Genomic DNA, 67,566 nt, shown 5'->3' with positions numbered 1-67,566 from the left:
ACCCCAGAGACGGCCATGGCGGGAGATTCTCTCTCACTTGTTAAACTTTTCCAGGGCATTTTATTGGAAGAAGAGTTTCCCTTACTTCAAAGAAAAGGGGCGTCCGTCCGGGTAGACTGGAGAAACAAATCCATAGAGACTCATGTGGGTGTAGGAAAGAGCTTTACATACAAGCACAATTGAGTATTGAGAATATTGATAAAACATCCCAGCTCAGTCCGGATCAAGTCCTAAGTCTGATATTAGCCCATTTGTCTGATACCAGTGTATAAATTCTTCTTCAGACTCACGCAAGACATGCAATGGTACCAAATGCAGGAAGATCACAGCCCAGTGAGTGGGAAGTCTTGTGGATCCAGTGGCATTGTAAGCATCTCAGCGCTGGCAGGGCTCTCCATGTGGCTCCTCCAATTCCCAGGGCACGGGGTCTATCAGCGTAGTGCCATGTGTCTTGTCGGTGGAGGATCTCTCATGGAGTCTTGTCAGTAGAGTCTCTCAGGGAGTGAGCAGAGAGAAATGTCTTCTGCCTCCAAGGAGGAAATACGGGAGTTCCCAGAATCCTCAGGAGAAGGCCATGCCCACTTAGAGGCCTCATTGGCGATGATCTGATTGTCAGGCTAGACTCCACCCCTTCACTCTGAATCCTCAAATTGACACCAGATGAGGTAACTACCAGGAGAGGTTTTAACACCACACGTTCCTCGGACATCCCCTGGTGGGGTCAAGCTCCTGTAACCGAATGGTTTCCTTACTGTCCCAACACAGGTCTTCCCCACAGGGTCCCAGGAGAGCCCAGGGGGGAGAGCTAGCTTTCCTGGGAAGGACGCCTTCGTTTTCTCCAGCTACTGTGACCAAACCCCACAAGCAGCTCCTGGGCTTGGGCAAGCAGAAATGTATTTTCTCCCAGTTTAGCTTGTTGGGTCCCGCTGAGTCCATCCCATCTGTCAGCAACCCCGAGAACGACAGAGGCAGACACTGCCCGGGTCCATGCCGTGCTCACAGTGGCTGCTGTGTCTGAGCCCCTGGTTGCCACCTCTGTGTCCACCGTTGGCGTCTCTTCTCTCTGGATACGCTGGTCCCCCCTTCCCGGCTTGCTTCTATCTCTTGCCATCTTTCTAGAATAAAAGGTCATGCAAGCCACACCCTAGGATGACGTCCCTTACGTCAGGTTGAGCCTGGGACTTGCGTGATGGCTTGCATCTGACTTTAACCCCTTCCCGGATGGATCGCATCATGGGGGACGATTAGGTGATCACGTTGTTGCCACAGGATATGATTGTGTAACTGCCAACCACCGAGAAGCAGGGCCCCCGGCCAAGTTGGCACATATTTTTTGAGAGACAAGATCCTCCCCCGTTGGCTTGTTTAATTGAATGGTCTTATTGGCGTGTGATGCACACACCTTACCATTTACCCTCTCGAGCAGATGAAAAAGAGCTGTACCAGCTCATCACAATTTCAGAACGTCTCCTTCCTGTCCTCATGGCTGTTGGCTCCCCGTCTCCCCACGACCTCCCCTGCCACGGCCCTACGTCATTATCAGTCCAGTTACTTCCTTTAGAGACTTACCTCTCCCGGACCTCAGATACAGAAAATCACAGAGAGAGAGAGAGAGAGAGAGAGAGAGAGAGAGAGAGAGAGAGAGAGAGAGAGAGAGAGAGAGAGAGAGAGAGAGAGAAACAGGTTAAAGAACGTTTTCATGAACAAAAACTAGAACCCCAGTCTCTTCCAGACATCTCCCTAGGAGAGCTCATATACTGGAAAAGACTTCATTTTAAAATGCGTGAACGTCTCATGGAAAGGGGCTCTGCTTAGTTCCCCTTAGCGATCTCTGTGCTGCCAAACGCCAGGCAGTTAAACCCTGGATCCACTGGTGTTGTGAGGTACCACCGAGCCAGTTCTGACCCATCGTGACCCTCTGCACAACGGAAGGAAGCCCTGCCCAGTCCTGCCCAATAGTTCCTGCTCCTGAGCCCGCGGTTCCCACGGCCGTCCTCCCTCTCACTGGCCCTCCACAGGACGTCCTGCCCCAGGGACCGCTCTCTCCTGACGAAGCCTCCCCAGCCTTGCCTCCAAGGAGCACTCCGACAGACAGACAGACAGGCTTTGTCCTTTTAGCAGTTCATGGTCCTTTCAATACTCTTCTCCAGCGTCATGATTCAAATGCACCAAGTCTTCTTCGGTCTTTCTGATTCAATGTCAAACGTGCACGTGCACAGGAGGCGATGGAAATACCGCGACTTGGGTCAGGTGCACCTCAGTCCTTTCTTGCTAGGGACGTCCTTGCTTTGCAGTGCTTTAAAGAGGTCCCGTGCAGCAGATTTACCCAAAGCAGTGCATCATCTGATCTCTCGACTGCGGCTTCTGCAAGCACTGGTTATGGATCCAAGCAAGTCAAAATCCGGGACGACTCCAAACCTTGTTTCCATTTAGCAGGACGTCCCCTAATGGTCCATTGGAGGAGTTGGGCTCTTTTTTACATGAAGTCGGAACCCGGAATGAAGGCTACAGGCCTTTTCTTCAGCAAGTGCCTCAAGTCCTTCTCACTTCCAGCAAGTTAGCAAGCAGTGTTAATCCAAATAGACTAGAGAAACACAGCTAGGGAGACTCATGTTTGTAAAGAGAGAATTTTATATAAAAGGGTGATTATATATTAAGAAAGCATCCCAGCCCAGTCCAGATCATGTCCATAAGTTTGATTTTAGCCCATATGTCACCTACTAGTTCATCCATCCCTCTTTAGACTCATGCAGCACATGCAATGAATGCAGGAAGATCACAGGCCAGGCGGTAGGAGGTCTTGTGGATCAAGTGGCGGTGGAAGCATCTCAAGGCTGGCACAGGTCTCCATCAGCGTAGCTCTATGTGGCTGTGAACAGAAATGTCTCCCAGGGAGAGTGTGTGTCCACCTCCAGGGAGAAAGGCAGGAATTCCCAGAATCCTCAGGAGAAGGCCATGTCCACACAGAAGCCTCATTGGCTCTGACCTAATTGATCAACTAGACTCCACCTCTTTGCTCAAGTTGACAGGAGATTGTGGAACTGTCACACAAGTTATGCCATCTGCATATTGCAGTTTGCTCATAAGCCTTTCTTCAATATTTATGCCCCACCCTTCTTCATGTAAACCAGACCCTCTGATGATTTATACAAATTCAATAAGTCTGGTGAGAGGATACAGCTCGGATGCACCCCTGTCCTGATTTTCAACCACGCAGCATTGCCTCGTTCTGTTCGCCCAACTGCCTCTTGGTCCGTGTACAAGTTCCTCATGAGCACAATGAAGTGTTCTGGAATTCCCACTCTTCTCAAGGCTGTCCATATTTTATTCTAGTCCACACTGCCTCATGCTTTGGCACAGTCAATAAAACACATCATCTTTCTGGCATCCTCTGCTTTCAGCCAAGATCCATCTGACACCAGCAATGACACCCCCTGTTCCACATCTTCTGAATCCGGCCTCAACCTCTGCAGTTCCCTGTCGATGTACTGCTGCAACCATTGCATGGTCTTTAGCAAAATTGTACTTGTGTGCCCTAGCAGTGGTTTGTTCTGTAATTTAAACATTCTGTGTACACGGGGACTCTGTGCATTCCTTCCATCTTCTCTCCATGCCTCCTGCATCAGTCAATATTTTGCCCATAGAATCCTTCAACACTGCAACTCAAGGCTTGAGTTTATTCTTCCGTCATTGGTGTTCAATGCAGCAAATCTGTCCTTGAGATGTTCTTGAAATTCATATGGGAAGAGACTCAGGATCGTATTCTGGCTCTTGTGGATTTGTTTTATTTTTCTTTAGCTTTATCCTGAACTTACATGTGAGCAATTGATGGTCTGTTCCATAGTCAGACCCTGGCCTGGTTTTAGCGGCTGATATCGAGCTTCTCCATAATGAGACATAGTCAATTTGATTTCTGTGTATCCCATCTGGGGAAGTCCACGTGAAAAAAAAAAGGTATTTGCTATGAACAACTCAATGGTTTTGCAAAATTCTACCATGCGATCTCCAGCTTCATTTCTATCGCCAAGGTCATGTTTTCCTTCCTCTTTGTTTCCAACTTTTACATTTCCAATCGACACTGATGATCAATGCATCTTGATTGTATAATTGATTGATTTCTGGCTCAAGTCATTGATAGAATTATTCAATTTCCGAATCACTAGCTTTGTGGTTGGTGCATACATCAGAATAATAGTTGTTATTGATTGGGTTTCCTTGAGGGTGTACAGACCCAATCCTATGGCAGATGGAGCATGGATGACACGGCATTCCTCATGGTTGTGTTATTCCTGACATAGCAAATCGGATTATCTCTAATTCAAAAACGGCCAATCCCAGTACCTTTCCTCTCACTAATGCCTAGTCTATTGATCTTTATGTGTTCCTTTTGATTTTTGATGACTTCCAATCTTCCTAGATTCATACTTTGCACATTCGAAGTTCCGATCACTAGCAGATTTTTGCAGCTGCATCTCCTTGCCTTGCATTGTGCCCCATCAGCAAGTGGAGAACCAGAAGGCTCCAGTCCCCCAGGCTTTATCCAACTCACATCACCACAGTCTACTCCACTCCAAAAATCAGCTCCTCCTCAGTCACAATGCGAGTGCTGTGGGGTCACAGGGACCCAGCCTCCACACTGTCTCCAACACAGTCCTGCTCCCGTTCTGCCGGCCTTCGGCCTCTGGCAGTGTTTCGAAGCTGCATGGGCTTTCAGAGGCTCCTTTCCCTGACGTGGGGGGACGAGCCCTTCTGTGTCGTCTGCTCTTAGTCTGGAAGCTTCACTGGAGCCCGCTCACTTTGGGTCACCCAGCTGGCATCTGAGATACCAGTGACATGGCGTCCACACAAGCCACCACAGGACAACAAATTGACAGACAAATGGGGGCTAGTACATGTTTCTCTCTCTCTTTTTCCTGGATCTACAGGTCACTGATAAACAAAGTTAAGTTGCCTTTGGATCAGCCAACCTTCTGGAGAATTAGGGATTAGCTTAAAGATGTGCTGTGGTCAGAAACAGGCACCATCCACGATAGACCGTTAGTCCCAAGATCACAAAACAAGACTCTGTGCATCTTGCTGAATCCTATGGGCTTGTTGGAGTTTGTGGACTTTGCTTTTCTGTGGTCTGTGACCCCTGTCCACTCACACAAGGGTTTGTGTGTGCATGTGTGGGGGGGGTGGACAGGGACCAGATTATCACATGATGAGAAGTCCAGATCCAAATGATGAGCCCTGTGCCTGGGGGGGCGCTCATAGTTGTAGCTATTCTTATGCTGTTAGCATCGCCCATCATCCTGGCCGTATTCCTTGGTGATTGTATTCATAATGAAGTCCATTTTGGTTTTCTCATTTATTTGTTTCTAATCATTTTATTGGGGGCTCATACAACTCTTATCACAATCCATCCATCCATATTGTCAAGCACATGTGTGCATTTGCTGCCATCATCGTTCTCAAAACATTTGCTTTCTGCTTGAGGCCTTGGTATCAGCTCCTCATTTTTTCCCTTTCTTCCCTGTCCCCCCCCCACAAACTCTTGATAATTTATAAATTATTATTTTGTCAGATCTTAAACTGTCTGACATCTCCCTTTACCCACTTTTCTGTTGTCTGTCCCCCAGGGAGGAGGTTATATGTAGATCCTTGTAATCGGTTCCCCCTTTCTACCCCACCCTCCCAGTATTGCCACTCTCACCACTGGTCCTGAAGGGATCATCTTTCCTGGATTCCCTGTGTTTCCAGTTCCTATCTGTACCAGTGTACATCCTCTGGTCTAGCCAGATTTGTAAAGTAGGATTGGGATCATGATAGTGGGGGGATGAGGGAAGGAAGCATTTAGGAACTAGAGGAAAGTTGTATGTTTCATCGTTGCTACACTGCACCCTGACTGGCTCATCTCCTCCCCACAACCATTCCTAAGGGGACTTCCAGTTGCCTACAGATGGGTCTTGGGTCTCCACCCCACATTCCCCCTCATTCACAATGATTTGAATTTTTTGTTCTTTGATGCCTAAAACCTGATTCCTTCGACACCTCCTGATCACACAGGCTGGTGTGCTTCCTCCATGTGGGCTTTGTTGCTTCTGAGCTAGATGGCTGCTTGTTTACCCCATTTTGGTTTTATCGCTCGCTCGCTCTTTGCTTTTGTTCCCCCATGATTTATTCCAATGCTTAGGAAGAAAGTGAAATCCTGTGGGGGCAGGCCGATACTCCACTGCGGGGAAGTCCTACAAGGTCAGCAGGAGTAGCAACTGACCCCAGTGGTGAGTGTCCCTTGCTCACATTACGGTCTTCTACTGAACGTCACTCGCAGTTACGATGTACAGTGCTCCCAAGTCGCCTGCAACCCACAGGGTCTGCAGTTTGAAACCACCAGGTGCTCCTTGGGGAAAAAAGACGGGCTGTCTGCTCCTGCAGTCTCAGAAACACAGGGGCAGCGCCACCCTGTCCTGTCGGGTCTCCGTGAATCAGAGTGGACTGGATGTCAGTGGGAGAGATTTTGTATCTTTAAACTGCCCACATATATGAGACAGTGGCATTGCCCCTGGACTGAGAGCTTGCGTTCAACCTGCGTCGTAGGATCAAGACAGAGCTGGTCGAGGGTGAACCCTCCTGACCTTGAAGAATCGGCTCACCTCGGGAGCATTTAGGGACCCATTCAGTCCTCCCTTGATCCTAGCAGCCAAAGCAATTTTCTAGTCCAACATAGCAATTCTCCTAGATATTTCTTGAATTTACCCCGTAAAGTAACTGAGTTACCAAGTTGTTTAAAGGATAAACCGTTGTCTATCTTTTGTACCAAGTTTTAGAGCCCAATGAAAAGGGACAGTTGTCCATCGGAACAAGTCCCTGAGAGACGGTTGGTTTAGTCAAAGCAATTATGTGCAGTCGATATGGCCTGTGACCCCCAATCGCTCCCTCACGGGGTTTTCGGTGGGGGTTGGGGGGAGCAGGGGCCAGATTTTAGCATGATAAGAAATCCAGACCCAAACGATGAATTCTATGCCTGGGCAGCACCCGGTTTGAATGGCTGGGACCTGCAAGGTCAGTGTGGCAGTTACATAATCTCCTGTCAGCATTAGAAAGGGTGGAGTCCAGCCTGTCAATCAGGTCACCGCTTGATGACCTCATGTGGAGGCACGATGGAGATAAGTCGCTGACTGGAGGCCAGATACACACTCCTCTCCCTCGTAAGGGATTCCTGTTGACCAGCCACATGGAGCCACACTGATGGAGCCAGAGCCCTGGAGCTGGAGGAGCCACGTGGAGACCCACGCCAGCGCTGAGATGCTTCCGCCGCCACTGGATCCACACGACTTTCCACCTACCAACCCGTGATTGTCCTGCATTCAGTGACATTGCATGTGCTTTGTGAGTCTGAAGAGGAATTTATGGACTGGTATCAGACTTATGGACTTGATCTGGACTGGACTGCTTTCTCAATATACAATTGCTCTTTTATATAAAGCTCTCTCTTATATATATATATTTGAGTCTCCTGGATTTGTCTCTCTCGTCCACGCAGACTAACACAGTCAGTGTACCTTGGGTCATCTAGGACCTCTCCTGAATGTTCACTCTTATCATAAAAGTGTGCATCAGACCAGGATCTAAAGAGCCGTGTTCAGAACAAGAGAGACGTTATCCTTCCCCCACACAACGCATGACAAACCTGCCGGGGATGGGGTAGTCCTACATGCCCTTTGACCCAACGCGGGTATTCCCCAGTGGAGACAGTCACTCTCCATCTACCCGCTGCCTTGGTTCCTGCTACTTTGCTGATGACGTTGCAGATGGAATGGCTGCTTAATGATATCTTGCTGAAGTTATTTCAGACAGCAGAATCACTGGTTTTCTTTTAGCCCGCCCCCCAGGAGAAGTCTAGCAGTTGCTAACACCTCCTGTTGGGTTTGGGTAAATACCACTGGGAAAGTGGAAAAAGAAATCAGACATCGTCATCAGAAAGCAGCTTGGCTACCCTCACCACCTCCTATGTCCACGTTTCCCTTTTTAGGTACCGTATACACTTGAGTATAAGCCGACCCGAATATCAGCTGAGGCACCTAATTTTGCCACAAAAACTGCATTAAAAATGTGCTGAAAGAGGGTAGGTTGGAAAGGGGGAACTGATCACAAGGATCTACATATAACCTCCTCCCTGAGGGACGGACAACAGAAAAGTGGGTGAAGGGAGACGTCAGACAGTGTGAGACATGACAAAATAATAATTTATAAATTATCAAGGGTTCATCAGGGAGAGGGGAGTGGGGAGGGAGGGGGAAAATGAGGAGCTGATGCCAAGAGCTTAGGTGGAGAGCAAATGTTTTGAGAATCATGAGGACAACGAATGTACAAATGTGCTTAATACAATTGATGTATGTATGGATTGTGATAAGAGCTATATGAGCCCCCAATTAAATGACTTTCTTAAATGTGCTGAAAAATTCCGTTTATACACGAGTATGTACAGTGTCTCTAGTTGTAGTATCCCTTCCTGGCTATCCTTCATCCTGCAAACTAGCTTATTTTGGGTACTGTTGTGGGATTCTTCAAATGTCTGAAAGGCCTGCCTAATGCTGCCAAAGGCAGATGTATAACTTCCTCACCATGCACAAAATCATGTCATCTGAGGAGACCACTTTGTGCCTCTTTTGAAACCCTTGGCAGTGAGCAGACGCACAAAAGAGCACTTCCCTCTCTGTTTCCCGTGGGTGCTGGGTGCTGACCTACCTTGCTTGAGTTCACTCTGGTTTTGGTGGCTCCAACTTGGCCTTGCTTATTGCCACGGACCCAAGGAGGATCCACTCATCCTGAAGGTGAGGCACTGCCATGAACTTGGCAAGGTTAAAAAAAAATACAAATCAAACTGAATCAAAGCCTTTCAAGACAATTTGTAGAAGACTCCTCAATCAACTACTCCTCAGCCCTCCCACAGGGATTGACCAAAGGGGGGCTGTGTTAGACTGGGCTGACTAGAGAAACAAATTCATAGACACTTACATGCGTGTAAGAGAGAACTTGATATCAAACAGCAATTGTATATTAATAAAACATCCCAGCCCAGTCCAGATCAAGTCCTAAGTCTGATATTAGCCCATATGTCGGATACCAGTGTATAAATTCTTCTTCAGACTCACGCAAGACATGCAATGGTACCAAATGCAGGATCACAGGCCAGTGGGTGGAAAGTCTTGTGGATCCAGTGGCGGTGGAAGCATCTCAGTGCTGGCGTGGGTCTCCACATGGCTCCTCCACCTCCTGGGCTCTGGCTCCATCAGTGTGGTTCCATGTAACCTGTCAGCAGGAAAACGAAGCAGAGCGAGTGTGTACCACCTCCAGAGAGGAAGACAGGAGTTCCCAGAATCCTCAGGAGAAGGCCATGCCCACTCAGAGGCCTCATTGGCTATGACCTGATTGACAGGCTAGACTCCACCCTTTTGCAAGTTGACAGGAGATTTTGGAACTGCCGCAGGGGCAGAAAGTGAGTTAACATTCAAAACACTGGAGACTTTCAGCAGATCTCAGTGAAGGGTTAAGTCATGGCACTTTGGGGTGAGCAGAAAAGAGAGACTTCAGAAATAGTTGTTCTTTAAAAAGAAAGAAAGAAAACTGACCAAGCATGCTCCAGGAAGCATGGGGCAAAGACGTCTTTGAGCAGACTGTTCCCAAGAAATAGCCAATCGGAAGAAATCATTCCTTACAAGATAATTATTGTTTCAATCCTGCTGAACCTTGCGTAGGAAAGCCCTGCTCTTTCGTTAGCCGGGTGGGGCTCTCTGCTCTGGGTGGGTTATTTCCACTGCCGGCTGCCCGACTCAACCTGGCTGGTCTCTCAGTAACAATAATGCTCTTGTCTCCTCTCCCAGAGTGGAAGCTTTCCCTCCTGGACAAGCCCACACCATCAGCCCTTCCCTCTCGCCCTCAGCAGAATGAGCTTTTGTCGCCATGTATTGGCCCGATCTGCATCGTTTGCAAACACTGGGCGGGATCCTGTTGGCCGATTCGTGTCTGACGTTTCACTTTGCGTGTTTTCAAGGTTCATCCAGATCATCCCACGCCTTCGAGCTCCACTTCCCTTCGCGGCAGAATCACCTTCTGTTCTGTGTTCGATTGCTTATCCGGACAGCTATGGATGGAAGTTCAGGCGAGCTGTTTGATTTTGTGTTTGTTTGTTTTCAATAGCCAGATACTTTCCTCTCTTGTCTTCGCAAGACTTCTTCTTCACAGCAACCTCCCGAGGGTTTGCAAAACTGAAAATCTCCACGGAAGCGGACAGCCCCGTCTTTCTCCCACACACAGTCTGACCCCCTGGTTTTGAACCACCGACTCTGAAGCCAGCAGTCCAACCCTTCACCCACTGCGCACGGGGCTCCTTGCCATCCTTCTCGGTCTTCGGTGAAACGTTTCTGCTCTCTGTGATCGGCGCCTCCTCCAGACTGTGCCATGAACTGTGCTGTTGATTTCTAGGCAACGGGAATGGCAGCGGAGTCTACCCTCACCGATCAGAAAGGACTTCCGTTACTGTCGCATGGCTCCTTCTCCTCTGACCCCCTCACACCGTCCCCCACCCCCTACGGCTGAGTCGAAGCGGCCTCCTAAGGACCCTGAAAGACTAGACAGAATGCCTCCCTGAGTTCCTGAGGCTGTCCATCATCATGAGTCAGGCTGCCTCTCACCCTCTTCTTCTTCAGGGGGGCCGAGGGCCGGAGCCGCTGACGTTTCAGAGAGCAACAAAATGCTTACTTTGTGATGCCACCGGGGCTCCGACAAAGCCCATGAGGCTAATTCATTCAGCAGAGGGATGCGGCCTCTTAGCATGGTGAGGTGAAACAAGTGAACAAGTTGGTGCCCAGCTGCCGTTAAACTCGTGGCAGCTGAATTCTTTCTTAAAGGGTCGCACCCAAGAAGCAGTTCTTTATGGAAGAGTCCGTCTTTGTGGAAGAAACACATGCACCGGTGAGTGATCAGCAGCCCCTGATCAAGGGCTCGATCAAAAGGAGGGGCTGTGTCGTCATTGTTCCATCGTTCAGATCTGCAGGGTTTGGCCGCCTCTGGACAGCTTAGACAGGAGGCAGGCATTTTGTGGGATGAGTAAGGGTATTTTAAAAGTAAGGCGTTCAGCATAACCAGAAATGACTGACTGCTTCCTCACCCCCCACTACCATGACCCCAGTGCTGCTTCTCAGTTCAGACTGGACTGGAGCATGTTCACAGGTATAGCTAAGAGATGGGGGCTTACGACACACGGAATCCAGGAACAGGAGTGGGAATAGCGATACCAGAAGGGTAGGGGGAAGGTGGGCGGAGAGGATGGGAGAAAGGGGGAACCTATCGCAATGATTGACACATAACCACACCCCCCTCCAGGGAGGAGAACAACAGAAAACATGGCGGAAGGGAGACAGCAGGCAGTGTATGATATGAAAATATTAATAATTTATCATCTATCAAGGGGTATGAGGGTGGAGGGAGGGGGAGAAGGAGGAGCTGATACCACGGGCTCATAGAAAGTAAATGTCTAGAAATGAATGAAGGCAACATATGTACAAACATGCCTGGTGCAATCGGTGTATGGATTGTAACAAGAGTTCAAAGAGTCCCCAATAAAATGATCTTTTAATAAAAAAGAAATGACTGACAGAGGCGTGAGTGGATTCTCTCTTAGTTCTACAGACTTTCGTCTCAGGTCTCATTTCTACTTTTAAGTGTGTGAGGGCACTCAGAGTCTGGGGTGGCTGGCATCATAAAGTGGCTAATGCGGGCACAAAGCTGGGCTTCAATGCCAATCAGTCGTGCTTCAACCCCTATTCCCAAAAACCAAACTCACTGCCATAGACTTGGTGCCGACTCATAGCAACCCTGTAGGACCGGCTAGAGCTTTCCCTGTGAGTCCCCCTGTCTCCCGCACAGCGGCTGGTGGTTTCAAACTGCTGGCCTTTCTGTAAACAGCGCAGCAACAACGATACCACGAGGGGCCTAACATCAGTTGATTCTCTATCATTCTAGTGCATACTGAGCCACGGTGTGAGGTGTAGAAGCCAGGTGGCAATCTGTCCACCTGGACAGATAGACGGTGACGAAGCAAACTCCACTGTGCTCCTTCTGCTGTACCCGATAGCCCTTGTATTCATGTCAACAAGTTGCTGAACGGGCAATGTGTTTCTGAAACAATTCCAGGCAAATCCAGGCATGCTTAGACAAGTTTGTGAAAGTCCCAAGTTGGAAAAGTCCTAGGGGAGGTGGGAAATCTTTGCAAGAATGTCGCTACGCTTAAGCAAGTCTGGAGGCGTCTGGGGAGCTGGGTGTGCAACCAGTCAGAATGTTGCTGAGAAGTTGCCGCTTTCCGCCTGTCAACATCTCTCCTTAGCTCCTGCAGACCGGAGCGCCGACACTGTGTGTGTTTGTTCGATGCCACCACAATTCACCAAGTGCTTTCTACTTCTTTTGCTTTGACTGGGATTTTGTCCTACAACAAATATAAAATGAAGATCTTTTCAAAGAGTTTAAAGGGGCCTATAGACCAAAACGTATGAAAGCCACTGCTCTATGACTTATGTTGTAAGGCGCTGGAGCATAATGTATACACTTGGGCGTGACCAGGCTTTCAAAGAGAAGAGAATGCTCATCTCTAGAGAGACTTCTCCAAGGACACAGGGCAGTGTACATGGACGACCCAGCATACCTTTAACACTCACCCCCATAGGCTGGGTGCTGAGTTACCAGTGCTGGGCTCAGACATGCAACGTGTTCTAGAGCTTGAGTGCTGAGCACCCTGGATTACAGAGGACTATGGGTGACACAGACCAAGGATATGGTCTTGCCTCTGGTAGAGTGCCTTTGGAAAGTAGATGACCTCCACCCATCTCAAACCAGCCCATGGAGGGGCAGTCTCTTGCCTGGGTCTGTGGTGTGTCCTTGAGAGAGATCTCATAGCCCTACAAGTTTCGCCCTGTTGGGGGTTGGAAGGCCCTGGATCAATGATGTAAGCTCTTCCATCTAACAATGTGCGTGTCCCACTCAGGATCCCATCCTGCTTCTGTGGTACCATCTGTCACTGTGACGTATTGATCTGCCACCAATCATGCTTTGTGACAGTTTTCTTCCCCCTCCCATGGCCTTCTTGAAGCTTCGTATTTCAACGAGACCTTGCACTCCATTTTCCCCTTGTTCGAATGGTCTTCCTCATCCTGATCATGTGTCTGTCTTTGCCTCTTTTAGAACAATAAACGGTCTCATTAAATTATATTTTAGATTGGGGGGGTCTCTTTTTTACCCTGAAACAAGACATAAGGGACAAATCGGTCACCTGGCTTCTACACCTCACACAGTGGTCTGGGGCTCAGTGGATTCTAGAACGATAGAGAATTCAACAGACTTTAGGAGCCCTGGTGGCATCGCAGTTGCTGGGCTGTTAACTGCAAAGCCAGCAGTTTGAAACCACCAGCCGTTGTGCGGGAGAAAGAGCGGGAGACTCAACGGGGCAGCTCTACCGGGTCCTATAGGGTCACTATGAGTCAGCATCCATCCATGGCAGTGAGTTTGGTTTTTTGGAATGGCGGTGGAAGTGCAGTCGCCTGGCATTGGAATCAAGTTCTGGAAGCCACAGATCAAGAGCTCTGTGACCCACAAATCCAGAACTGGAAGCAACGCCTGAGTGTGAGTGAAGAAAACGCTGAACGTGCAGCCCGCCACCCGTGGTCTGGGACAATCCCGTCTCCAGGCGAAACCTCTCCCGCATTCCCAGAACAAACGCTGGGGTCAACCGAAGGCAGGGAGTCTGCTTGGTCTTTTCCACTTAACTGAGTGAAAAGTGATCCCAGCTCAGAGAAGTTTTCGGATGCATCGATTAAGAGCCTTTCATCGCTTTCTGCCTGGTTCGCACCAAAATGCGTGGCTGTGTTTGGAAAGCGGGGTGGCGGGAAGGCAGGGAGGGGGGGTCGGCATTACTGCACAGCGTCCGCCGGGAAAAGGGTACGCTCCAAGGTTCAAGGCGGGCTCCGCAGCTCCCCTGGCGGCCGCCGCTGCCAACGCCAGGCTCCCCACCGGGCGCCGCAGGGCGCGCGCCGACGTCAACGGCTGCGCGGCGTAGCGGGAGCACGCATGCGTCCTCCGGGGGGGGGCCGTCTCTCTAACTGGGCCCCGGGGGCGAGCACCAGAGGGCGGTAGAGTCTCGGGTCCCCACAGGCGCTTCCGGCGGCACGCAGTCGCGATTGGCGGATTCTACGAGGGGGGCGGAGCCTCCGGGAATTCGAATGGAAAGGCGGGTCCGAGCGGTGGCTGGAATGGACGCGGAGCTCCGCGCGAAGCGGAAACGGCCCGAGATGGCGACGGCGACGGCGACTTCAGGTACTGGGGCCCCCCCGCCCCCTGGGGTGGAGTTGGGAACCCAAACCTGGAGCCTTGCGAGGCCTCGCGTCGGAGTCCGGCCGGGCCTCGCCTCAGCGAGCTGTCGGCGAGGTGGCGCCCAGGCGAAGTCGAGGGGAAAGTGGCAGCTTGGGGGCGCCCTTTTTGGGGATCGGTAGAGCCGAGCGGAGGCCGGACGCCTCCTCAAGCCCTGGGCACTCGCCCTGTGTGAGCCTCGGCTCCTGCGTCTGTGGGCCGCGTCTGTAACCTCGCTTTGCGAGGACAGCGGCGGTCGCCCACCGCAGACGCAAAGGAGGCGTTGGGCGCGAGTTCTGGGGCAGGCCTCTGTCCACCGGGCGGGGGTCCACCGGGCGTGTGGACAGCTGTGGTTGATGGCCGAGAGAAGTGAGACGGGGGGACTGCACCCTTTTCACCGTTCCCTTCAGCCGGGGAGAGGCCAAGCTTGTGTTTGTTTACCTGGGCCCCTCCCCTCCAAATTCTGGTTCGACGAGGTTCCTGGTTCCGGGGTGGCCTGGCTCCCCACTCAAAGCGACACGATGTACGACAGGAGGAAACACGGCCGATCCTGCACCAGCCGCACAACTGTCTGTTGGAGATCACCGGGGCAGCAGCCACTGTGTCGATCCATGGGGCCAGGCCCGGCCTCTTGTTGGCAGCCCCGCGACTTTACCGACCATGACGTCCTTTCTCCAGGAATCGTCTTTCCTGACAGCGGTGTCCAAAGCAGAGGAGAGAAAACTCACTGCTTCTTGTTTGTTAAACATTTTATTGAGGGCTCTCACAGTTCTGGTACCAATCCATACGTCAACTGTACATATGTTACCATCACTATTCTCAAGACACTTTTCTTTTTAAATCATTTTATTGGGGCTCGTACAACTCCTACCACAATCCATCCATCCATCCATTGTGTCAAGCACATTTGTCCATTTGTTGCCATCATCCTGCTCAAAACATTTCATTTCTGCTTGAGAATTTATAAAATTTTCATGTCTTACACTGTCTGATGTCTCCCTTCACCCACTTTTCTGTTGTCTGTCCCGGGGGGGGGGGGTGTTGTATGTGATGGGTTCTCTCTTTCTCCCCCACCTTCCCCCTTCCCTTCCTGGAATCACTACTCTTGTTATTGGTCCTGGAGGGGTTATCTGTCCTGGATTCCCTGTGTTTCCAGTTCTCTCTGTACCAGTATACATCCTCTGGTACATACTCTGGATTTATAAGGTAGAATTGGGGTCATGATAGTGGGGAGGGGGTTAAAGAACTAGAGGAATGTTGTATGTCTCATCGGTGTTATACTGCACCCTGACTGGCTCATCTTCTTCCCATGACCCTTCAGTAAGGGCATGTCCAATTGCCTGCAGATGGGCTTTGGGTCTCCACTCTGCACTCATTCACAATGATAGGATTTTTTGTTCTTTGATGCTGGTAACTGATCCCTTCGACACCTGGTGATCACACAGGCTGGTGTGCTTCTTCCATGTGGACTTTGTTGCTTCTCAGCTAGATGGCCGCTTGTTTATCGCCAGTGTCCTTCTTCCATGACAGATTTCTTGGCTTTTTTGGCAGTCCGTGGTGTCTCCGGTATTCTTCACCAGCACCACCATTCAGATGGGCCGACTGTTTGTAGGTCTTCCTCATCCAGTGGCCAACTTTCACCCCAGTGGTGTAGAGGTTACGCTTTGGGCTGCGACCCAAAAGGTGGGCAGTTTGAAACCACCAGCAACTCTAGGAGAAAGACTGAGCTTTCTACTCCAGTGAAAAAGTTACCCTCTGGGAAACCCACCAAGGACCACTAGGAGTGCGCATTGACTCGACGGCAGTGAACAGGTCGGGTGCACCTTAGTTCTCAAAGTAACATCCTTGCTTGCCACCTCTCTACAGAGGTCTTGGGCAACAGGTTCACCCAGTGCAGTGCCTCTGTGACCACCTGACTGCTGCTTCCAGAAGCATCGCTTGTGGATCCAAGCAAGACAAAACCCTTGACAACGTCCGTCCTTTCTCCATTTAGCTTGATGCTCCCTATTGGTCCGGTTGGGAGGATTTGTGTTTTCTGTATGTTGAGTTGGACTCCATCCTGAGGGCTGTAATCTGATCTTCATCAGCAAGCGCTTCGAGTCCTCACTCAGTAATGGTCACTGGTTGTTCCCGTGGGGAAGTCTCTCTAGGAGAGTCTCTCTAGGAGAGTGTCTAGTGTGTTTTCAGCCTTTACTGTGTGCCAAGCACAGTTGTAAGCACTTCGTGGTGAGGACTCATTGAAATGCCGGACAAGTGCTATCAGTTGTTTGCTGTTGACCGTGATGTACGATGAGAAACTGAAGCGCCAGTGGGTTAACTAGCTTAACTGCAACCAACCCAGCTAGCAAACGACACCCAATCTGACTAGAGCAGGATGGGGCACCTTTTTATAAGGTCACTCGAGAGCCATCGGGGTCTCACCCCTGCTTGCTAGCTGGAAGTGTTTCTCGTTGGAAAGACCTGTGACGTTGGCTGGTGGGATGACTCCTGGGGCCGTATATTTGTCCCTAGAACTCCTGTTGCTAACCATTGTGGTCAGGCATTTGCTCCTACCTCCGTGGGGCACGTCCGTCCCCCCTCCCCCCCGAGAGCTAACTGTGGTACACTGTGGCTGGGTCTCTTGAAGGGGTCCCGGCGCAGGTCTGCACCTTCCTCACGGTCATGCAGCCACTGGGTCAAACCCTCTAACTGAAGGTCCTCCTCTTTTTTGCCGACCCACTACCAAGCATGATGCCCTTTGTCAGGGACTGGTCCCCCTGAGAACACGTGCAAAGTGAGTGAGACAAAGCCTCCCCCTCCTTGTTTTGACGGCGTGTTCCCGCAGTGCTTCTGCGAAGACAGACCTGCGTGTTCTTCTGCAGCCCGTGGTACTTTGCATGTCCTTCGCCAACACCGAGGTTCAAAGCCGCCCGTCCAAACCAAACCACTGCCACCAGTTCTGCCTCATTGCAGCCCGCATGCAGAGGAGGGGCACAGTGAATTCCTAACAGGATCTCGGGGACACCTCGGAGCCGCGGAGCAAAAGAACAGTCCTGGAGGTGGTGGCTGCTCCCGCCGACACTCCGCTGACTAAGCATTAAGAGTAACTCCTCGCAACCTTACATAATGTGCTGCTCTTCTCTCTGCAGAGGAACCGGGGCCTGGAAAGCTTAAGCAACTGTCCAGGGTCGCCCAGCCAGTCCATGGAACTTGGCTCCAACTCCAAAGCCTCCGATCCCTCTGACGGGCGTGGGAGTTCCGCCGCCCACGCTGTCGACCTAACAATGCCCACACTAACTCCCTGTTGGCCCTGGGCAAGTTAGCGAAGTCCACTCTCCTGGGGGGAAAGCAGGACGAATAGCAAACAGCGCGCTTCTCCCGAACACGACCTGCTAGTCTAAAAGTAAAGGAGCCTGGTGGCCTAGGACCTACCGTCTGGGCTGCTGGCTGCAAGATGAGCAGTTCAAAGCCAGCAGCCGCTCTGAGAGAGGAAGATGTAGAGTCAGAGTCCTGGATTCTAGCCTGTCGGATAGGGTCGCCATGAGCTGGCATTGACCGGCTCAGTGGCAGTGTGTTTGGTTGTGGTGTTTTATTCTAGACGTGGGCTCTGTTTGGGGTTTGTTTGTTTTGGTATCCTGAAAGTAGGTACTCATGAATTAGCTTTTCTATTGTAACAACTCAACGAGTGGACCTTGTTACTTCTCCCCATCTTACAGGGGAGGAAATTGAGGCACAGGGTTAGTTAGCGAGCTGTAAGTGGCTGTCGGGTGGAACCGACTGTTTTGTGGAGTTGAATGTACCAACCTACAGTGTGTGGACGTTTTCCTTGGGGCTCCCTTCATTCCAAGGCCCGCTCGGTTTAACAGGCACGGAAACTAGCCCTGGAGTGTGGATGTGACCCGTGGATCGCAGCCCGCCTGCCCTGCTCCCCCACCCGTACTCTCCCTGGGAGCCACCCTGACGCACCCTTTGGGCCTTGGCTGGGCATTCCTTCAGGGTGGAGTGCCTGGCAGCAGCTCTGGGGGCATAATGGTGTTCCCTGTTGGGCTGCTCACCTCAAGGTCAGCCATTCAAAACCACCAGCCGTTCCCTGGGAGAAAAAGGAGGCTTTCTGCTTCCGTAGAGTCACAGCCTCGGAGACCCACAGGGGCAGTTCTACCCTGTCCTGTAGGCGTGTTGAGTCCACACTGGCGGTGGCAGTGAGTTTGGTGGTTGTCTTTTTGGGGGTGGGGGGTGAAGTTGCCATGCAAGTTGGTGATCGTCCTCTGTAGGGACAGCGACATCCAGCTCCTTCTCTGAGAATTTCCACCCTGATCGCTCAGCCAAGCTAACCCGGCTCCCTCCGCCATCACCGTACTCCACGTGCAAAATGTCTCCTCTCTTCTAGGAGCTGGTCGCTGTCTGCCAAGCAAGGCGAGGGTTAGCCGGCAGCCACCGCCCGCTCGAGTGAGGGTGGCTGTGAGACTGCGGCCATTTGTGGACGGGACAGCTGGAGCCAGTGATAGCCCCTGCGTGCAAGGCCTGGACAGCTGCTCTCTGGAGATCGCCAACTGGAGGAACCGCCAGGAGACGCTCAAATACCAGTAGGGTCTAGGCCTTCCTTCCCCCGTCACCTCCTTCCATCCCTTGGCCTGCTCCAGTGTCACAGGGTTTCCCACCTGCTGCCACAGGACCCTCTGTCCCTGCTGAGTGTAACTTTGTCCTCATCACTTCCACTCGTCCCTCCCCCTCAGGGGATGCCCGCTAGGATTCTTGGGAAGGGGCTCAGGGCTGACTCAGACCCGTTCCTGCTCCCAGCCTCTGAGGGGACGGAGCAGCAAAGATGGGCTGGAGGGGGGGGGAAGACCCCAAAATAGACCAGCCAGTCACCCCAGGCCCTCAGACCGTCAGATGGTGCTAAAGAAGACTGCCCGGTTTGATGGCGACTCACAAGGGCCGTACATCAAAGTCCAAATCTGGTGGCCTGTCACTACAGGTGTGAAAGTGGCAGTGCAGTGTCATCCGACCTCCTCCAACTTCACAAGGGGAGGGAGTTCTCAACACCAGCCCAGGGCTGATCCCGATGGTGTTTGGGGGGGGCAGACGAGGAGATGAGGCCGCCTCTCTAGTGTGCTCACCAGTTCCAACACCAGCTGTCCCCGCCCCCAGCACTCTTGTCTGCATCCAGTAATTCACTGCAGTGACCACTCAGAACTCTTGGATCATCTTCAGGATTGTGGGATTTGGGAGGGAGGAGTGACAGCATACAGTTCTTCCATCAGAACTTTTCTGCCCTGCTCAGTTCAGTGTTCCATATTATAAAGCACTTTAGTTCTACCGACAGGGCCCAGAGGTCCCCTCTCTAGTGGGAAGCCACCTGCCCAGAGGCACTTCGTCCCCTTGCTCCGTGGGTAAGCAAGCCACGCTCCGCCAACGCGTGCCCACTCTGCCAGGAAGCTTCCTGCCCAAAGGCTCTGCCCTTTGCTCCCTGGATTAGCACGCCTGCTGTCCCTGCCTGGCTTCCTGCGTCAGCGAGACCACCCATTGTGCCATCTTGCACCCATCTCGGAGTTGCTGTTGCCATGTCTCTGCCACCACTCTGGCCATCTCCTGCCCTCCAGTCTGCCTGCTCACACTCAGGCTCCTGCATCTAGCAGGTTACCAGCACAGGGACCCCACCCTTGGCTCGTCTTTCTTGGTGGTCGTGAGGTCACCCCTTGCTGCCAATAGGATGGCTCCTTGTAAGCCTTGTGGATGGCAAACCTCACTGTGGTCTCCAGACAACTTATTTGCATGGGCTCACTGCCACAAGGAAGCCATGCACCTTATTTACCTAGTCCCGCCTAATTATTTGGTGGGAGTTATAAAATCACACCTGTACAGACCAAATAAAGGGAGTCCCTCGAACTGTAAGAGGCCAAGGGGTGGCCAGCTGGCCTGGGCTAAAGTCTGACCGTCAGTCTTTGTAAGTCTGCTTGGAGCCCTGGTGGTGGGGTACTTATGCACTGGGCTGCTCGTCCCCGAGGCCAGCACTTGGAACTCGCCCACTATTCTGCGGGAGACAGACGGGGCTTTCTACTCCCATAGAGAGTCACCGTCCAAAGCACAGAAGGGGCTGTCCCACTCTGTCCTGCAGGGCTGCTCTAAATCAGGAACGATGGGAGGGCAGGGAGTCTGGATTTGGGCCCCTTGACAATTTGGCCTGGGTGCCTTTCCATCCTTCCCCGCCCCGCCCCTCAACACGTGCTTGTCCCAGCCACACTAAGCCCCTTGGTGCTGTGCCACAGCACCTCGCTCCCCACCCCCACCCCCCGAGCCTGGCAGGTGGACCACAGGTGTGCTGAGTCTCGGCTGTCAAACAGCCGCCTCCTCTATTCACCCTTCATGAAGCGCAGGTGCTATTTTCTTCATAGGCTGCCATGTGAGCCTCCTTGCTCCTTTAAGGCTCAATTCCCCCAACGTGCATTATGGACCAGATTGAAAAGTCTCCCATCTCCTCTGGCCTTCTCATCTTGAGTTCCTGGGCCCTAGTCGTGTAGCTCTTGAGCCCACCAGAGGGCAGGACCCACCAAGAGCCAGGTCAAGGTGGCCCTCTGCCTCCCTGCAGCAGACCAGGCTCTGGCCCAGAGGGGTCCCCTGGGCAGCACTACGGTCTCTGCAGGAAGAGCCGTGGAGGCTCGTCTTGGTTTAGCTGCAGGCTGGCTCCGTCTCCAGGTGTGCGTGAGGCTGGAACGTTCAGCCCCTGCCCTCCTGCCTGCAGGTTTGACGCTTTCTACGGCGAGAGGAGCTCCCAGCAGGATGTCTATGCCGGGTCTGTGCAGCCCATCCTCAGGCACTTGCTGGAAGGACAGAACGCCAGTGTGCTTGCCTACGGGCCCACGGGGGCAGGTAGGGGAGCAGGTGGGACCGGCTACGGGTCAGAAAGGGCTGGGTAGGGAAGGCGGTGGGCAAACATCTGCTCTCCCCACTCTCCCCTGCGCAGGGAAGACTCACACCATGCTGGGCAGCCCCGAGCAGCCCGGAGTGATCCCAAGGGCTCTCATGGACCTCCTGCAGCTCACCAGGGAGGAGGGGGCTGAAGGCCGATCGTGGGCCCTTTCCGTCACGATGTCCTACCTAGAAATCTACCAGGAAAAGGTACAACGGCCCTCTGGTTGGAGAAGGAAGAGACAGGGTCAAAGGAAGGCCCTGTTCCCGCCCCCTGAGAGTGCTCTGAGCAAGTAGGGGAGGCAAGACCTGGGAAGACAGGCTGGGGCAACCGATGGTGCGATCGGGGTTCTAGCAAAGACAATGAGAGCGGGTAAGCCTAGGTCAGGCAGCTAGCTGGCCAGCCTCTCGCTGCCCTAACAGGTCTTAGACCTCCTGGAGCCTGCGTCGGGAGACCTGGTGATCCGAGAAGACTGCCGGGGAAACATCCTGATCCCAGGCCTCACCCAGAAGCCCATAACCAGCTTTGCAGACTTTGAGCAGCACTTTCTGCCGGCCAGTCGGAACCGCACAGTCGGAGCCACCAGGCTCAACCAGCGTTCATCCCGCAGTCACGCTGTGCTTCTGGTCAAGGTAAGACTGGGCTGCTGACGGGTGAGCACTGGAGAGTGGGGAGAAAGCCCCCTCCAGTCCAAGCTAAGCCTGGGCCCTCGCTTTACCCTCCCCCTCCCTCCCCCCAGGTAGAGCAGCGGGAACGGCTGGCCCCATTTCGCCAGCGAGAGGGCAAGCTCTACCTGATTGACTTGGCTGGCTCAGAGGACAACCGGCGCACGGGGAACAAGGGGCTGCGGCTGAAGGAGAGTGGCGCCATCAACACCTCCCTCTTCGTGCTGGGCAAAGTGGTGGATGCGCTAAACCTGGGCCTCCCTCGCGTCCCCTACCGGGACAGCAAGCTCACTCGCCTGCTGCAGGTCAGGCCACCCCCCTGGGGTTTTGCTAAAGGGGACAGCAGAGGAGGAGGGTCTTGGGTCCACAGTCAAGGAATGGGAAGGTTGGGTGCTCACCTGCCTAACTGCCTACCGTCCCTCCCCCAGGACTCCCTGGGTGGCTCCGCCCACAGCATCCTCATTGCCAACATTGCCCCCGAGAGGCGCTTCTACCTGGACACAGTCACTGCACTCAACTTTGCTGCCAGGTCCAAGGAAGTGATCAACCGGCCTTTTACCAACGAGAGCCTGCAGCCTCACGGTGAGGGCTGGGCAGGAATAGAAGGGCTACCGGCTCTGGGCTGCTGGGGGCTGGCTGAGGCTGACAGCCTGTCTTCCCCTAGTCTTGGCGCCTGTTCACCTGTCTCAGAAAGAACTGCTGGGCTCCGAGGCTAAAAGAGCCCGAGGACCTGAGGAGGAGGCGGGGCACCTCGAGCCCCCAGCAGCTCCAGCCTGTGCCTCCCAGAAACTCAGGTGAGTAGAAAGAAGGGTGGGTGGGCGGGCGGCTTGGGTGTGTCCCATTCCCTGTCCTGTCTGGATTAAGGGCAGGGAAGCAGGAGATTTAACCTGCAGGAGCCTTGACCTTGGACTCTGGGGCTTGTTCCCTTGGCTGAATTCCCTCAAACCTGTGCTGCTGCTGGTGGGCCTGGGGAGGCGGCCTCCATGGGGTTCCCTTCCAGTCATCAGCACCACTTCCCATTTGAGGGCAGCTGTTTCAGACTTGAACTTGTGATGACTCTCATTCAAGGAGACCTGGAGCAGATGTTTCTGGTCAAGAGGGTGCGAACAAGTCAAAGGGGAGGAGTGGGGGGGGAGGGGATGCCTAGACCTCTCAGTCTGTATTCCACCTCCATGCTTGTGCAAGGAGCCTGCCCCGGGCCCAGCTTTGCCCCGTTTCTACCAACACCCCACGCCCCCGGGCTGCCAGCCCCACCTCAGGGCCAGTGTGCACATCGTTCCTGGGCTTGCTACCTTCCATGGCTCCAGGGAACCAGTTGTAGTTCCAACTGTGCCATTCCTGAGACGACTGAACGAAGGGCCCAGGATTGGTGCACCTGTCTGGTGGGGGTGGGGGTGGGGGATGGGGAAGGAAGCTATACATTTAGACACGGCCTCGCTCTCCATCTTGGCCTTCCTAAGCCAGTGGTCAGCAGTGCCCTCCCTGCCCCCCTATATGTCCAAACTCAGAACCGACTGCACTGTGGACAGGTGGGAACTCGGCAGGGGGAGGGAGCTCAAAGATGAGGCAAGCTACACATGGCCAGATAAGTCCCCGGTAGACAGGACAGATGCTAGGCACTGCTGAGTGCTACACCCAGCTCAGGTGAAGCCACGACTCTGCTGGACGGGCCTTCCCTACTGCCTACAGCCACTTGAGCTCCTTAAGGGCGTTCCACGTTTCCAGAAGCATTCCCCAAACAAACAGGTACTCTGTCTTGCCATGTCCTTATCCTGGCCTCTCCTTAGCTCCAGTAGGTCTTTCAGTACCTATTTGATAACTGGACACTCTGTTCATGAAGTGCTTGTGCTCAGCCAATCTCCTGGCATCCCTGAAAGGCTACTAGGGCAGGCGGTGGTGAATCTTTGTGCAGCTGATGAAGTCTTTACCTACCCTCAGAATGGTTGGGCGACTTGCTCAGGGTCACCCTAGCATCGATCTGGACCCAGCAGATCAGGACACCCTGGGGTAATTCAGGTCACCTCCCTCGTCCTCTGCGCAGCCCCCTGCAGAAGCTCAGCAGCATGGACCCGGCGATGCTGGAGCGCCTCCTAAGCTTGGACCGGCTCCTGGGCTCCCAGGGGAGCCAGGGAACCCCTCTGTTGAACACCCCGAGGCGAGAGCGAATGGTGCTCATGAAGACCGTGGAGGAGAAAGACATGGAGATTAAGGTTAAGTATCGCCCCGTGGGGCTGCCCCGCCCCCTGGCCTGGAGAAGCAGTCCTACACTCTTCAGGTACAGGATGCTCAGGTTGCGCCTAGATCCAGTTTTTGCCTAAGCCCGTCTACTAGCTTCTGCTTAAGTAACCTTGGTTAGGCTGTACTTGGATGACTGAGATCAGAGGTGAGGCAGTGAGAAAAAAATCCAGGTAGAAGGAACAAATGTTCAACATTGTCTTTTCCGAAAACCTAGCTCAGCTTAAAGCTAGTTTGCTCCAACAGCCCTTCGCATCCGCATCTCACACCAAGTGGCCTGTTCCGGTTCCTGGGTATCCCTGACCATTTGATGATACTCCTTAGTTGGTCCCCAGCTGGCTTTTGGTACCCTCTCCCCCTTGGTCCCAGCCTGCCCGTAGGGCTTCAGGCTCTCAGACTACACTGCCCTTCCCACTTCCCTGCTGCTGGCTCTGGGTCATCTCCCTGGTCCTCTCCAACAGATGCTTAAGGTAAAACAAAAAGAACTGGAGGCCAAGGTGCTCGCCCAGGAGGCTATGGACCCCAAGGAGAAGGAGAACTCCCCTCCTGCAAGGCTCCGACCCCTTTCCCGACGCACAGTCACCGTAGCCAAGCCCCTGAAAAGGGCTGTGGTGATGCCCCTACAGTTGTGTAAGTATGGCTCAGGGTCGGGGCGGCCTGGAGAACCAGGATCCTCAGGGAGGGTGGGCTGGGGGCAGCTCAACAAACTATCGCTCCTGCCCCCCCCCCCACATGCCAGCCTCGGGAAGGTCTGAAGCAGAGCTGGTTGGGTACCTTGCCCTCTGGGGTGTTTAGTGCAGTGGGGTAGATGGATCGATGTGTGACTGATTAGGACGCAAGCCAGATTGAAACTAGCATCGAATATGGGTCTAATATAGGGCATATGTAGACAGGTTCGTGCCAGGCCGGGGAGCTAGGGATCAGAAATGGGAGTGAAGGGTAGCCTCTGCCCAGACTGCAGCTTCTAATTCCTGCTTCCAGTGCAAGAGCAGGCAGCATCCCCAAGTGCTGAGATCCACATCCTGAAGAAGAAGGGCCGGAAGAGGAAGGTGAGCAGCTGAAGGCTTGCAGCCTCAAGCCCTGGTGGGTGTACCTAGCACCCAGTGAGTGTCCAACACCTGGTAGCTCTCTGCCCTCCAGTAACGGCCCTCACCTCTGCACCCCTAAGAGCCCTCACTGGGGACATGACCTAACATGACCTAAACATGACCTAAACACTCAAGGAACCAAGCAACACTAGACACACCCCAAAACCGAAATGGTGTATGTAAGGAATTTTGGGGCGCGAAACAGAACCAAAGAGCCAATCGGCAAAATTTAGAAGCGGGCTTTATTGGGAGGCTTGCGGGTGGATTCAGCAACTCAGGGGATTGAGCCTTTGAAACCGCGCTTTGGGAAATTTAGGCTGCGGTTTTTATACCCCTGCTGGCAGGCACAGCTGGGAAGGGCCCAAGCTGGGGAGGATCTGTGCACACAGGTGCTTCAGAAGGGAGAAGGTCTTTGACCTTGTCTATATGCCAAGGACGGCTAGAGTGGAGTGTGCATATCTTCAGAAATCAATCTGGCTCCGGGAGGAGCCGGCTCCAGGAATTTGAAGGTTGAGCAGGGGAGGGGGAGATCAGTGAGAGAGAGAGGTCAGTGAAAGGGAGGTCTATGAGAGGTGAATTCTGAGAGCCACGCTGAAGGCACCGGATTCAAAATGGAGTCCCTGTTGCCAAGACCAGGCAGTGTGCAGGAAGGAGGCAGTTTATTTATTGTGTGCCCCCTTCAGTGGGCTTTCCCAGCTCATAGCAGCTCTATACAAGGTTGCCCACACTGCCCATTTTTTCATGGGCACAGTTAGCGGTTCACCATCTGACCACCACACACCAGGATTCCCAAAGGTCAAAGGGAGCTTATTCTTTGCATTTTCCAACACAAGGGGGCCCAGGTTCCAAAGTCTTACGTTCAGTAACGCATTTGACCTTCACAACCAAAAATTAGACACTTGGCCCGGGAGGAACGGGGAAGGTGCGACACAGCCGTCGCTCCCCCAGGTGCCTTGAATTGGCATGGCTGCCGTGGACTGACCATTGCTACCGCACGTGTTAACCGCATAGCTTGAGTCCCTGTGCGCCTCCGAGCCGGAGGAGAAAGCAGAGGAGGGCTGGGAGCCGCAGATTAGCCCAGAGCTGCTGGCCCACGGGCGCCAGAAAATCTTGGACCTGCTCAACCAAGGCTCAGCCCGGGACCTGCGCAGCCTGCAGCGCATCGGCCAGAAGAAGGCCCAGCTCATCGTGGGCTGGAGGGAGCTCCATGGCCCCTTCAGCCAGGTACGGAGGGGCAGCCCGGGCTCAGGCCCAGTGGAGGGGGCGGAGGGGGCCCTGGCACCAGTCCATCCCTTCCCCACGGCTGCTGTCCCGCCAGGTGGAGGACCTGGAACGCGTGGAGGGCATATCCGGGAAACAGATGGAATCCTTCCTCAAGGTGAGGCGCCTTCAGCCTCCGCTTCCCCTCCCCGCCCGGGCCCACCCACGGCTCTAACAGGTGCTCCTCTCCCTGTCTTGCAGGCCAACATCCTGGGCCTTGCCGCCGGCCATCCCTGCGGCTCCTCCTGACCGCCTTCCACTCGCACCGTCTGTCTGTCTGTCCCTGTGTAACCGTGTGTTGTGTAAATACAGTTTTTATGCCCGTGCTTCCGCCTGATTCTTGGGACTGCGGGGGGGGGGGGGACGGCTGGGAATCGCCCTTGGGATCCGGCTCGAGTTGCACTGGCGAACTTCCTCGGGCGCCATCTTTAGGAAGACCGCGGACGTGCCCAAAAGATAGTAAATAAACCGCCGGGCGGCGGGGACGGCGGCCGGCAGGGGCCAAAAAGCAGGAGTCGCGCCTCCGACCGTTAGGCGAGTGCGCGCTCGGGGCTTGGCCCCGCCCCGGCCGTGCCCCCGGCGCGCGCGCCCCCATTCCCGCTCGGCAACGACAGCGGGCTCGTGCGCGCGCGCGCCAAGTAACGGCCGCTGGCGGCGGGAGGAGGGGGGTGGGATCGTTGAAGGGGGAAGCGAGGAGCGGCCGCCCCGTCTCCCGCGCGCCCACCACCTGCGCCATCCTCAGCCAATCAGCGGCCACCTCAGGGGTCTCGCGCTCGGGGCGACTCGGGGCTGCAGGGTGGCTCCCTCGTCCCTCCTCCCGCCAGAGTCCCTCTCGAGCCGGCCCCCTCCCGCTGGCCGCGCGCGCGCCCGCCTGCGCTCGCGCCCGCTCCAGCCTCTTGTGTGTCCTCGCGCCCCCCGCCCGCCCTCCCCGCGCGCAGTGTTACTCCGCTCCCCCCACCCTCCTCCTCCTCCCCCCTCCCTCCCTCCCGCCCGCCCGCCCCGCGCACCTCCTCCCCGGGCTCCCCTCCCCCCCACCGCCGCCTCCTCCTCCTCCCGCCCCGGGGTGAGCGCGAGCCACCTCCCTCCCTCCCACCGCCATGGATCCCGGCAACTGGAGCAGCTTCATCTTCCAGGTAACAACCCCCTCCCCCCGCCCTCACCCCCACTTCCCACCCCCCCGCCCTCCCTCCCGTCCCACCCCCCCTCCGCGCGCCCGGTGCGCGCGCAGCTGTCCCCCTCCCTCCCTCGCGCCCTCCCCCGCCCTCCCCGAGGCGCCGGCTGGGCGCGCGCGCGGCGGGGGCCGAGGCTGCTCCCTCGCTCCCCCCACCCCGCCCCGCCAGGCTCCAACCGCCGCCGCCACCGCCGCCACCGCCGCCGCCTGGGCCCCCGCCCCCGGCCCCGGGCCCCGCGGGGCCTCCCGCCCCCACCCGGGGGGCGTCGCCGCCGCCGCCGCCGCTCCGCGCTCCGCCAGGCGCCCTCCTTCCCTCCTCCCGCCCTCGTCCCTCCCTCCCTCCCTCCCTCCCGCCGGCCGGCCGGGGTGCGCGGGCGGCGGGGTGGCCCGCGGGCCATGCGTTCGGCGCGGCCCAGCCCGGCCGGCCAGGGGTGGCGCCCTGAGCCCGGGCCCCGCGCGGCCCGCGCCCCCGGCCCCCGCTGAGCCCCGCGGGCCCCGCCGCGGCCGAGGCCATGTTCCCCGTGTTCCCCTGCACGCTGCTGGCCCCCCCCTTCCCCGTGCTGGGCCTGGACTCCCGGGGGGTGGGCGGCCTCATGAACTCCTTCCCGCCACCTCAGGGTCACGCCCAGAACCCCCTGCAGGTCGGGGCTGAGCTGCAGTCCCGCTTCTTTGCCTCCCAGGGCTGCGCCCAGAGCCCGTTCCAGGTGAGTAGGGGCCGGCGTGCAGGCCCGGCGGGAGGGCGCCCACCCGCGGCCGCGGCCCACACGGCGCCTTGTCTCCGCAGGCCGCGCCCGCGCCCGCGCCCCCGCCGCAGGCCCCGGCGGCCGAGCCCCTCCAGGTGGACTTGCTCCCGGTCCTCGCCGCCGCCCAGGAGTCGGCCGCGGCCGCCGCCGCCGCTGCCGCCGCCGCCGCCGCGGTCGCCACTGCGCCCCCGGCCCCGGCCGCCGCCTCCACTGTGGACACAGCGGCCCTGAAGCAGCCTGCGGCCCCCCCTCCGCCGCCCCCGCCCGTGTCGGCGCCCACGGCCGAGGCCGCGCCCCCCGCCTCGGCCGCCGCCGCCTCGGCCGCCGCCGCCGTCGCCCCGACCTCGACGGTCGCCGTGGCCCCCATCGTGTCTGCGCTGGAGAAGAAGACAAAGAGCAAGGGGCCCTACATCTGCGCCCTGTGCGCCAAGGAGTTCAAGAACGGCTACAACCTCCGCAGGCACGAGGCCATCCACACGGGAGCCAAGGCCGGCCGCGTCCCCGCGGGCGCCATGAAGATGCCCACCATGGTGCCCCTGAGTCTGCTGAGCGTGCCCCAGCTGAGCGCCGCCGGCGGGGGAGGGGGCGAGGCCGGCGCCGGCGGGGGAGCGGCCACGGTGGCCGCCGGCGGCGTGGTGACCACCACGGCCTCGGGGAAGCGCATCCGGAAGAACCACGCCTGCGAGATGTGCGGCAAGGCCTTCCGCGACGTGTACCACCTGAACCGACACAAGCTGTCGCACTCGGACGAGAAGCCCTACCAGTGCCCCGTGTGCCAGCAGCGCTTCAAGCGCAAGGACCGCATGAGCTACCACGTGCGCTCACATGACGGCGCTGTGCACAAGCCCTACAACTGCTCCCACTGTGGCAAGAGCTTCTCCCGGTGGGCACGGCGCGGGCTGCGGCGGGGAACCCACCGGGAGCCACTCCCCGGGAGGAGGGCGGCAGGCCGGCCGGCCGCCCAGGGCTGCCCGGGAGCCAGGGGGTGGGACTTAGCCGAGGAGGTGGGCCCTTGGGTGGAAGGCAAGCTTCCAGCGGGGAGGGGAGGGGCGGGAGGAGGTGGACGCCCGTGAGAGCAGAGGGGCTTCCTGCCCATCCTTGGGCTCCCAAGACGGCCCCCGGCCCCAAGAGGAAATGCCAGGGGCCTGTGGCAGAGGCGCCGGAAGTAGATGGGAAGGCTTGGGGCCCTTGCTGTCCCCGGGAGCCCCCCAGCCCTAACCCCCCACCCCCGCATGTCCCCAGGCCGGATCACCTCAACAGTCACGTCAGACAAGTGCACTCAACAGAACGGCCGTTCAAATGTGAGGTAGGCAGCCCCCCCTCCTGCCCCGGTTTTCACGGTTTTGACCCTCATTGTTCGGCCTCTCAGACCCCTTTTCTCTCTCTCCTTTTTGCCTTTTCACTCCATTTTCTCATCCCTTCTTCAAGGCCTCTCCATCTCACTCCCACTTCCTACAGATCAAAGACCCCCAAGGCTCTGAGGCCTTTAACCTCTTGCCCCCCTTCCCCCACTCCCCCAAGCTTTAACTCTCCTGTGACATCCCCCCCACGCCCCTCCCCCCTCCCCAGAAATGTGAGGCAGCTTTTGCCACGAAGGACCGACTGCGGGCACACACTGTACGACACGAGGAGAAGGTGCCCTGCCACGTGTGCGGCAAGATGCTGAGCTCGGCATATATCTCGGACCACATGAAGGTGCACAGCCAGGGCCCCCACCACGTCTGTGAGCTCTGCAACAAAGGTACGTCAAGGGGGGTGGCGGGTGCCAGCCTCTTGTAGCTAGGGCCTAGGGTGCCGCAGCTGGTGGTGTCAGCCGGAGCCTTTTGGAAAACAAAAACATCAGCATTGGTCATGGCTGGGTTTCATCAGTAGAGGGTGGGGGACAGGTCGCTTAGTGGGACACAGCTGCTTCGGGAGGGAGTGGTCAAGGGCACCAGCCCCACAGAGGTGGGCAGACAGTTTCAGTGATGCAGCCACGAGTTCTGGTCTCCAGCCTTCTGGACCGATGGAGGACATTGGTGGGGCTTGAGCCTTGCCCCGGGAGCATCCATAAAGAGCTCGATGGGTAACTGGACCATAGGGGGACACCGGAGAAAGGGGACACAGCCGTCTCTGCTGAGGGGTAGCCCCTCAAGTGGCTAGGTATCAGAGCCCTGTCACACCAGGAGAAAGCTCTCGGCCACAGAGAATGGGCTCTGGGCACCAAGGTGGGGAAGCCAGCACCACTAACCCCCAAGCCCCAGGCGTGGGGGCTCTGCCCCACCTGCCCCAGCAGAACACTTGGCCCTAGGTTACTAAGGTTGTGGTGGGAGGAGGACAGGGCCATCTGAGGAGGGTGTCCCCAGCCTAGGAGAACAGCCCCGTCTCTGGGGTCTCCACCTGGCTGACCCCCATCCACCCCCACCCCACCCACCCCCACCCCGTAGGCTTCACCACAGCAGCATACCTGCGCATCCACGCGGTGAAGGACCATGGGCTCCAGGCCCCGCGGGCTGACCGCATCCTGTGCAAGCTGTGCAGCGTGCACTGCAAGACCCCTGCCCAGCTGGCCGGCCACATGCAGACCCATCTGGGGGGGGCCGCCCCCCCTATCCCGGGAGACGCCCCCCAGCCACAGCCCACCTGCTGAGGGGGACCCCGCACCCACCAGGCAAGGCGTGGGGCATGGCTGGGGGGGGCGGGATGGAGTGAGCGGGACAAGGGGGCTGAAAGGGCCCACTAGGGGATCGCAGGAAGGCCAGGGATAGCCATCCACCACCCAGGCTAGGGAGACTTCTGGGGCAGAAGGACCTCCAGGAGAGCTGCCCTGTCTGGGTGAGGATGCAGGCCAGAGCCTCTGGGGACCAGACAGGAAGTGAGCAACGGCTGTGTCCCAGGGGAGGGAGTCAGAGAAGAGTCTAGGACAAGGAGCAAGGCCAGTCAGATCCCACCGGGACACCTGGGCATTTGATTTCCCCGCTGCAGGTACTGGTGAGGTCTGTCCAATGGCGGCGGCGGCAGCGGCTGCAGCAGCGGCAGCAGCAGCAGTGGCAGCCCCTCCCACAGCCGTGGGCTCCCTCTCAGGGCCCGAGGGGGTGCCTGTGAGCTCTCAGCCACTTCCCTCCCAGCCCTGGTGAGCTCCAATTCAATTGGGGGTGGAGGGGAGAGTGGAGGAAACTCCCTTGGTGCCCTCTCCTCCTCCCCACTTCTTCCTGCCAACTCCTGGCCACTTCCCCCACCAACCAAGGAGCCTCCGGAAGGAAAGGAGGAAAACCTGTTTTCTTAGGGGAATTCACTAGGTTTTAATGATTTGTTTCTTCTGTCCCTCTTTCCTCTCCCCCCCCCCCCATCAGACCTGACCCACACACACGTTTGTCCCCTGGGTTGTGTTGCAGTCCCTCGGACAGTGGGCAAGGGGTGGCCAAGGGCAGGAGTGGCCACTGCCCTTACCTTACCTCACCTCTCCCTGTAATGCCCTGCCTCCAGATTGGAGAGCCTTGTCCCTCAAGGGCCCTTCCTGCTCTCCTACTTCCTTCCCTTCCTGCTGTCTCTAATGCCCTGCCCTGGGGGGTTGGTCCCTTTTTGTTCCCCTCCTCTTTTTTAATTCCTTTTTCTTTTTCCCCAGGGGGAGGGAGGAGGGAAAAGAAAAGAATCAGGTTCTGCCCCAAATGGAAGGAGGCAAGCTGTGAGACGGGACAGAAATGGGAGGCAAAGACATAGATTGTACCTCCATCAGCAGCTGCACTGTCCCCGCACTTGAGAATCGGTCAGGGAGAGACGTCCAGGGGTGCAAAGGAAGGAGTCACTAGGGCCAGAGGCAGAGCAAGAGATGAAATTTTAGGGGGCAGGGCAAAGGGGTGGGGGGCCCAGGGACTAGAGGTGCTTCCTGGGAATGGGGGGAGACAGTCCAGTGACACACACACACCCCTTTCCCCCTTCCGCCCCACCAGCTCCAGCCCTGGCCTTTAAAAAATTTTTTTTTTCTTTTTTTTCATCCCTTCTCCCCACTTAAAAAGCTGTGGCCCTGGCCATGTCAACCACCGTGTCCCTGTGTCCCTGCATGTTCCCCACCCTCCTTCCTTCTTCCCTTTGCGCGGACCCCACCCATTACAATAAATTTTAAATAAAAACCTGCCTCTGTGTCTATTGAATGAAGTGCTCGCACTAAGCGCCCTGTCTCCTGCCCCAGGGATTTCCACGGAGGCCTGGCCTCAGCTTCTGGATGCTCCCGCTGAGGCACCCACTGGCTCCAACCAGGGTGGGGCCCAGCCAGCGGGCTAAGCGTTGTAGGTCCCAGGGCTCCCAGCTCTGGGGAATACCTCATCCTGATAGGCCCAGAATAGCCGCCGGGGTTTGTAGAGGCCTTGGCGAGAGACCAAACAGCTGTGGGGTGGAGACTTCCATCCACACCCATGGACTGTACTCCATCTCTAGCCAAAAATACCTCCATACCCTCAAGGCCCTGGAAGGTGGTAACGCAGCGAGGTCAGGGAGTTTGGGGATGTGCACTTGTACCCCCTCTACCCGCCCTCTTTCCTGGCAGGGTCTACGTGGCTTATCAGCCCCGTTTGTGCTGGGGCTCTGCCAGTCACCCCCAGACCTGCAGGGCCATCCCTGCTGCCAGGACTTGCCTGCCCACTCCGCGCTTGGCCCCTTCCTGAGCCCGGTGCCCGTTTCTGCTACTGCGCCCTTGCCAGGAGAAGGGGCTCCTGAACCCCGCCGCCCTGCTCCCCTGCAGTTGCCCCAAATGTGCCCCATCTCCCTTCCCCTCTGCCCACGGAGGTAGCTCCACCGGAGTCTCGCTGCTCCTCACGGAGCCTTCTCCAGCCCGGCCCCTGATGACCGTTAGCGGGAGGGGCCGGGGGCTTTGGTAAAGGGACACCCCCGGAGGCGCGCGTGGGAAGGGGCAGGGAGGGGGTCTGAGTGGTCCCCCCGCTGGTTGTCCTGGCAACGCGGGACTAGGCACGCGTGGCTCCCTGGGGCCGTCTGGGAGGGGCGGGAGGCCTGCGCGGGGCGGGGGCGGTGCGAGGCGCGGACGCAGGGGAGGGGAAGAGCAGGGAGGGGAGTGGAGGGAAGACCCGCCGCCTCCCGCCCTCCCTCGCTCGCTCGCTGCTGACTCGCTCCCTCCAGGGCTGCGGCTGCTGCGACGCCGGCGGCGGCGGCGGGAGCAGCCCGGAGGCCAGCGTCGAGGTGAGTGAGATGGGGACTGACTGACTGAGGTTGCGGGGAGGAGTGGACGCGGGCCGGCGGTGGACATCTGGCGGGCTGCACCGGAATGCGGATGCCTGGCGGGCGGGCGGTGGTGCTGGGCTTGCCGCGCCTAGGGGCTGGGTGGAGGTGCCGACCACCCTGGAGCCTCACCACCCCTGCCAGGGGCTGGGAAGGGGCTTGGGGGAGATGGCCAGGACTCCCCAGGGAGGGGCCGAGGGGCCTTGCGCTCCCCGACGCGCAGCTAGAACACCTGTACCTCCGCCGGGAGCGCCCCGGGAGGAGGGGGAGGCCGCCAAGGAATGAATGTCGGAGTGCCCCTGCAGCTCTGCGCTGCTTGTTGATTTGGGGATACAGCGCCTTCACCAGGACCTGAGCCTGGATCTTGCCGGGGAGAGGCTGGGAAGAGACCAGGGGGAAGATACTGGATTTCCAAAAGGGTTGATCCTCCCGGGGGGCTCCCCAGGGCTTTCCCCACCCCCAGGGCAAAGGAAACTACAACTTTTCTCCTCCGCAAAGACTAGCCCTGGGCTGGTCCAGAGGCGAGAGCAGAGCCGGAGCCCTCTGGGACTGGTCGTCCCGGGACCTGGCCAGCCCTTCTCGCCTCACACCCAGCCTGTCTCCTCTTGCAGGATTTGCTGGGGGCCTGCTCCCATCTCCAATCTCAAGATGGCAGCCAGCGGCTCCGCGGGCACTGAGATAAAAGGGGTCACGGAAAGTCCCCAGACTCAGGGAGAAGGGCTTGACCATCCCGAAGCTGGAATGGGCCCTCCCCAGCCCGAGGTCCCACCTGGGGTCCCAGACAAGCCAGAAGCCAAGCAGCCAGAACTAGATGCCTCTGAGGCTCCTGTAGACTTGGGGCCCAAGGAGCCTAAGGCTGGGCTGGCTTCGACAGAGACCCCCGCTGGAGCCCCAGACACAGCCCAGGCCACAGACCTCAGCTCCACCCCAGGAGGAGAAACCCAGGCCAGCCCTAGCCCGGAAGAAGCACGCCAATCCCCAGTAGCCAAATCGGAGGAAAGCAAAGAGGTCACTACTGGCCAGGGGCCCACCCAGCTAGAGCCCGCTGCCCCTCCTGAGCCAGCTCCAGCAGCTGCCTCCCAACCGGACCCGCAGTTAGACCCTCAGCCAGGTTCCCAGCCTGACCCCAAGCCTGCCCTCCAGCCAGAGCCCTCTTCCCAGGAGAATCCCAGCCCAGAGGCTCTGACGGAGAGTATGGGAGAGAAGCAAGAGAATGGGGCAGTCGTGCCCCTTCCAGCTGGTGATGGGGAAGAGGGCCCAGCCCCCCAGCCTCACTCATCACCCTCTGCCAAAAGCCCCCCCGTCAATGGGGCACCCCCCCGCGTGCTACAGCAGCTGGTTGAGGAGGACAGAATAGGCAGGGCTCACGGTGGACACCCAGGATCCCCCAGAGGTAGCCTGAGCCGCCACCCCAGCTCCCAGCTGACAGGGCCTGGGGTGGAGGGGGGTGAAGGCACCCAGAAACCTCGGGACTACATCATCCTCGCCATCCTGTCCTGCTTCTGCCCCATGTGGCCCGTCAACATTGTGGCCTTCGCTTATGCTGTCATGGTGAGCCCTATGGGGACCCCCCTCCAGGCTTCCTGCCAGCACTGGCCCAGAACCCCAGGAGTGGCCTGGCCTTCCCTTCCTCCCCTCTCTGCATGGATGCCCGACCCCTGCCCAATGACCGGCCTCTGCTTGCCTCTCCCAGACACGACTGAGCCTCTGAGCCACTTCTGGCCTGTCCATTCAGTTGGGAGGGTGTGAAGACACATGGTTGTACCTGCCCTTGCTGACCTATGCCCTCCTCCGCCTACCTCCCCAATCCTCTTGCCTCCCGTCACCCCTGGCCTATCTCCACTCCAATGGACGACTACCTTCACCTGATCTCTGCCTGGCGGGGCTTCTCCTGACTTGGCCCATGGTCCCCACCCTCACCCCAGTCCCGGAACAGCCTGCAGCAGGGGGACGTGGATGGGGCCCAGCGTTTGGGCCGCGTGGCCAAGCTCTTAAGCATCGTGGCGCTGGTAGGGGGGGTTCTCATCATCATCGCCTCCTGCGTCATCAACCTGGGCGGTGAGTGGGGTCCGGGGTCAGGCTGGGAGGAGTGGAAGGGCTGGCAGGGGATGCTTACTAACTCCTGCCCCTGCTCTCTCCTGTCTGTCCACCCCATTTTGCCTTTGTCTTCCCTTGTTTCTACCCCCTACCCCTCTGTCTGTCTCTCCTCCTCCCCCACAGTGTATAAGTGAGGGGCTCTGCCCTGCATTCCAAGACTTTTCTTCCTGTTGGGAGCTGCCTTGGGCCCATCCCTCCCCTGGGGGGGAGCCCAAGTGATGGCCCTGGCCCCCACCTGTAGGGACCAAGGGAGCCCGAGTGGCCTTGTTTACAGCTTCTTCCCTGCTCCTGCATCCTGCCAAACTCCTCTGCCCACCAGAAGCCTCCCTTCTCCCTGCACTGTTTCCAGCCCCCCTGTCCTGCCTGCATCCCCTCTAGCCTCTCCCACCGCCAGCCCTGCACTTCTGTCAGCCTCCCTGAACATCGCCCAAGACTCTGCACTCTCAGCAGCCCCTGCGTGTCTCCAGCCTCCCTGCACCGCCTCCCCCTCCCAACCCAACTTTCATGGTCTTGGTATCTTGCCCCTCCATGCCTTTCTCTCCCCCTTTTTCAAATTCCCTTCCCTCTCCACATCCCACTTCCTCATCTCCCCTCAGCATCGTCCCTTTCCACCCTCTTGCCACCGTAATCTGCAAAATCTCCAGCACTTTGATCAGGCTCCGGGTGGGATCCCTGCCAGCCCCCAGGGGCTCTGACTGTTCTCTGCTGGGACCACTCAGTCCCAGACGCCCCCCCCACCCCCGGAGGGTACCTCAGGGGTCCCAGAGTTGGCAGCCAGGCCAAGTCTGGGGACAAGTGCAAGAGTGGTGTAAGTCTTCCGAGCTAACAGGGGAGGGAAGGGGAGGGGAGCCATGGCAGTTGACTCTTCCCTGGTCAATCTTGTTGACTCGCCCACTTGGGCTTTTTAACACCAGTCAGTGTTTCTAGAGGCGTGGGGCTCAGGTCTTCCACGTCTTTGTAAGGAAAGAATACAAAAAAAAAAGGACCAAAGCTTCCAGCCCAGCCGTAGAGCCAGAGAGGGGCAGGGAGCTCTATTATTTCTTTTCCAAGAGAGCAAGGAGTATTTGCTGCAACGCGACAGCGACCGCCCTGCGGGGGAGGCGGGGACCTAGCTGCGACGCAGTTTGGAGTTAGCTGGGTGTTGTTTTTTTTTAAGTGGCCGGGAGGGGGGGATCGAGAGTTCCTAATACATACATATATATCAAACTGATTCCCCGTTTTGTATGCCGGATGCTGCATGGGTCTGAAACACCAATAAACGGAGACTGCATGAGACTCTCCTCCAGCCTCGATCGGTCCTTTGGTCAGCTCACCACCCGGCCGGTGATGCTGCCTCCTGGCGGGCGGGTGGTCCGCGGGGCGGTGTGCGCGTGCGCCGTCCCGGGGGCCATCTTTACTGTGGGTAGAAGCTGCTTGTGCCCGCTGCGCATGTGCAAACTGGCCTTAACGTTCCTCTTTTGAGCGCTTTGCGTAGGGCGGAGCCTCCGGGGCCTGCCTTTGCGCCTGCGTCATGCGACCCTTCGCAGCCGGGGAGGCGGGTCTTAGCGCCCGGTGCTTACGGCGGCCGAAGTGGCGCTTCCGCGAACCGGAAGGGGCGCCCGGGCTGGTGATGGGGAGGGGCGAGAAGCGTGGGTCCGCCCCTCTCCGCGGCCTCCGGGACTCGAAAAGTGGGTCGCGGGGAAAATTGGATACGGGAGGGGACGGCGCATCTGAGCACCCCCTCCCGGGGACCGGCCGTCTCACTCCGGCAGGGGCCGCAGTGGGAGTCTGGTTGGCAGGAGACACCCTCCCGCGACCCCGGGGAGCTCCATCCTTTGGGGGGAGGGGGGCGGACCCCCGGCGTAGTGGCCCATGTCCCTTACTCGGGTTCATGGAGACTCAGCGGCCACCACGGCGGCGCCTCTGTCCGAAGAAGGGGAAGTGACCTCCGGCCTCCAGGCTCTGGCCGTGGAGGACACCGGAGGTCCCCCGGCTAAAGTCACTACGGCCCCGGAGGAAAGGGAAGGCGACCGGGAGGAGGCCAAGCGAGAGGGGCCCGGGGCCGCGGAGGCCCAGGATGAAGCCCCCCGCGCAGCGGGCCGGGAGGAGCCGGCGGAGGGGGAAGCCGAGGACTGGTGCGTGCCCTGCAGCGATGAGGAGGTGGAGCTGCCCGCCCACGGGCCGGCCTGGACGCCCCCGCCGGCGGAGATCCGGCGGCTCTACGAGCTGCTGGCCGCCCACGGCACCCTGGAGCTGCAGGCCGAGATCCTGCACCGCCGGGCGCCCACCCCGGAGGCCCCGAGCGAAGAGGAGCGATCGGATGAGGAGCCGGAGCCCAAAGAGGAGGAAGAGGAAAAGTGAGCACCCTCCCGCCCCGTCCCTAGAGTTATGCCTCTGATGCAGGGGAGGGGTGGGGCCGTGCGGGGAGTGCAAAAGGTGGGCGCCAGGGGCTTGGAAAGTGGAGAAGAGAAAGCAGGAGAGGAAGGAGATCAGGCAGGGAGGGCGGGTCTTTGGCGAGCCCTTCTCACCCTCTCTTCCCTGCCCCTCTGTCCCAGACCACACGTGCCAACGGAGTTTGACTTCGATGATGAGCCAATGACACCAAAGGACTCCCTGATTGACCGGAGACGCACGCCAGGTACAGGCAAGTGGGGAGCGCCGCTGGGAGGTGAAGGGTCTCTGCTTACCCCCAAACTGCCGTCTTAGCGGGCTGGGTGCCTGGGTTGTCTGATCGCCCCTAGCAACGTCCAAGAACGTTGGCTCAATGGCGCCAGCCCTCGGCTTAGCGCGTGCTGCCCTCGCGCCCTTAGGGACCATCTCAGGACTCCCCATGGGGCATCTCCTGCCGTATATCCTCCGTATCCCCAGAAGTCCAGGTTTTGCTGATCATCCAGTATTGTCCCAGCTCCCCTCCATGTCTACGTGTCTCTATTCATCAGAACCAGTTCCCCATCCACGTGCTGCTCTAGAATGTACACTTGCCCCGCCCTCTCCCTTCATCTTCCCTGAACATTGGCCTTCCCGTCACTGTGCCACTTTGAACGCATCGAGCCCACCCCTTCATGAGCCTTGCCGTCAGCTCGCCAGCCCTCCAGCCTGGCCAGTTTCAGCTTCTGCTCCAGTATTTCTCTCCTCTCTCCGCTGACCCCTTGACCATGTCGGATGCCTACCTACGATGGCCTGCGCCATCCCCTTGCCTTTCGTTCAAGTCCCTGTGGTTTATTTCCTCCCGACCTTCAGCCACTGCCCACTGCTCCGCCTGGAGCTGTGGTCTCAATCTGATCCTCATTGAAGGTGGGGGTCTCTCTGAAATCTGAGTCTCAAGCAAGCTGCTTGCAGGCCGCCCAGCCTCGTCACGGCTTGTGTTCTATGTATGTCAACCTTCGCCCTTCCAACCGTTCTTTCTCCCCTCACCTGTCTCTCCTTTGCAGGTCCTTTAAAACTGCCCCCCTTCAGCCTGTCCCCCACCTGCAGTATGGCTGCCAAACAATCCCCGTGTGCTGGTGGCACCCCAGCATGCCCTGACACACGCATCCCTAGCTTCACTCCCTGGAATGGACTGTTTTGTACTTTTTTGTTGTTAAGCTTTGTTGGCATATAACTCAGATGTGCCATTCAGTAGCTCACTGTTACATACTTTTGTCCTCCACCGCTTTACTGTGTATCTTCTGTTCTCTCCCCTTCCTCCGTCCCCCGACGGATCACTCTCTCACTGCTGTTGAGTCCATGCCGACTCCTAGCGACCTGATCAGACAGGGTAGAACTGTCCCTCTACGGGACTGGAAAGGTCTGCCTTTCTCCTGCAGAGCGGCAAGTGGTCTCGAACTGCTGACCTTGCAGACTGCAGGCCAACGTCTGACCACAAAGCCACCAGGGCTTCTAATCCCAAACCAAATAAGAGACCCCTTAGCACTTTGTTACCAGGATGGCCCGTCCTCTTCCACCTGCCGTATCCACCGGCTCGGCCTGTGGAGGGGGGGCCTGCACTCACCCACCTGCCTGGGCTCTGGACCCTCTCCTTACCCTCCTAGGTCAGTGGTTTTAGGTCGTTCCACTGGGCTCGTCACTACTGCCTTCAAGTAGTTTGCAGGGCACATTAAATGGAAATTTAATTTCCCATTGCCTCTGTGAAACCCCTTATATAGAAACACGCTCCACCTCCCCACAGCCCCCTGCTTCACAATCAAATGTCTCAGAGTATGGTCAGGGTCTCCTCTTCTTAAAGCCGCTGCTCACCTGCTTTGGCCCCCAGTCCACTCCCAGCCCCTCACTGTAGGGCCACTGGGAACCCGCTCAGTGGTCAGATCCCTGGGGGGCAGGGTGGGGGGGTTCTTCTCAGTCTCTGGCATCGCTCTGCCTTCTGGAAATGCACTTTGCTCCCGTGTCTCCTTACTTCGCAGCCCTCTCTCTCTGGTGTCTTTCTCTGCTTCTCCTCTTCCCTGAGGACCAAGCACTGGCTTGGAGGCCTGCCCTGTGCCTAGCTCTGTCATGTAGGAGTAGTGGGTGAGACCCGAGGCGAGGGCTTGACTTCCTGGGAGCTCTGGGAGTCGTGCACCCATCCACACTCCAGGAAGATGGCTTCCTCCTTTATGGAGAAGGGTGCCACCCTCTCCTGCAGGCAGGGCCCCTGGTCTTACCCGCCCTAATGTCTGTGGACTCCAGATTCCTCAAACCCCGGTCCCTCCCCCTGTCTCCCTCAGAGTCAGCACCCGATTAAACCCAAACCAGTCCCACTGCCCACTCATAGGTATAGCAACCCGATGGGATGGGGTAAGACCGTGGGGGAGTGTACGCTGAAGAGAAGCAGACAGTCTGATCTGTGTCCCACAGAGCAGCTCAGCTGGTGAGTTCAGACCACCAGCCTTTGGGATCACAGCCCACTGTGCCCCTAGGGCGCCCCCCTCATCCACCTTCGTTTCTGCAGGTGGTTATGTACCTGGTCTCCCTGCTCCTGCCTCAGCTACCAGAATGATACTTGCAAATACAGACCCAGTCACTCCCTAAGATGTCCGTTCCACTTGGAGCGAGAAGCCCAAATTCCTGGAAGCCCCCTCTTTCTCCTTCCCACTGCTCACCCCAGAGCCTCTAGGCCAGCCGGGGCCTGTGGACTTGCTCCCCCTCATCTTCACATTACCGGTCACTCACTGCCTTCAAGGCAGTGCCAACTCCTACCAACCCTATCAAACAGGGCCGAACTGCCCCTGTGAGCCTCCCAGACTGTATGACTCGTGATGGCAGTAGACAGCCCCATCTTTCTCCCATGGAGCTGCTGGTGGTTTCAACCTGTGGGCCTTGAGGATTGCAGCCCAACGTGTAACCACTGTGCCACCGGGGTTCCCTCACAGGATTGGTACCTTGTTATAATTCAGATGCACCAGCGTCACAGAGAGAGAGAGAGAGAGAGAGAGCCAGCCCACCTCCAACGAGACCCAAGCCCTGCCCTCACTGTGCCAGAGACCTGGAAGCTGGGATAGCTCACTAGCTCCCTGAAGGACTAGTTAGGTCCGGGGCAGGTCTGGTCCATGCCAGTCCCTTCTCTGCACCTGACTTTCTCCCTGCCTCTGCCCCCCTTCCAGGAAGCTCAGGCCGGAGCCAGAAGCGGGAGGCCCGTCTGGACAAGGTCCTCTCAGATATGAAAAGGCACAAGAAGCTGGAGGAGCAGATCCTTCGCACCGGCAGGGACCTCTTCAGCTTGGACTCCGAGGACCCCAGCCCCTCCAGCTCCCCACTGCGGGCCGCTGGAAGCAGCCTCTTCCCCCGGCAGCGGAAATACTGAAGGCGCTGCCTCTCCTTCCCCAGCCTCGGACAAAGGGCAGGGAACCGGAAACATGGCAGAGGACACAGTGACCAGGCTCTGGACACAGTTCCTGGCAGGAGGGGGGGTTGTGAGAGAGAGAGAGAGAGAGAGAGAGAGAGTGTGTGTGTGTGTGTGTGTGTGTGTGTGTGTGTGTGTGTGTGTGTGTGTGTGTGTGTGTTTTGAGCATCGACTTGGAGATCTGGGTTGAATTTCCTGAGTCTAAAATAAAGGATGAAGCATCTTCTCTTAAGAGGGATTGTGGCTTCTGCTTGGACAATCGATGGGTCACACTGAAGAGGGTGGGGGGTGGCCAGGCAGGGTTATAGTCACTCAGAGTGAGAAATCAAGCCAGATGGGTCAGCGGTGAACTCAGCCAACACCTGACGCCCATCTCGAAGCCTGTGACCCTTCCCGATCGCCCCCTGCACTGTCAGCTGGCTCCAGTCCCAAATCCCCCAGTTCCGAAAGAGCCCCAGGGAGCAGAGCGCCCTCTGCAAGGGTCCTTTAAGGGGCGAGCCCCGCCCCTCGGCCCCGCCCCTCCGCGGCCACGCCCCCGGCCACGCCCCGCCTCTGCCGGGAAGTGATCCCTGCGCAGCAGCCCGAGTTGGCTGAGCGCTTCGCAGTGGTCTCTGGACGCGCCTGCAGCTCCCCGCCCTCCAGCCCGTGCAGGAACTGCGCCCCTCGGACCGAGCCTGCCCGCGCTGCGGGGTGACGGGGCCTTGCTCCTGCGGGCAGGTAAGCCCCCGGAACCAGAGGGGGCCAAGCTGGACGGCCGCTTGGCCCGGGGAGGGAGGGAAGCCCTTCTGGGTTTCCAAGCGAAGGCGCAACAACAGCTCATCAGCTCAGCTCAGCACCCCGGAAATCTGAGACTTCAAGCTCCCACATGCCAAGTGCGGAGGGGGGGGCAGTCGTAGGAGGCCCAGCAAGACGCCCACCTTGGAGCTAGATTGGTTTGTTTGCCCTGGAGCCTCACCTGCGTGGGTGAGCTCCTAGAAGGTGACTTCCTTGTGATTCCGCACCAATCAGGGCTGAGCCACCTGTGGCCCATGGCATCTCAGAAACTCGGGCCCATTAATGCTACCCCCACCCTACAGGGCCACCAGGAGTTGGAATCAACTCCATGGCAGTGTTTGGTTTTTGGTTTACTAAGCCTTGATGAGGGGGTAGGGGTTTAAGCATTGGGCTGTTAACGACAAGGTCAGAGGTTCAAACCCACCAGCCACTCACCAGGACAAAGATGAGGCTGCCTGTCCATAAAGACTTGAGGTTTTGGAAGCCCAAAGGGGTAATTAGTTCTACTTTGTCTTGTGCGTGTCAGGATTGCCTGGATGGCAGTGGGAATGGTTGGGTTTTTAGGGTTTAGTGAAGAATGCCTTCTTTCCCGCTGGGCCAGGAAAGGACACGGGTCAGCCAAGCACGGCTGTGAAAGTTACAGTTCATACACGCGTGGCTGTATTCCAAGCAAAACGTGTTTAAGCGTGTCTCTGCGACCAATAAAGGCTTCAGACAAGCTCACTCAGTCAGAACGCTTGTTTCTGTGTTGTTAGGGTGCCTTTTAAAAAGTACCCCAAACTCCATGACAGACAACCTCCACGGACATCTGGTGGGCCAGTGAAAGTCCAGGCAGAGAGATCAGCTCCCACCCCCCGCAGCAATACTTTTTAAAAGATTACTCCAAAGAGGTCGTCTTGATAGATGTTTTTCTCAAAAGACACGGGATGATGGCAAGGGCTTGCTATGAAGACGTTCTCAGGAAATTGCAAACGGCCTTGGTGGGAACTGGCTGGGGAAGCCATGTGGAGGGACATGTTCCATCACAGCGAATCACCTGTTCATTTTGTGGCCCTGGGAAACCCGACCCCATGCACCCCTAGGTCTTGCCCCTCCAGACTTTATTCCTGCCACTCAGCATTTACCAAAGACACCATGTGAGGCCCCGGGGCACCAAAACGGCCTTTGTTTGCACGTATAAATTTGGGAGCATGGAACTCTGGGAAGACAGCAAGGTGACCACAAGAGCCCCCAATAAAGTGCTTGGAAAGAAAGAAAGGTGGCAACACAACCTTCGGAAGCTTCTAGATCTAGAGGGAGGGTGTGTCTGGAAGCAGCAGGCCCACGTGACGCGCTGTCAAGGTGCTTCGGACTCAGCGATCCGGTGCAAACTGCAAACCAGCCCCCGGCCCTGCCCCATCCCCACGGTTATTCCCCTGCTGGAGTCTGCCGGGGCATCTTGGGAAGGGCCGTCCTCATTTCTCTGCCCCCCCCCCCCCACGTGACCAAGCATTATGTCCTTCTCCAAGGGCTGGTTTCCCCTGACGACACGTCCAAAGTGTGTGAGACAGAGCCTCACTACCCTGGCTGCTTTCTTCCAAACAAGTTTGCTTGCTCTGTTGGCAGTCCGTGGGGCTTTGCATTATCTTCGCCCACACAAGTCAAATACATCCATTCTTCTGTCTCCCTTCGTCAGCATTCGGCTTTCACATACGCACGAGGCGATGGAAGACACCGAGCCTTGGGTCAGGCTCACGGTAGTCCTCAAAGCCACATTCATGCTTTCCAACACTGGATGGATTTTTGGTTTGGGCTTTTTTTTTTTTAACCCTATTTTATTGGGAGCTAATACAGATACCTTACCATTCCATAGTTCAATCGCACCAAGCAGTATTGTACAATTGCTACCACAATCCGTTTCCCAAACATTCTGTTCTTGAACTCCTAACCTCAGTTCCCCTTGACACCCACACCCCCAACACTTGATGGTTTTGTTTCCTAAACGTTTCTGTGGTCTTGTAGCCAGACTGTTGGCTTACCCAGGGCTTCTGCCTACAAAGATGGAACGTGGCTGGGCCCACCAACCCGAGGTTCTGGGGGTCTTGGGGCAGGCCCTTGGGTGGAAGCACGGGGCAGGAGGTTGGTTAGACCACTAGGCCTCTGCTTCCTGCCTGACTGTGTCCCCCTGGCTCATGAAGAGGATGGCTGGCTGTCACATGGGGTAGCTCTCTGGGAAACTCCTGCCTGTGTCCACCCTTGATTCAGGGCTCTGAGCAGAACAGGGTCTGCTTGGGCAGGGCAGCTCTCGGGCCATCAGCAAGGAGGACGGCTCCCTTCACGTGAGAGCTGCAAGGCAGTTCTGGGTGTTTGGGCCTCCACACTGGGTGCTGCCCCTCCTGTGTTGCAGGGAACAGGATCTGGGCACTGCCCAGGTGGCAAAAAGCACACTCTCTCTATTTTTGGCACTGTCACCCAGGGCAAGCCCATCTCTACCAGGTTGTAAGCCCTTGCAGATTTTAGTCTTGGTCTTGCTGCTTGGAAAACTAAGCTGCCTCTTGGCTTGTTGTGTAGGTGGGGTGATAGCGCAGGATCCTGGGTCGAAGTCAGGAAGTCCCCTCCTCACATCCTGCAATCTGGGAAAGTTCCTTGATTTCTAGGGCTGCGGAGGATGAAGGAACCCTGGTGGTGCGGAGCGTTAAACATTGGCCTGCTAACCAAAAGGTGGGCCCTTGCCATCTACTGACCACCTTACGGGAGAAAGCCGGCACAGTCTGCTTAGGTAAAGAACCCTGAGGGGCCATTCCCCGCCATCCCACGGGACCCCCAGCATCCTGCTGGTCCCCAGAGCAGGAGGTTTGGTTTGGGGGAAAGGCTAGCTGATTCATTGTAAAGTGAGGGCAGACGTACTCCGTCATGCTCATAGGTCAGTGGGCTCTAGGACTCCGGCGGCAGCAGGGGGTTCCGTTTTGTGAGGGGCCCGGATGAGTTTCTTAGGTGGTAGCTATTCAGTGGACATGTTCTCAGGAGGGACCAGTTACTGGAAGAGAGGCCATCACCTTGCTGGGGGGGGGGGGGGCGTCTGCAAAGAGAAAGGGCCTCAAGGAGATGGACTGGCACAGTGGCTGCCAGCACGGGCTCAAACGTCTCTGTGAGGAGCACGCAGACCAGGAGGCCGTGTTTTCTTGTGTGTTGTGTTTTCATCTAAGAATTTGTTTACCAAGGCCCTCGGCTTTGAATTCCCGTAGCCTGTAACTCAGTAGTAGCTCAGTCCTGTCCACAAGCTGAGCCCCCCATCGGTATAATAAATCCCAGGAGATGTCTTCTTCCGTGCTGTCAGCTCCTGGGAGGCACAGTGTTTCGTTCTGAGGTGCCTACGGCCCACACTGTAAGTCAGAACCAACTCTGACCACCCCCGACACTGACCACCACCAACAACCCAACTACAGAGCACGGCGTCCGGTGGGCCTGGGAATCGGCATGAGCAGGGATTGACAACTCCGGCCAAGTTCTGGGACTGGAGGAGTTTGTAAGCCCTCATCCTGGGCTCTGAAACCCTGGACCATTTCCCATTGAACTGCAGTGGGACCAGCAGAACCCCGGGCGGGGGGGAGGTGCCTGCCCGCTGCTCCCCAGGAGACCAGCAGCAAGTAAGACCAGCTGTTCCTGCACACACACAGGAAGCTCTGGTTGGGTTGGAGCACAGATAAGATTGTCTTAGGAGAAAACATTCCTAAAAATAAGGACTTCCAGGCGGCATCTTGGGGAGCATTTCCCTCCTCCCCCTCTTCCCTCTCCTCCTCCCCCTCTTCCCTCTCCTCCTCCCCCCCTCCTCTAAACCGATGCTTCGCTTTCCCTGGACTGAGGGCGGCCTGTGACTGCAGTTCCTCAGTCCTGTGACTCACATACTTCCCACCAAAATGCTCAAAACTTCAACATCGGGGAAGGAGAAGCCCCCGGGTGGGGGGGGGGAGGGTACCTTGATCATGTGCCCTTTCCACTCCCTGGGGACTGCACTCCAAAACACCAAACTCACTGCCATCGATGGAGTCGATGCCGACTCATGGCGACCCTCCAGGACAGGGTCGCACTGCCCTGTGGGTGTCTGAGGCTGTCCGTACCTGCCCCCTGGAGTCAGAGGTCTGTCTCCCTCGGGATTGGAGGGCAGGAGATCATGCTCCGGTCTCATGAACCTGTGGTTGATGAGGACATGATGGTCTCAGGGCAGGGTCAGCTACTGCACCCCTAACATCTGCCTGGACCAAGAGCCCAGGGGCTGGGAAACTGGCTGGACAATGGACAAGGGGGGCAGCTAGACTCCTGGGATCGGGGAGGAGACTAGAGGCGAATCCATGAAATCCCCTGGGCAGTCAGAGCTCATCCTCATGGGCCTCCTCACTGAGCCTCTCCGCTGTCCTCGAATCCCTTCAAGCCCAGGAGGCAGTCACTGTGTGCCCATCTCAGCTGATAGCAAGGCACAGGGGCTACAAGTGGCCCAAGATCACCAGGGTGGGCACAGAGCCAGCCAGAGTCAAGTGGCCCCAGCTGCTTTCCAGCCCTGGCTACCTCATGGAATCAGCAGGAGCAATTTAAAATTCACCCTTCACCCCACCTCAGGCCAATGCGATCAGCACCCCCAGAGATGGACCGCTTGACCAGGTCTCCAGGTGGCCCTGCCTCGCATGAGACGGTTCATGAGGATCCTGCTCAGGTGCTGGTTGGTTTTGCAGCTCTTGGGTGAGGCCCAGGGGGTGCACGTGTAACAGGTGTCGATGCAGCTCGCTGCGGGGCCTTCGCTGCTGCGGCCACTTCGAGAGTTGCCATTTAAGGCGCACTGTTCCGTCCCATTGGAACCGACCCTGCAGATCTGTGTAGTGATGATTTTTTAAAATTTAATTAATCACTTTATTTGGGAGCTCTTACAGCTCTTGTAACAATTCACACGCCAATTGTATCAGACACATTTGTACATATGTTGCCATCGTGGTTTTCAGAACATCTGCTTTTTGCTTGAACCCTTTGTGTCTGCCCCTCTTTCTTCCCTCCTCCCCCAAGAGTAGTTGTAATTTATGCATTCGGTGCTTCTTGATTTAGTTCTGCTGTGACACACAGAGGGGGCTGATGTCTCCACTAGAGAACAGGGGTGGGGTGGGGGAAGCAGTGTCTGTCTCTTCCAGGCTGTTCTGTCCTCGCCGCAGTCACCCACTGGCCCTCACCGCTCCTTTGTGTGCAGGGGAGACGTTGTTCCCTGCCAGGCTCTGGCTGAAAGCAGGCAGTAAGTGGCACAGGCAGACGGGGGTTCTTGCAGGAGCCTCATGACATGAAGTGTGGCTGGACAAAGACTGGGCACAGGCCCAGAGAGTAGACCAGTGGCTACGTCTCAGCAGAAGAGACAGAAAGTCGGGGTGGTGATGGTGTGTGTATATGTATAGAGGGGGGGGCCAAACCTGATGGACAGGCTGGGTAAACACTTCCGGTTGTTAACACTGTCTTTTTGAGGGACCTGATCTATTGGGAGGAAAGTTATTTAAATGTACACGGTATCACCTGGTAAGCCACGGAAGTCTACATCTGAGGCTTCTCAGGACATTGAGTCTGATGGTTTGCCGGGCTCAGCCTCATGGAAGGGCAGGGTGTCAGAGGAACCCAGCCCCAACAACCCGAGGGCCAGAAGGCACAGATATACGGCGATGCTCTATAAAGATTATAGTAAAGTCGTAGAGGACGAGAAAGATAAGATAGAGTAAAATAAAGGAGCCAGACACATTTTATGGTAGCATGCTCACCTCCGCTCCTCTTGATGGACCACGTGGAACTGGGAGAAGTGAGAGCGAGCCTTTACTGTCTTGGGACACTTATAGGTAGCCTTAAGGCATGCATATTCAGTAGTTACATGCATCACATTTAGGCCCCTGAACTCACAGGCGAGGAAACCTAATACCTGCATATGGGGGAAGGTAGAAGGGGGGTCGGGAAGAGACAGCAAAATGATAATGTCATTTCTGTAGGAAGACAGAATCAACCAGGTGCTCACTTTAAGGCAGCGTAGCTATTAAGGGGAGAATCTGTGGGAATGATTTTTCAAGCAGGATAATTTACTTGGCCTTTATCTCTAACTTACCAAAGTGGAGGCTTTCCTACCGTGGACGACCAGCTTTCCGGATTCCCTGGTTAATGACTTAGGGAATGTTGTCCTTGTCATGGTTTCCTCAGTGTGAGTTTCCCACAGAAGGGGTGGCAAGGGTGAGAAGGTTCTGGGTGAAGTTGGTAGGTGGTCTCGCAAGAAGCCGCCTTCTAGGCCTGGTAGGTCAGGTGGGTGGTGAGAGAGGGAAGAGGGGGTCTCGTTTCTGTAATAAAACTTGGCCTTGGATCGAGGCAGGAGCCCAGCCCAGCCCTAGCTGCTCAGTGAATGACTTTCAGCTGAGTCACCCAAGCTGGGCGAGGCTCTCAGCCCCCCTCGCTGGACCCAGCTGGAGTGGCAGATGGTGGAGAGGCCTCCGCCTTGGGGGATGGGGGTCATCCAACACGGAGCCAAGGAAAGCCGATCCCAGAGCCTGCTCCTTGCCTTCTGTGGCCTTCTAGAATTCAGCTCTTCCCTGTGGGGTCTCACAGAGCCGGGTCTGGGTCTGCACCTCCACCTACAACCCAGCTCCTCCTCCCCATCTGCTTTCCACCCCTGCAGAGCACCTGGCACAGGGACAGCTGGGAAAGCTCCACTTGGCTGTCCAGTGCCCCGGCTTTTCTGTTCTAGATTGGTGCAGCCGTGCCAAGATGCCAGGGCCCAGGGAGCCTGTGGTGCTGCCTCGCCCCCTGCTGTACTGCGAGTCGGGTGTAAAGGCTGTCTCAGCAGGAGAAGCCTGAGCCGGGCCCTGATGTTGATCCTCTTCATCCTAACTGGGAGGACAATGCCATCCTCCATTCCCATTTGGCAGATGAGGAAGCTGGGGCAGCGAGGCCAACAGATTTGTCGTAAGATCACCCAGCAGATTGTGTTAAGCAGTACCGGCCAGATGGACTCTTGAAAGTAATCCTTCCAGGACAAGGCCCCACACTGGGAACCCCTTTGGGAAGTGGGAACAAGGCTGAGCAGGATGGGAAATAGAGAAAAGGGGGGGGGTGGGGGGATTGTCCAAATGAATGGGAGGGGGGGGGCGCTGGAGAGCCAGGAGCTGGGGAAAGGTGTGTACTCCTGAGCAGTACCGGAAAACAACAGAAGAGGGAGCTGTGCCCGTTGGAGAAGCTACCCACCTCCAAGTTCAGGGGACTCAACTTCAATTCACTGTGGATTGAGCCACAGAAAAGTATCCTTTGCAGTCTGTCAGATCAAGGCCGATTTTGCAACAAAGTTGCAATTGGAAGAATGAGGAACTTTCCGGTGTGGGAAGTGTGTCAGGAAGCTGCTCAGAACTGTAAGCTCCTTCAAAGTGAAATAAGACTTGTAGGAAACAATGTCCGGTGTGGAAAGAGCAAATCACAGTTGCAGGTCTCATCTGTCCGGTGTTGCATTGCGGGCGCGGGGTTAGGCCCTCGGTATTTCAAATGCCAGCAGGGCCACCCAGGGTGGACAGGTTTCAGCAGAGCTTCCAGACTTAAACCAGTGTTTCCAACCTTCCTCGGGCCGTGGCCCTGAATACAGTCCCTCATGTGGTGGTGACCCCCACCCCAACCATCAAATTATTTTCGTTGCTACTTCATCACTGTCATTTTGCTACGGTTATGAATCGGACGACCCCTGTAAAAGAGTCATTCAACCCCCAAAGGGGGCGCGCCCTCCAGGTTGAGAACCGCTGACTTAGACTAGGAAGAAGCAGGTAGGCAGTCCATTTTTTAAAACTGAGCCACCTAAAACCTTACGAATCGCAACAAAACATTCACATAGTGTCCAGACGTGAGCCCTTCCAGCTGAAAGGCACTCCGGTGCCTCCTCTAATCGGACTCCACCTTTCTTGATGTTCACGGACCTTCATTGCCCGATGTGACAAGACTCACACGTGAGAAGAAGCCTCTGCGAAGATCCACGAATAACTGGACATGGAAGGGAGTATGAATCTAGGAAAACTGTGAGGAACCAAGGAACACGGTAAGCTCAAGCCCCCGGGGGAAGGGCACTGGTCCAGTTTGGGTCCGAGAGTTAAAGGAGCTGTGATAAAGAAATGGAAAATAAATAGCATCAAATGCATCACTAAAAAGCACATTTCACGATGCAGCCGCAAGTGGGAGGGGATCAACGCTACAAGGAGGAGCGGGGAACAGTAAGGCATTCAAGTCTGCACACCAGTCCCTAAGGCCAAGGGTGAGGACATTTAAGATGCTGACCGATTTCTGTAGCCTGACCTTGTTGAAACATGCCATCAAGAGGCATTGCCGACGAGGCGTGATTGGAATTTGAAAGTAGAGGACAAAGAAGGATCGTCAAGGACCTCAGGGACGTGAGCAACCACGTGACAGCATTTTGCAAACACCTTGTTCATTACAACAGCGTAAATGGGAACGCTGCCCGTGGGCCTTGCGGGCGCTCAAACCAACCCTGTGTGGAAAGAGACTGTCCGGAAGCTCAGTGTCCATCAGGACAAGGCCGAGGGTCCCAATACAGATGGACTAGAAATCGCTGGCACACAAGCTCAGGTTGAACCAGAAGGAAACTGGGACAGCTCTTCCAGAGCCAAAATCTAACTTTGAACATACGCCACCTGATTTAGAGACCATCTCAGGAGCTGACTTGACACATTGAACTCTGATGATGGAACACAGGAGCTGTGGGAGAGCCTCACAGAGACCACGCACGAAGAAAACAAAGCGTCTTCTATCATTACAAAGGCTTGAAAGAAAAGTCCAAAATGGGTATCAGAAGAGACTCTTGGGGGCATATTCTAGAACAGCGGTTCTCAAACTGTGGGTCACGACCCCTTTGGGGGTCTAATGACCCTTTCATAGGGGTCGCTTAAGACCCTCAGAAAACACATCTTTCCCATGGTCTTAGGAACCAAGACACCGCTCCTCTATCCATCTCCAGGCGGGTTTGCCCACATGCAGATATGCCCACCTATGAGTACCCGGTGTGAAGACTTACCAATGCTGCACCATGCTTCCAGACAAAATCTCATTAATTTGTCATTAGAAATAAATGTATCACAAAAAAAAGAGAAAGAAATGTATCACAATATGGAATGACATTGTTTCTGTGATTCATCGCTATGCTTTCATGTAACAGTGAAAATATATCCTATCAGATATTGACAGGACGATTCATCACAGTACCGAGATGACAGTGATGAAGTAGCAATGAAAATTATTATTTTATTTTTTAAAAATTTTATAATGAAAATAATGTGGTTGGGGGTCACCACCAGATGAGGCGCTGTCTGAAAGGGTCACGGCGTGAGGAAGGTGAAGAACCGCCAGTTTCGAATGTAGGAAGCTGTAGCAAATGGAGGGGGCGGGGAATGAAATAAACTGAACGGAGAATTTCGAGGGTGGCTCAAGATGTCATAATAGTACAATATTATGAAATATGCAAAGACCTGAGTAAAACTCAAAGGGGAAGAACATGTGCAGTATTTCTCAAACTGAAAGAACTGAAGGTGGGGGAAAGATTTCTCCCAAGTTGTCTCTCCCAAAGAGATCCCAGACTTAGCTGCTTGCCACATGTGGCAAATGACTGTCCACTCAGAGGTCAACAGAAGTAGGTCAGGGGGTATTCTCCCTAAGGGTTATCAGCCATCCAGAGCAAGCAGTCACCACTGTTCATCCCACAAGTAGGGCCCGCTCCCTTCTGAGGATAGTAATTGTCTGTTTCCTTGTAGGAGACCCCGGAGAGGTCAAGCCCACCCAAGGTTGACCAAGGTTAGGCTGCCATCATGAATCTAGGGCCCGCCCATCTTGTCACATGTATACCTCTAGACCCTCCCATTCCTGTGGGCACACCCCTAGCTCATCCCCTCCTGTCACGCTCATGCCTGTCGTACATCCCCTTCCTATGATATGTATGCCTATTGTACTGCCCCTTCCTGTGACGTGTCGTTACCTGGAATCACCCCCCCCCCAAAGTAGTTATAACCCTTGGTCAGCAATAAAGCTGGGCCCTGCTCTCGCTCCCAGGCTCTCCCCATGAGGACCACCAAGTGGGGTTGAGGTGAGCATGCTACCATCAAATGTGTGCCTCCATTATTTCAGTCTCTCTTCTATCTCTCATGCTCTCTATGACTTCACCATAATCGTTACTTATCATCGCCGTACAATTGCGCCTACCGGACACATGGTGATGTGTTGGGGCCCTCCTTGCTCCCACATGATGGAAAAATTCCGTCTCCGAGTTGTAATATTAAAGAATTGACTGGGCAACATTGTGCCCATGCAGAACGTGCACAGGATCAAGAGGCAGCTTGGCAAACAGATCAAGGAGCTGCCTCCTGGTTTAAAAGCAGGACAGGGGTGCACCTGCGTCACTTCCTTTCACCACACCTGTGCCATCTGTATGCTGCGCAAAGAGCGAAACGGGATTATAGGAAGAAGACTGCGCATCAGGATTGGAGGAAGGGGTGTTAACAATCGAGACTATGCAGGTGACGCCACCTGGCTGAAAGGAAGCGGGACTCGAAGCACTTGCAGACGAAGATGAAGGGTGGCAGCATGCAATAGAGACTAGAGTTGAAGGTACAGAAAGCAAAAATCCTTACAGCTGGACCAGGAGGTAACATCAGGGCAGGGAAACCACTGGAGTTGTCCAGGATCTCATCCACAAGCCATGCTCAGGGAGGCAGCGGTCCAGAGATCAAGTGATGCACGGCATTGGCTAATCCTGCCGCACAAGCCCTCTGTAGAGTGTTGAGAGCAAGGACGATCCTTTGAGGGCTGAGGTGCGCCTGACCCAAGCCGTGGTGTTCCCCATGGCCTCACGTGCTGTGAAAGTGGGACACGGAGTCAGGAAGACTGGAGGAGAATCAAGCATAGGAAGGCCGGTGCTGATGAAGACTGGGGAAAGAACCACAGACTGCCATATGAAGCAACAAACCCGTCTTGGAAAAAGTACAGCCAGGATGGTCCTCAGAAGCAAGGATGGTGAGACTTGGTCTCACGTACTTTGGACGTGTCATCAAGAGGGACATCCTGCTTGACAAAGTAGAGGGTCAGCTAAAAACAGGAAGGTCCTTGTGTTAGTCCAGGTAGACTCGGCAAACAGATCCAGGGAGACTTCTATCAGTGTAAGAAAAAGCTTTGTAGACAAGAGCAATTGAATGCTGAGAAAACATCCCAGCCCGATCCAGATCAAGTCCATAAGCCCTATGTCCAATACCAATCTATAAAGTCCTCTTCAGACTCACGAAACACATGCAAAGTTGCAGAATGCAGGAAGATCACAGGCCAGTGGGTGGTAAGTCTTGTGGACCCAGTGGTGGTGGAGCATCTCAGCGCTGGCAAGGGTCTCCACGCGGCTACTCCATCACCCAGGGCTGCATCGGGTAGGTCCATGCAGCTTCTCCTCAGGGATGTCTTGCAGGAAGTGAGCCTTGCCAGCTGAGGCTGAGAACTAGCTAAGGCAGCCACACCCTGGTCCAACCATCAGAGAGCAAGAGACAAGACAGGTGAGGCTCTCCGAGCCATTTTTCTCTCCACCCCTTCAAATAATTCCACATGTGTTCATTGGCCAGGTTGGCACAATAAACCGTAACCGGAAATGGTAAAATGGTACAGACCCTGCACAGTGAGCTAGCTCAGCCTCATCCATAGTTAGAAAGAGAGATAAGACCTGCCTGCAGCCCCGGAGAGGTGGAGGTCACACAGACAGACTGCCGCTCTCCCAGCCTTCTCACTCTTGAAGCCCCCTCTCTCCCAGGGCACTCTCTTCATCTCTCCTGGGTTTGATGACGTGTCCCCGGGGCCACAGAGGCCTTAACAGGCCGTGTGGATTATTAGGTGTGGGAGAAGCCAGCCCCCCACAACTAATCGCAGGTCTGATAGGCGCAGTTGTACGGTTAAGATATATAACGATTATCATGAAGTCAGAGAAATGGGGGAGAGAGAAATTTAAAAGTCAGACACATTTCATAGTAGCATGCTCACCTCAGCCCCGCTTGGTGGTCCACGTGAGGAGGTGGAAGGTGGGAGTCGCAGAAGCAAGCGAGAGAGGTTTATTGTAACCAAGGCTTAGATATCTTGGGGGGTGTGCATACCCCCTAATTACAGGTAATGACATACGTCACAGGAAGGGGTTGTGACATAGGTAATGACAAGATGGGGATGAGCTAGGTGTGTACACATGATAGCAAGGGGAGGGACTAGGGGTACACATGTGACAAGATGGGCAGACCCTAGATTCATGATGGCGGCCTAACCTTGGTCACCCTTGAGTGGGCTTGGCCTCCCTGGGCTCTTCTTCAGGAAAACAATCTACTACTGTCCTTATCAGAAGGGAGCGGGCCCTACTTAGGGTTGGACAGACTGCAGACTACAGTCTGCTTGTTCTGGATGGCTGATAACCCTTAGGGAGACTACCTCTGACCTACTTTTGGTGACCTCCAAGTGTGTAGTCATTTGCCATGTGTAGCAAGTAGCTAAATTTGGGATCTATTTGGGGGAGACAACTTGGGAGAAATCTTTGTTTCCCACAATTAGAAAAAACAACAGGCTACAATTTGGACTCAGGATCAACTCGGGAGTGATGGGCTGTGTCCCAGGGTGCACTCTGTCAAGATGGTGCTCAGCTGCTTCTCTGCCCCGCCCCTAAGCCTTCTCTGGATGTGCCCAGCCACCAGGCCACCTTTCAACTAGTGGCTTGCACAGGACAGTGCTCTAGCTCCTTAGCTCTGCTGACCCTGACCGTGGCCTGCACACCCAACACCCCTAGGACCCGGCCTCCTGCCTGAACTCTGCTGTTGTCTGCCCAACACCCGCTTCCCCGCGACAGCCCTGTCTCCTGTTAGGGAGAGGTTCTTAGCACAAGGCCCACAGGCCAAAGGACAAGGTCTGCTTCTGCATCTTGTCAATTTTTTTCTTTTTTAATCATTTTATTGGGGGCTATTACAATTCTTATCACAATCCAGGCATCCATCCGTTGTGTCAAGAACATTTGTACATTTGTTGCCATCATCATTCTCCAAACATTTGCCTTCTACTTGAGCCCTTAATATCTGCTGCTCATTTCTCCCTCTCTCCCCACTTTTCCCCACCCTGTGAACCCTTCATCATTCATAAATTATTATTTTATCATATGTTGCACTGTCCAAAGTCTCCCCCCGCCCTCTTCTTTGCTGTCCCTCCCCCAGGGAGGAGGCTATACGTAGATTCCTGTAATCAGTTCCCCCTTTCTACCCCACATTCTCTCCACCCCCAGGCATTGTCACTCTCACCACTGGTCCTGAAGGGATCATCTTTCCTGGATTCCCTGTATTTCCAGTTGTTATCTGTACCTATGTACATCCTCTGGTCTAGCTGGATTTGTAAGGTAAAATTGGGATCATGATAGTGGGGTGGGTATTTAAGAACTAGAGGAAAGTTATATGTTTCATCGTTGCTGCCCTGCACCCTGACTGGCTCATCTCCTCCCCACAACCCTTCAGTAAGGGGTGTGGTTGGCTACCGATGGGCTTTGAGTCTCCACTCTGCACTCACCCACATTCACAAGGATATGAGTTTTTTTTGTTCCTTGATGCTTCATACCTGATCCCTTTGACAGCTCATGGTCACACAGGCTGCTGTGTTTCTTCCATGTGGGATCTTGTCCATTTTAAGTCCTGGTCCTCCCCTCAGACCACGGACTGACCAGTGCTCTCTGTAGGCAAGTCATTTATTTCGCATACTCATTAGCACTCAGTCCCATTGGGTGATTTCACACACCCTCTTTGCACAGTAAGAAGCCCTGGCGACATGGAGGGTGGGCTACGGATTGAGCTGTGTCATCAGTTTGAACTCACCACCTCGTCTTGGAAACCCAAAGGGGCAGCTCCACTGCCCCACAGGCTGCTATGAATCGGGATGGACTCATGACAGTGACTTACCTGGATACTAGGCTGACCTAGCCCTGCAAGGTCCAGCCCCTTGGGAGTCATGGGATGCACAGAGAAACCACTGTGAAATCTCTTCCCGGCAGAATTAAACCCCAGACCAGAAAGGTTTCCATGGAAGACAAAGCCATTCCCCTGCCCTATGACAGAAAGACTCCTGTTTGTTTACAAGCAGCGCTTTCATGGTATCGGAGTGGCTCCTACCTAGTTGCACACGCATGCGTGCACACACACACACACACACACACACTTTTTTCTTTTTTTCTTTTCACTTCCCACTACTCACCCAGGTGGGAGGCTGGTGAGTGGTTGAGTTCATGGTGTTACCTGAAAACACGCCTGGCCAGTACCACATGGGCAAGACTCCGAATTATCCATAACCTTGGTTCCCTTTGAGTTGCAAACTGTCCAAAGTTCCAGGGTGCTGGTGGTGGAGACAGTTTGGGTGGCTCCCTGGGTTCAGAAGCAGGGAGGGTGGAGCTGGGGAGAAAGCAGTACTCACATATGCCCTTTCATCATTCCAGCTGTCCTTATTTCTATGTAAGGAGTCCTCCCTGGTAGCCCGGGGTTTGCAAGTGGATGTGCTAATCACGAAGTCCCCAGTTCAAACCCACCAGCCATTCCTCAGGCGAAACACAGAGCTCGCCACTTCCGGGAAGAGTTGCAACCATGGTTCTCAACCTGTGGGTTGCGACCCCTTTGGAGGTCAAATGTCTCTTTCACAGGGATCGCCTGATTCATAACAGTAGCAAAATGACAGTTAAGAAGTAGCAACAAAAATAATTGGTGGGGGGTTCACTACAACATGAGGAACTGTATTAAAGAATGGCAGCCTGAGGAAGGTTGAGAACCGCTGAGTTACAGTCTCCAAAACTCACAGGGCAGTTCTGCCCTGGCCTAGAGGGCCGCTGCCAGTCGGCATTGACTCGATGGCCTGAGTTCTATCCTGCAGCATCAGAGAGCCGATGGGCTACAGACCAGGGCACGGGGAGGAAAAGGCTAGAAGGATGTCCGGTTTTCCCAGCACAGCACAGTCTCTGGGAACGTCAGCTGTCAGGGGCTTCCTTCCATGAGAAAAGGTCATGCCTGGACAGTCTCCCTTCTCCGCCCCTTCCCCCAGGCCTAAAGCTCCAGGAAAGGGAGGGTGCAGACAAAGATCATGCTAATAGTCTCTGGCTCTGGGTGTGCTGATGGGCGACATTCGAATATACTCGGGATCTCTTGCTTCCCAGTTATTCAGAGCCCCTGTCTCCCCACTGTACTTTGTGTCCGTACAAGAACCCAACTGCCCATACGCTGTAGGCATTGGGGTTTTGATCAGACAGTGTGGGAGAGCCTGTGTTGTTGGGAGAGAGGGGAAAGAGTCAGCAAAGGACTCTGGGTTCCCTGGTCAGTGCATCAGGCACGTCGTGGCACGGGTGCTGTGTGGTGCTGGGGGTGAGGGGGATGGAGAAAGGCCGTGGGCTCTGGCTGAGCTGGAGGAGGATGGCCCTGTCCCCCACCCACAGCCCCTCTTCAAACCCCTTCCTCCTGAGCCCACTCCGGTGCTCAGCCCATGCCCTTGCTCCAGCCGTCTGTAATGCTCTCCTCCGCACTTTGCTCGGATCCAGGATCACCATGGCAGCAGAGTGCATCATCCGCATCCCCCGTACCACTACATCCATGTCCTGGACCAGAACAGCAATGTGTCCCGCGTGGAGGTCGGCCCAAAGACCTACATCCGACAGGACAATGAGAGGTAAGTGTGGGACGGGTCACGCGTGGAGCCTTTGGTGCGCGGTAGGTTGCCTGTCGTGGTCGCTGTCCCCTTCTTCCTGTTCTAAGCAGGAACCGTTTTCTCTTAGGTGACAGGGGATTCCTGTGGGAAGGGGTGGGGCTGCCTCCTCTGGGAGTTGGGCCGGGGGTGGGACATCTGCCTAACTTCTCACCCCTCTTCTCACTCTCCAACAGGGTACTGTTTGCTCCCGTGCGCATGGTGACTGTACCCCCACGCCACTACTGCACAGTGGCCAACCCGGTCTCCCGGGATGCCCAGGGCTTAGTGCTGTTTGACACCACAGGACAAGTGCGCCTTCGCCATGCTGACCTGGAGATCTGGCTGGCCCAGGAGCCCTTCCCCCTCTACCCAGGGGAGGTTCTGGAAAAGGTACCTGGCTTGCTTCCCCTCTGCCCCGCTCTCCCTGCCCTAGTGCTCCACGCTCCCTTCTCAGAGAAACCACCTGGGGAGCGAGGGCTGCTGGCTCTCAGCCAGGGAGGTGTGGACTCCTTCTCCTTCCAGCCACCCCTCCCTCTGCCCCATCTCCCACCACCGGTGACCACTCCTTTGTGGACTCTCGGTCTCTCGCAGCTCCTAGTGGCCAGCTGCTCTGAGCCAGTTCTGGCCCTGACTGACTCACACGTGTCCTTCCCTCAAACCGCGCCCCAGTCTGCTGGAGGATGACAAAGCAATCCACGGGCAGGGCAGGGCAGGGCAGGGCCTGGCGGATTCAGATGGCCTGTGTCCAGGGAAGGCCTTGGGCACGTGTGCTTCCATCCAGGCGTCGGCTGTGTTGCCCTCAGTCCCTGGGCCAGGAGCAAGGGGGGGCATCCCACCCCCATCACCCCCATTTCTTTCACCGTGCTCTTCCCCTTCCCTTTCTTACCTTTTATACATTGTTTCACTCCAGGGTCCTCCGCTAACTTGCAGTGGTTGGTTACAGATCCTGGATGTGTAAACAGCCTGGGGAGCTGCCTGGGACATTTGTGCCCGTTTAGAGGCAAACAGCTGGGGGGAGAGTGTGTGTGTGGGGGAAGCCATGGTGAATGTGATGCACACGGGACCCCTTGGAGGATAGGGTTGGAGGATCGGGTTGTTGGAGGATCGGGTTGGAGGATAGGGTTGGAGGATCGGGTTGTTTGGAGGATCTGGTTGGAGGATCTGGTTGGAGGATGGGGTTGGAGGATCTGGTTGGAAGATGGGGTTGGTTGGAGGATCGAGTTGGAGGATGGGGTTGGAGGATGGGGCTGGAGGATCGGGTATAGAATCCCATCATCGTCGTCTTTGAGCAGTTGTTCCATCACACGGAAATCCCATGCCACACAGGTCAGTCGTTTGATCGCGTCAAGGAGGGTTGCCCGCCCCTGTCCTGGTCTGACACCAACTCTTCTGTGAACTTGAACCCATCCAGATTCAGAGTGAGGGAGTCAGTTCGTGCCCGGGCCCTTCCCACCGATGTAGACCTCCTGTGGGCGGAGGTCCAGAGGAAGGCATCCGGGCATCAGCCTTTACAGCTCCTGGGGCTAAGTGGGGGAGCCACGGTGGCAGCGTGGTTCCGTGTTGGGCTGTGATCCGAAAGGTCGGAAGTTGGAAACCACCTGCCTCTCTGAGGGAGACAGATGGGCTTTTCGACTTCAGTCCACAGTGACCTGGTCTACCCTGTCCTGTAGGGTCTCGAGGCGCCCACCGCAGCCACGCGATGGCAGTGTTGTTCGAGTTGTTGTTATTAGACACAGTCAAGTCTCTGTCATGGCACAGCCGCCCGTGTCTCAAGGATGTGGGCCTGCCCCACAGCCCTGGTCCTTGGTGGCGGCTGGTTCTCTCACACAGCGGGTGTCACCTCCCAGCTCAGAAGGCAAGGCCCCTCCCTCCTGGGAGCCCCGGGTTTCTCCGATGCTCTTTCCCACACCTCCCTCAACGCCAGGAGTCAGTCCAAGCGGAGCATGGCAGACCCTCTCTACACGACCCCGGGGGCAGGTCGGCTAGGCTCTGAGGGCCTTATGGTGTCAGTTGTCAGTGTGCCCTGGTGGCATGAACGCAGCCACAGAGAGCGGACACGGGATTGTGCCGCTGCGACCCTTTACTCCCACAGAAGTGAAAAGAACATTTGGAAAAGATGCGGTGTCCTGGTACACGTGTGTTACATGGGTTTGTGTATGACGTCCCGGCTGCTAAAGAAAGAAAGACAAGGACGTGAACATGCCAGATGCCTACCAGTGGGGATGGGGGAGACGAGAGGCGGTGTCTCCGCCCCGAAGCGTCACCCCGTTGTTAAAGTGGAACCCAGGCTTGTTCCCAGCCTCGCTGTGTGGTTTGATGCCCTGTTGCTGCAGCGTCCTCACCTGGCTGAAGTGGGTGTCTGATGACCTAAGGGGCTGTGAGCCTCAGAGGGCCCCGTGGGTGACACAAGTACCTGGCGTGGCTGCCAAAACAATCTCGAGTCTCCTGAAGCCCGAAGGTCTTGCTCCTGCGTCTCCGTGAAAATCTCTACCAGTGATTTATGAAAGCCTTTGCCGGACCACCCAGCAGAGAGGCAGCAAGCCCGCCTGGGCGAAGCACACCAGCCTGTGCGACCATGAGGTGTCCTTGGGACCGGGTAACAGGCATCAGAAGACCCAAAACAAACTAGCAAAAAATGATATGGTTGAGAATGAGGGGGGGTTGGAGCAGAGACCCAAAACCCATCTGTAGACAATGGGACATCCCCTCAAGGAAGGGATGAGTCAACTTGGGCGCAGTAAAGCGCCTACGAAACACACAATATTCCTCTGGTTCCTTGAGGCTTCCTCACCCCCACTCTCATGACCCCAGTCCTGCCTCTCACTGCAGGCGAGACCAGAGCATGTGCACAGGTAGATAAGAGACAAGAGCCCACGACACACGGAATCCAGGACCAGGAATGGGAATAGCGGTACCAGAAGGATGAGGGGAAGGTGGGGATGGAAGAAGGGGAACCGATCGTGATGGACACATAACCACACACACCCTCTCCAGGCCGATGAACAACACACCATGGGGGAAGGGAGACAACGGTCAGTATGATATGAAAATAATAATTTATCAGGGGCCACGGCGGGGGAGGGGAGAGAGGAGCTGATACCAAGGGCTCACTAGAAAGTAAATGTCGAAAAAGAATGATGGCAACATATGTACCGATATGCTTGATACAATTGATGGATGGATTGTTGTAAGAGCTGTGAGAGCCCCCAGTAAAATGATCTTTTATTAATAACTTTTTTTTTTGAAGCTGCTGCTGTTGGAAAGCTGAGTGAGAGGCAGGCACAGGACACACCCACAAACCCACTGCCCTCCACGGATGCGGACTCAGTGCCCCTACAGGGCAGGGGGGGTGGGGGGCTGCCCCTGTGGGTGTCCGAAACGCGACTGGTGGTATGGAACTGCTGAATTTGCCCACCGCAGTCTGACTCATCACTGATGTGACTGAACAGCCTTTTTATTTTATTATGTTTTGTATGAACTACATGACGTGTTGAAACAAAATCAAATAAAATACACTCTAATAAACTGGGGGGTGGAACAAGTAGCGAGCTGGAATTGAAAGGACGGTGGCCTGGATCTATTTTACATGCATGAGCTCATTTAATGCTTGAAGTTGAGCTCCACCTGACAGAAGGGGGTCTCTGAGGCTCCTTTGAAGGGTTCATGCCCACCTGAGTGCACGTTCACAGCTCCAGTCCTCCACCTCAGCTCCGCCAGGCTTGTGGCAGAGCAACTTGCTGGATGATTGCCAGGGGCCCCAATGTAAAGAATTCTGATTGCCCCCATCCTCTTCTTCCAGGCTGCTCTCCAGAGTGTAAAGAAAATGTAGGAGCTACAGGTAGTCCATAGCCTGGCCCAGCAGCTCAGTGAGGTGGAGGTCAAGAAGTTCCAGCAGATGACCCAGGCCCTGGGCCCCAGCACCATCAGGGACCTTGCTGTGGCCGGGCCAGAGATGCAGGTGAGACTCCGGGAAGGCAAGAGGGGACGGGTGTGTGTCTTTGGACCAGACAAGAACCAGGAATGCAGACCCAGGAGGCAAACACAACCTCCAGAGAGAGAGGCGGGGCAAGGGGGTGACGTCAGAAAGCCACTGAGTAAGGAAAGCCATGAAAATGCTCCTGTAGTAGCCCTCATCCTCTGAGCACGGGATTGCGCTCAAACGCCTGCTGCCCGGGGAGCCAGGAGCCGGCCCCTGTGCTGGGCCAGGCAGGGAGCGGTGCTCAGGGCAGGTGAGCTAGCAAACCAGGGAGCAGCATCAGTCTGTGACAGGTGCTTCAAAGGAAGTCCAGCAGGGGCGAGATGAGATGATGGTGTGGGAGGTACCCCCCACACCACCCCCAAGGCTGCCTGGTGCTCTGCCTCTGTCACTGGCTGATCTGTTGACCCCATCTTCTTGTCCCCCCACCCCCCCTCCTCTCTCCCTCCAGGTTAAACTGCTCCAGAGCCTGGGCCTGCAGTCAACCCTCATCACCGATGGCTCCACTCCCATCAACCTCTTCAGCACCGCCTTGGGTCTGCTGGGGGTGGGTGCGGAGGCCCAGCCTCAAGGCAAGAAGATGGCTGGCGGACCCAAACCGCAAAAAGGCTTGCTTCTCCAGGGCCCTCCTTCCGCTCCAGCTGTGGAAAGTGACCACATTGTGCCTTAGCTCTGTCCTGCACTGACAAATAAAGCGGACATTTCTGAGCATTTCCATCTTTTTCTTTCAGGTAAAAGCTTAGTGCTGGGGACCCACTCCCTTGGAGTCAATTCTGACGCAGAGAAACCTTCTACACCAGCGGTTCTCACCCTGTGGGTCACGACCCCTGTGGGGGGGTGGAACGACCCTTTTACAGGGGACGCCCAATTCCTAACAGTAGCAAAATGACAGTTTATAAAGTAGCAACGAAAATCTTTTTATGGTTGGGGGTTCACCACAGCATGAAGAACTGTATTCAAGGGTGGCAGCAGGAGGAAGGTTGAGAACCGCTGCTCTACAGGGTTTCTGAGGCTGTGAGTTTTACAGGAGCAGAGTGTCCCCTTTCTCCCTTGGTGCGGCAAGTGGGCTTGAACCACTGATCTTGAAAGCGCCACCAGGGCTCCTTAATGGTGTGTGGGGGAGGGGAAATTAACCAAACTCCCTGCCATTGAGTCCATTTTGACACACAGCGACCCATAGGACAGCGTGGCACTGCCCCTGTGGGTTTCTGAGACGGTCACTCTTTATGGAGGAGAAACTGCTGACAGTGTAACCCCTTCTGCTGCCAGGGTCCCTTTGATGGGGGGGGGTCCCCTGAGCTTTTGAGAGCATTGCAAGAGACTACTCACTGGTTGGGTGACGAGGAAGCCGAGGCAGGGAGAAAGAAGAGTAACACTAATAGACCCTCTATCTACAACACTTTGCTAGTTTCCAAAAATAAAAAAACTAACTGCCCTCTGAGGAGGTGGGCAGAGGACCTGAACAGAAGAATCACAGGGGCAGAAATCTGAATGGCCAACAAACATATGAGAAAATGTTCCTGATCATTAGCCATAAGAGAAATGCAAATTAAAACAACTATGAGGTACCACCTAACACCCTCAAAGGTAGCCCAATTCAAAAAATGAGAAAGCAACAAGTGTTGGAGGAGCTGTAGGGAGACAGGAACTCTCATCCACTGCTGGTGGACCTGTAAGTATGTACGGCCACTATGGAAATCGATCTGGCGATATCTAAAACAGATGGAAACAGTTACCATATGACCCCACAATCCCCCTCCTGGGCATACACACAGAAGAGGCAAGAAACAAACCAAGGCCAGACATCTCTGCTCCAATGTTCATTGCGGCACAGTTCACAATTGCAAGGAGCTGGAAGCAATCCAAATTTCCATCAACTGACGATTGGATTAAAAAGCTGTTGTATATACATTCAATGGAGTACTACACATCGCTAAAAAGCAGTGATGAGCGTATGAAACACATCGCGGCATGGGAAGAACTGGAGGAAATCGTGCTAAGTGAAGTAAGTCAAGCACAAAAGGACAAGTACAACATGAGTCCCCTGAGGTAAGCTTTAAAAAAAAGTCCAAAAGGGGCATAGGGAAAAGGCTACTATAGAAACATTCCTGGGGTGGGTCCAGGTAGTATGGCAGGGACCAGACCAAATACAGGGATACAGATGGTAGACAACGAGAAAGGAGGTGGGGAAAGGAAAAAATAATAAAAAATAAATGGGTAGCGGGGGCACAGGGCACTAACCCACCCAAGGGGAGGGTATTGTTTATATCTCCACAGGGAAAGAGGGATCAGACTTCCACCCAGTGCTCCAAGACGTGAATGCAACAAATACTATGTGGACAGCTGCCCCTCCCCCCAGAAGAATTTATTTCAAAGGACAGCATTGAATCTGCAGCTCCGGGAGAGGGACGTATCCGATCAGAGCACATGGGAGCAGGTGAAGGGGGAGGAGAGAGTGGAACACAACCTGGCCCACCAGGCCGTGAGGACGATGTTCCCAATTAGAGCAGCCAGTCCACAGAAAGGACCACATGGCCGGTCCCACTATGAGACATGATGCCCCTCACTGACCCATAGCCCTACAGGTGACAACACCGGAGACACTGCGTGGGAATTGCACCCGATCTGATCCCGCCACACCGAGGCAAAACATTAAGGGGGTGCAAGACAACAGCAAGGAATGAAGCGGCAAGGTCCCCAGGGAATGCTGATGGTGGACTTTGGGGCCAGGGCATGGTACCCCAACAGACTGGACAACACTCCTGAAGGCTAACAAACAATCCTTGAACTAACAGAGAGAGAGAGAGAGAGAGAGAGAGAGAGAGAGAGAGAGAGAGGAAGGAAGAAAACCCCAAGCCTTAGCCACTAAGAAGGAAGGAAGGGAGAGAGAGAGAAAGGAGAGAAAGGAAGGAGGAAGGAAGGAGGGAGGAAGAAAGAAGGCCCCCAAGCCTTAGCCACTGAGCTAGACCATCCTATGGCTAGATAGTCCACTTCCCTGGACCCTGGGGTGGGTTGGGCGGCAGGAGACTGGGGGAAACAATGCCTAGGTGGAAGGGCAGGGCCTCCCTGGCCCCATCAGCCACCTCCTCTGGAGTCAGCATCACTTTTACACTGGTGCCCAGCAGGGTCCCCAAGTCATTCCTCCTGGTTAGCTGGTAGTCCACCTATCCTACGACCTGCATCAGGCTCCTTCCGCGCCACCTGCTGGTCGCACTGTGAACCTGTAGAGCTGTCCTTCTGCCCCCCAGTCCCTCTGGGGTTCAGGGGAAGGACTCTGCCCAGGGCCTCTGGAGAGGAGAGGCTCTTGGGAAGCAGAGGGGGAGGGAGCTGTAGCTAGCATCAGTGGGTCAACGCCCATCTTGTGGTGACCACACGTACAAAATGCTACCAGGCCCTGCGTCATCCCGATTAGTGTGAGCTGTGTTTTCATCTTATTTTATTGACTGATCGTTGGCAGTAGATTGCCAGTCCTTCCTGGTCTGTCTAACCTGGAAGTGGTGCTAAATCCTGCCCAGGGGAAGGATCCATCTGGGTGCATAGCAGATACGGAAGTCTTGCAGCTCCTTCTGGCAAGTAGAACCACATGCGCAGGCTTTCCGACTGCCGGGCTGGAGCTTGGGGAGTGGAAACAATCCAGGGGTGTAGGGAAAAGCTTGGGTTTACTCACTTGTCGGGGTCCAGCCTCCCCACGACCGAATGGGCCCAAGGGGTGGCCGTGTAACTGAGGAGGAAAATGAAAGAGACATTGTGTTAGTCTGGGTAGAATAGAGGAACAAATGCATGGAGACACACATGTGTCTAAGAAAGAGATTTATATACAAGAGGAATTGTACATTGAGAAAACATCCCAACCCAGTCCAGTGCAAGGCCATAAGTCTGCTATTATCCCATATGTCCGATACCAATCTATAAAGTCCTCTTCAGACTCACAAAACACATGCAATGAAGCCAAATGCAGGATGATCACAGGCCAGTGGGTGGAAAGTCTGTGGATCCAGTGTCATTGGAAACATCTCAGCGCTGGCAGGGGTCTCTCTGTGGCTTCTCCAGTTTCCGAGTCTGGTTGCGTCCATGTGGCTTGTCTTCTGCAATGTCTCCCAGGGAGTAGCAGAGAGAGAGAGGTGTCTTCCACCTCCAAGGAGGAAGTCACAGATTTCCCAGAATTCTCAGAAGGCCACGCCCACACAGAAGGCTATCTCCAGATTGACAGGCTAGACTCCGCCCCTACACTCTGAATCCTTCCATTGACACCAGATTAGGGGACTGCCACATACATCAGACAAGATAAAGCATGCAAGGCCTCACCTTCGCAGTCATGACTTCAGGAGCCAGCCCAGGGCAGAGAGAGCGAGTAATCTCAGGAGTTCATGTAATCTGAGGCAATCACACACGTTATAGGAAGGGGGATGAGCAGGGGGCGTACATGCAATAGGAAGGGAGGCTATGGAGGCACACAGGTGACAGACACGTAGGTAACAAGACAGGTGGGCTCTAGAGTCAAGCTGGCAGCCTGACGTTGGCCGTCCCTGAGTAGGCTTGACCTGAGGTGTCTTTGAGCTCCTGCTGGGAACCATCCGTGATCCTTACCTGAAGGGAGTGGCCCTCCTTAGGCTGGGACAGACAATAGGGTGTGATTGCCTTAGATGACTGACAACCTTTGGGCAGATCACCTTCAAGCAGTTGACCTCCAAGTGTACAGCCCTGCTGTTTGCAAACAGCACCTTAGGTTTGGCATATATTGGGGGGCACATCGTGGGGGACGACTTTCACTTAGAAGAATGTGAGAGGGATGCCTTTCGAACCCACAAACGTGGTGAAGGTTTCCTCCACGGGAGCCTTGGTCTCCCCGACTCCTGAACACATGAACGTTGGGCGTTTGCTGAACACACTCTCTGACTGGTTTTCAGTTTCCCACACTCGCTGTGTGGCCAGAGCACCTGATTCCACTCATCTGACCCCCTTTCCCTGTGAGTGGAGATGGGGGCAAGGTGCAGATGCCGTGGTAACTCTCTCGTCAAGTCTGACTCCCGTCCCTCTCCTGGGGCCTAACACCCCGGGTCTTCTCCTGCGAGTCTATGTCGAGTCGCACCCGTGTGGCCAGCGGCTGCCCTCAAGGATGCGCTGGTGGAGGCAAAGACTCAGTTGAAAGCACTTGGGAGCTCTGGCTCAGTGTTTGTAGAAGAGGCAGGTTAGCCTCCCATAGACTTTTCCCCTTAGGAAAGGTGATTCATTAAAAGTTCTTCACCTGGTTCCTGGTGCAGAACAGGTGTGAAAAGTTGGTGTTGTTTATGACCTGGGGCCCCTGGGGATGGGTAACAGGTAGGCAAGCTTGGCGGAAGCAAATCTGTAGTCTGTTTCTTCCTGTCCCTGTCCCCGTTCCTATTGGCAGCCTCAGACCTTATCATGACTAACACCCACATGAGGTGTGTCGTGTCTCAGTCTCAATAGTCCAGGGCTTCTGCGCTCCTACAAATACCATCGGGGTTGGCTCGAAGAACCAGGTCCTTCTCTCACCGTTTGGGGGGCTCTGAGGAGAAGTTCAAGTGCAGAGTGCTGGC

General features: G+C 55.8%; 4 protein-coding genes and 1 long non-coding RNA gene across 9 annotated transcripts; all 5 read left to right on the top strand.

The window, feature by feature from the left end:
- Positions 1-14,215: 14,215 nt before the first annotated feature.
- On the top strand, positions 14,216-26,839 carry KIF22 (kinesin family member 22). Its single transcript, XM_075564748.1, has 14 exons — positions 14,216-14,346; positions 18,746-18,941; positions 21,098-21,225; positions 21,320-21,474; positions 21,688-21,897; positions 22,005-22,235; positions 22,359-22,512; positions 22,595-22,724; positions 23,972-24,140; positions 24,627-24,795; positions 25,147-25,214; positions 26,265-26,477; positions 26,572-26,631; positions 26,715-26,839. The coding sequence occupies exons 1-14, from the start codon at positions 14,253-14,255 to the stop codon at positions 26,760-26,762; spliced, it is 2,025 nt and encodes a 674-aa protein (XP_075420863.1). The 5' UTR covers positions 14,216-14,252; the 3' UTR covers positions 26,763-26,839.
- Positions 26,840-27,526: 687 nt separating this feature from the next.
- Positions 27,527-32,536, top strand: MAZ (MYC associated zinc finger protein). Of its 4 annotated transcripts, XM_075564746.1 has the most exons (7): positions 27,527-27,646; positions 28,302-28,388; positions 28,469-29,310; positions 29,670-29,733; positions 29,997-30,168; positions 30,854-31,077; positions 31,392-31,528. In XM_075564746.1, exons 1-6 carry the CDS (start codon positions 27,611-27,613, stop codon positions 31,054-31,056), a joined length of 1,404 nt encoding a protein of 467 aa, XP_075420861.1. In that variant the 5' UTR covers positions 27,527-27,610; the 3' UTR covers positions 31,057-31,077; positions 31,392-31,528. The 4 variants fall into 4 exon arrangements, with proteins under 4 accessions (XP_075420861.1, XP_075420862.1, XP_075420859.1 ...); XM_075564747.1 differs by lacking the exon at positions 30,854-31,077 and having other exon boundaries at positions 27,535-27,646; positions 31,392-32,536; XM_075564744.1 differs by lacking the exon at positions 27,527-27,646 and having other exon boundaries at positions 28,069-28,388.
- A 922-nt stretch (positions 32,537-33,458) lies between these two features.
- On the top strand, positions 33,459-37,012 carry PRRT2 (proline rich transmembrane protein 2). The gene is given in 4 exon segments (XM_075564743.1): positions 33,459-33,596; positions 34,247-35,186; positions 35,561-35,716; positions 35,718-37,012. Coding segments are annotated over 3 exon segments (1,293 nt in total). The 5' UTR covers positions 33,459-33,596; positions 34,247-34,283; the 3' UTR covers positions 35,952-37,012.
- Positions 37,013-37,153: 141 nt separating this feature from the next.
- Positions 37,154-41,758, top strand: PAGR1 (PAXIP1 associated glutamate rich protein 1). 2 transcript variants are annotated; one of them, XM_075564740.1, is made up of 3 exons: positions 37,154-38,068; positions 38,267-38,355; positions 41,288-41,758. In XM_075564740.1, exons 1-3 carry the CDS (start codon positions 37,584-37,586, stop codon positions 41,485-41,487), a joined length of 774 nt encoding a protein of 257 aa, XP_075420855.1. In that variant the 5' UTR covers positions 37,154-37,583; the 3' UTR covers positions 41,488-41,758. The 2 variants fall into 2 exon arrangements, with proteins under 2 accessions (XP_075420855.1, XP_075420856.1); XM_075564741.1 differs by having other exon boundaries at positions 37,217-38,068; positions 38,267-38,349.
- A 334-nt stretch (positions 41,759-42,092) lies between these two features.
- LOC142423217 (uncharacterized) lies at positions 42,093-62,719 on the top strand. Its single transcript, XR_012779107.1, has 5 exons — positions 42,093-42,243; positions 57,887-58,014; positions 58,227-58,422; positions 61,832-61,990; positions 62,460-62,719. It is a non-coding gene; the product is annotated as an uncharacterized LOC142423217 (long non-coding RNA).
- The last annotated feature ends 4,847 nt before the right edge of the window (positions 62,720-67,566 follow it).

Source organism: Tenrec ecaudatus, chromosome 12 (genome assembly GCF_050624435.1).
Source record: "Tenrec ecaudatus isolate mTenEca1 chromosome 12, mTenEca1.hap1, whole genome shotgun sequence".
Classification (NCBI taxonomy): domain Eukaryota; kingdom Metazoa; phylum Chordata; class Mammalia; order Afrosoricida; family Tenrecidae; genus Tenrec; species Tenrec ecaudatus.
The sequence above is the reverse complement of the archived record's forward strand: the minus strand, read 5'-3'. Positions and strand labels throughout refer to the sequence as shown.

Coding starts and splice junctions, on each gene's coding strand:
- MAZ (XM_075564744.1), top strand. CDS start 28,197: ATGTTCCCCGTGTTCCCCTGCACGCTGCTGGCCCCCCCCTTCCCCGTG. Junction 28,389..28,468: donor GCGCCCAGAGCCCGTTCCAG/GTGAGTAGGGGC, acceptor TTGTCTCCGCAG/GCCGCGCCCGCGCCCGCGCC. Junction 29,311..29,669: donor TGTGGCAAGAGCTTCTCCCG/GTGGGCACGGCG, acceptor GCATGTCCCCAG/GCCGGATCACCTCAACAGTC.
- KIF22 (XM_075564748.1), top strand. CDS start 14,253: ATGGAAAGGCGGGTCCGAGCGGTGGCTGGAATGGACGCGGAGCTCCGC. Junction 21,898..22,004: donor ACGCTGTGCTTCTGGTCAAG/GTAAGACTGGGC, acceptor CCCTCCCCCCAG/GTAGAGCAGCGGGAACGGCT. Junction 24,796..25,146: donor GGTGATGCCCCTACAGTTGT/GTAAGTATGGCT, acceptor TCCTGCTTCCAG/TGCAAGAGCAGGCAGCATCC.
- PAGR1 (XM_075564740.1), top strand. CDS start 37,584: ATGTCCCTTACTCGGGTTCATGGAGACTCAGCGGCCACCACGGCGGCG. Junction 38,069..38,266: donor AAAGAGGAGGAAGAGGAAAA/GTGAGCACCCTC, acceptor CCTCTGTCCCAG/ACCACACGTGCCAACGGAGT. Junction 38,356..41,287: donor GAGACGCACGCCAGGTACAG/GCAAGTGGGGAG, acceptor CCCCCCTTCCAG/GAAGCTCAGGCCGGAGCCAG.